This window comes from Mytilus galloprovincialis, chromosome 11 (genome assembly GCF_965363235.1).
Source record: "Mytilus galloprovincialis chromosome 11, xbMytGall1.hap1.1, whole genome shotgun sequence".
NCBI classification, from domain to species: Eukaryota; Metazoa; Mollusca; class Bivalvia; order Mytilida; family Mytilidae; genus Mytilus; species Mytilus galloprovincialis.
Window position 1 is genome coordinate 52379154 of NC_134848.1, and position 72089 is coordinate 52451242.

General features: G+C 34.3%; 3 protein-coding genes across 5 annotated transcripts; 2 read left to right on the plus strand and 1 right to left on the minus strand.

Moving 5' to 3' along the window:
- The first annotated feature begins 17238 nt into the window (after positions 1–17238).
- Positions 17239–18864, plus strand: LOC143051226 (uncharacterized). The gene is made up of 2 exons (XM_076224201.1): positions 17239–17875; positions 17957–18864. Exons 1-2 carry the CDS (start codon positions 17389–17391, stop codon positions 18790–18792), a joined length of 1323 nt encoding a protein of 440 aa, XP_076080316.1. The 5' UTR covers positions 17239–17388; the 3' UTR covers positions 18793–18864.
- Positions 18865–29277: 10413 nt separating this feature from the next.
- On the minus strand, positions 29278–33892 carry LOC143050808 (uncharacterized). Its single transcript, XM_076223921.1, has 2 exons — positions 33794–33892; positions 29278–31590 (listed from the first exon to the last, which is right to left on the minus strand). Exons 1-2 carry the CDS (start codon positions 33881–33883, stop codon positions 29278–29280), a joined length of 2403 nt encoding a protein of 800 aa, XP_076080036.1. The 5' UTR covers positions 33884–33892.
- A 25987-nt stretch (positions 33893–59879) lies between these two features.
- LOC143052361 (uncharacterized) lies at positions 59880–67262 on the plus strand. 3 transcript variants are annotated; one of them, XR_012971097.1, is made up of 3 exons: positions 59880–60339; positions 60841–61486; positions 67010–67139. XR_012971097.1 is itself a non-coding variant. In XM_076225371.1 (2 exons), exons 1-2 carry the CDS (start codon positions 61683–61685, stop codon positions 67163–67165), a joined length of 1359 nt encoding a protein of 452 aa, XP_076081486.1. In that variant the 5' UTR covers positions 61513–61682; the 3' UTR covers positions 67166–67262. The 3 variants fall into 3 exon arrangements, 1 of the variants encoding a protein (XP_076081486.1); XM_076225371.1 differs by lacking the exons at positions 59880–60339; positions 60841–61486 and adding an exon at positions 61513–62885 and having other exon boundaries at positions 67010–67262; XR_012971096.1 differs by lacking the exons at positions 59880–60339; positions 60841–61486 and adding an exon at positions 66224–66508 and having other exon boundaries at positions 67010–67146.
- The last annotated feature ends 4827 nt before the right edge of the window (positions 67263–72089 follow it).

Genomic DNA, 72089 nt, shown 5'->3' on the forward strand with positions numbered 1-72089 from the left:
GACATGACGTTATACAGATAAGAAGGTTTGAAATGACGTCATACAGAATTAGGTTTGACATGACGTCATACAGATTAGGGATTTGATAAAGCCGTTGCAACAGTGACTGCAATCGATGACGTGACGTCATACAGATTAGAGGTGTGATAAAGCTTTTTCAACCGTGCTGATATCGATATCATCACGGGTGGCTGATACAGCACGCTTGCCATTGACTGTATTACACATACAGTTTATCTGTATTTACTACTAAGTATATAATAAAAGGCAGTTATTGTTATATGATTATATTTACCATTTACTTTTTTTCTCTTTTGATAAAAGTAAATTATATACGCTATTTACCTTTCTCAATAGAGAATAATCTTGTCTCTCTAGTAGTTATATATTATTAAATTTGTTGTAGAAACAAGAGTTTAATTAACATTGTGTATGCCGCAAGACGCGCTTTTCGTAATAAGAGCATTTAGGACCAAACATTTTAAAATGTTTTGCCAAATACAGCTAAGGTAATCTTTTCATATACATACTTTACAGAACAGTTCATTTAGGGACATTTCATATAAATGATCATAAATTGATTGGTAGAGGTTCCATGGGGAGCCATGATCTCCAGCAAGGCTTGCAGTTACATGAACTTATATATTTGAAAACATTCAATAGTATCCATCAAAAATTTGGAAAGTGAAACGATTTTCCTTTGCCAACGTGACTAGTCTAAGGATATTAATCCCTAGAGTTCACTAGATATTCTCTTCTAACATAAGGCTGGCGAATAAAAAGGAATGATAAGTGCATTTATTTAGCCCTTGTAATTGAAAAAAAACCCATTAATTTCATTGAGCCTATCAAAACTAGCTTAATTAAATCTAAACATTTAACCAGTAGCCTTAATCTAGAATCGTTGGTTAGTTTGTTATCACAATGACGTCAAACACATGACGGAATTACAGATTTGAAATAAAATGGCCTTTTCACTCATATGTTGGATCGAAATAAACGAACAAGAGGTTAACATCAAACCATACTTTACAGTCATTAATATCTGGGCAAAATATGATTTAGGGTGAGCTCTTACTTATATCTTATTATTAGTGGCAGGATCTTGTTTTTGATTTGTGGTAATATACCTATGGCGTGGCTCGGTACTTATAGTACATCCCACGATTTTTATTGTGTTCTGGTCCTATGTTAAATTCTTGTCTTTCAGTTTTACCTATTATGTCTGTTTGTTTTGCTTAACCATATTGTCAACATAATGGAACTATATGCGACTGTCAAACGATTGCGAGATTTAACTAGCTACAAAACTAGGTTTAATCCACAATTTTCTACACGAGGAAATGCCTGTACCAAGTCATGAATATGACAGTCGTTTTTCATTCGCTTAATGTGTTTGAGTTATTTATTTTGCCAATTCATAAAAAACTTTCAGTTTTGAATATTCCCTGGAGTTCGGTATTTGTCTCTTTAACTTCTGTCCGATGATGATGGTATAGTGTAGATTTATAAAATTTGTAATTTTTTTTATTTAAAGGACCAATAAAATGAAGAATGATAAAGCAGAAAGTCGACATTAACAGTTGGTTAAATTAATACTGAAATTGTCCGTTTATAAATTTTGAAATTATTAAGAAACAAAGGTTTCAATTCCCTCAGGCAAAATTGGCTTTAGATGGATTTGGCTGTTTTTTAAGGTATTTTTGACATATATATAGCTCTTCTATGGTTTTGGTACTTATACATCTTCGGATTTCAAATGTTTGGCTTTGAGCTTTCCTGATGAAGGTAAATCAGAAAAGCGCTTCGGACGCAAGAAATTATTAAACGTGTTGACTTCAACCGAACCTAACAAATTAATTGTCCATTAAAAAAATTAAGCATCGTGTAATATCTTGTCAGAGATATTTGTATCTACGGTGGTTATACTTCATTATGAAAACAATTGATTTATTCCTTAAGCCTGTAAGTTTACAATGTGTAATTCTGGTGCAAAATGAAGAACAGTCAAAATGTAAATACTCCGTCATAAGGAGACGGATTTCAAGTTCTCTGACAAATTTTATCTTTTTTGAAGTATCCACATGTGGTTCGCACCGCTCAAATGGTAAATAGATCACAATATATACCAATCAGTTAACCTGCTCCTACTACCCTCTACCAACAAGTCTGCCCATAGAGTAAAAGACACAGGGTTGCGTAATCGTATCTTAGTCTTTGTCTGCAGGAATCAAAATATGTTTGTCATGAAATTAGATTAAGTGTTAAGTTGATTCCAACCTATCAGAATAAATTATACATAAAGATTTATTAAATGATTTATGCTACGCTTAAAAGTTTTGACGGTGAAAGAAATGGCAGGTTTGTGTCTTTAAAGCAAGTGTTTTGATTGAAAACTGGTTGACATAAATAAGTAGGTATTTTAAATCACGATATTTCAGTTTTACACAATTTATTGATTTCCAATGTTCACATTAATCAAATAGTTGTAATTTAGTCAGTACGTGGTTATGCATAACACATCATTATCAAATACATCAATATAAGATGCATTATCACGTGATTAGTACCAAACCAGTAATTGTCGTATGATCAGCTTCAAAACCAGTATGTGCTATGTGATCAGCTTGAAATCAATAATTGTCAGTAAAAAGACAGATTTTTAGCAAGTTATTTATAATAAATAATATGTACTATCATATAATTAAATTTAGAACAAAAATTGATAAGTTTTCTCGTTTAAATTGTTTAACACTTTTCATGACGGGGCATTTATTTTTTATCGCTGACTAGACGATAAAGTTTTATTCCATGTTTTCAAACTGTAGAGTGACCTATACATGCTAACACCTACCTCATTAGACCTGTATTTAGTCACGTTTACCATTCTAGAGTTAATCCCTTTTATAATTGGAAGAAAATTTTAATTTTTCATTTCCGTTCTTCTACTTTAGTTTGCCTCAACCAAATTTTATGAAACTTATACCCAATGCTTCTAACAATAAAACACACATCGACTGTAAATTTGGGAAGCTTCACTTTTACAGTTTTTGAGTTATGTCCACTTATAAAATATGCAATTGGGTGTATCATCTGGTTCCCATGGACACATTCCCCTTCTTTTTATATTTATGTTTTGAATTGTCTTAAACTTCGAATTTGATTTGGCCTTTCTACTTCTTTGATTTGAGATCTACTAAAGATTTGGTGTAGACAAAACGCTAGTCTACGCTTTATAAATGATAAGCTTCAATACAAGTAAAGTGAGAGGTTTAGCTAGCTATCAAACCAGGGTTAATCCACCTTCTTCATAACAAATGCCTGTCCCAATAATTATCATAGGTGACAGGATTATAATTTAATACGCCAGAGGCGCGTTTCGTCTATATAAGACTCATCAGTGACGCTCAGATCAAAATACATATAAAGCCAAACAAATACAAAATAGAACAGCATTGAGCATGTTGAGGACCCAAAATTCCAAAAAGTTGTGTCAAATACAGCTAAGGTAATCTATTCCTCGGATAAGAAAAGTTTTGTAACAGAAAATTTATAAAAGTGACCAATGGCATATAATTGATATTCAAGGCAATACTGAAGTGCTGATAACTGGGCTGATGATACCCTCGGGGACGAAACGGCCACCAGCATTGGCATCGACCCAGTGGTGTAAATAGTTGTAAAAGGTACCAGGATTATACGTTAATACGCCAGACGCAGGTTAAGTCTACCAAGTCAGGAATTCAAAAGTTGTTATCCATGCGTCTGATGTGTTTGAAATTTTGATTTTCCTATTTGCTTAGGGATTTTCGGTTTAGAATTTTCATTGGAGTTCAGTATTTTTGTGATTTTACTCTTTAACTTAGATGTTGTTTCCTGTAAACCTAAATACATGTATTACAATTGTCTTCGCTTAAATTGTATGTATAGTTTATTGATAATAAAATTGAGAATGGAAATGGGGAATTTGTCAAAGAGACAACAACCCGTTCAAATAAAAAACAACAGCAGAGGGTCACCAACAGGTCTTCAATGTAGCGAGAAATTCCCGCACCCGGAGGCGTCCTTCAGCTGGCCCCTAAACAAATATATACTAGTCCAGTGATAATGAACGCCATACTTATTTCCAAATAATCTGTATAATTCATAATTCTGTGTATTTATGTGACATTTGACCTTTCGAAAAATAAATTGTAGTAAGAAAATGAATTTTTATTATTTAAAAGAAAAGTGGAAAAAATGTTAGACGTTTTGTATACTGTATTTTGATTGACAACCAAATACGTTTATTATAAGCCTAACAAAATAGTTGTGGGTTGTCAATTTGAATTTTATTTAAAAAAAACCAACAAAATACGTGATCATAAGTAAAAAATGACGACCACATGCAGTCAACAAACGTGTCTTATTTTGAGTACACTTGTCTTTTTGGAAAATGTTAAATAAGAAAAATTTCTGTCAATAACATCTGTTTAGACTTATGCAACATAACGTGCACAAAAAAAAAATATATATGCAAAATCTGATTGGCGCGATTCTTACCGGAAAATCACAATTTAAAATGAATCAAACGAAAAATAGTTATACATTAAATTTAATCATAATTAGAAGGAAACATTCATAAATCATTGTTTTCATTTGACATTTGTAATGATAAAAGATGTCAAACTTTATATCAATTTCATTCAATGTTGACGTTAAACTGACAGAAATTGTGTTAGCATTGACACTGCACTTGTAGAAAGGTTACAAACGACTAGATAACGGAAGTCATAATACACTCAACATAAGTCTTTTCATTCTACAGATATAATATTTTATCTAATGAAGTTTCTAGCTAGGAACGTGTGTCTTCTCCGGAAATATTTCGGGTGAACGTGTGTGTTCTAATCAATATTCAGTGGATCGGCTGCAAAATTTGTTCATCGAAAAAAAATCTCTATCTCTGTTAAATGTCGTACGTCCGTCTGGTGTCCTGATTTTAAACTTTCCCCTCAAAATTACAATGATAAAACGTATTACCTTTTGATTTCTCAATCAAATTAAATAGTTTTTTAACTTTATTTTTACATGCGATTTCTGAAATAGACCCTTTAATCAAAGGTTGTAGTTAGTCAGGGAAACTTGTCTAAATATATTAAAGGCAACAGTAGTATACCGCTGTTCAAAAGTCATAAATCGATTGAGAGAAATCAAATCCGGGTTACAAACTATAACCGAAGGAAACACACCAACTAAAAGATGAAACAATGGAACAACGGGAACACAGAAACAAAACAACCGCGAATATACATAGCAACAAAACATTTGATAACAACTTCGTTGCCAGCAATTTTATTCGTTTTATTTAATTCCGATAGTTAATTTTTCTTGCATAATCTCGACGAGGAAAAATAAATGTAAATAAAAATATATATAATGTATGCAACAGGTACTAGTCTTGTCAGGCTGAGGAGCTTGAACTTCGACCTCCACTGAATAATGGAAGTACATTGCATATTTGCAGATATTTGATATTCCACATGTTATTTATTTTTTAACAGCGAAGTTATGTTGGTAATAAAATCGCCGTGATATCAAAACTGTATTGTATGTCATTAAGGAAGCCAAGTATATATAAAATGTATAGGTGTAACCACAAACAAATGACATTAAACAATTCAGGCTCAGGTAAACATTTCCTAGGGAAGTTGTAACCGCAGTGTTATAATTACCTTTTTTTATGAACTGGATATTAAGAAATCCAATTAATCATCTGAATCGTGCCAAAACCGAAGCACTAGCAACTTATAAAACAAGGAGATATTCAGATGAAATTAAATTGTAATTTGTAGACGTAATAAATTGGGAGAAAATTGAACAAAAAATCTTTTTCATATGAAGTGTCTAGAAAACGGAAATTATGCCTAATTCGTATTTTTTACAGATTTATTTTCTTTTCCAAATCAATAAAAAATGCGTTATTTTCTTTTAAAGTAAATATAAATCACTGACTGTAACCATGATAACACAAATCATTGATATACAATCAGATTAAACAATTGATTCTACTCTGCTCATTATCATTTGTAACAACTCTTATTTATGATGCAATAACTTGTAATAATTGCTTTTGCGTTATTCAAATCTGTTTTAGTTAAACTCATTATGTCTTAACCACAATGTAGGTCATGTATTCATTCTAAGATTTTGTCAACTATATACTGTTCAACACGACTGGTGTCACACACAGCCTAGACATATGATAAGTACTGGGTAACATTTCAAATGTTTACATTCATCCGAATTCATTGTTTATAGATATAGGAAGATGTGGTATGAGTGTCAATGAGACAACTGTCCATCCAAGTAACAATTTATAAAAGTAAACCATTATATGTCAAAGTACGGCCTTCAACACCAAGCCTTTGCTAACACCGAACAGCAAGCTATTAAGGGTCCCAAAAATAACTAGTGTAAAACCATTCAAACGGGAAAACAAACGGTATAATCTATATAAAAAAAGAGAAACGAGAAACACGTATGAACTAAATAAACAAACACCAACTACTGTTCATCAGATTTATGACAACGTATTCACTTTGAACAAACTCATTTTGAATTATTGATTTGTTTATTGTTTGAAAAACTAGCTCTGGAAATATAACTTCTATGAAAACCACCATATCTCCTCAGTTATAGTACTAGTAAAAACAACATAAGGGTTGGTCGTTCGTTTGGTTGTGTAGGATGTATAACGCTCACATGTTAGGAGTATGGACATCAAATGTATTACCATAGTATGGGATTAACCAAGCTTTAAACAGGTTAAAATACTACTGCAAAATTTTTTGAAGTCCGTCAATAGCCTGTTGTATATACCTTTGTTTTCCAGTGCATACACAAATTTGCTGTCCGCACCCCTCTTCCCAATTTGTCATCTTTGAAATAAATGACACTGATGTCGAGCAAGCAACAATCGAGTAATCAATCAGTTGTCAATTTAAGGTAAAAGACGTGAGTTCTTATTTATAAAGGGATTTCAAATACAATTTACGGTGTTGTCATACTTAAAACAACAGAAATTGAATTTTGTATTATGACAATTTCTAACAGTATTTCGGTGTTTTTATGCCCCATTTAACGCATTATGTTTTCTGGTCTGTGCGCTGGTTCGTTCGTCTATAACCTTGGTACCTTTGATAACTATCCCACTTCAGGTTAAAGTTTTTGGTCGAGGTAGTTTTTGATGAAGTTGAAGTACAGTCAACTTGAAACTTGCACACGTGTTCCTTATGATATGACCCTTCTAGATGTAATGCCAAATTAGAGTTTTGATTCCATTTTTACGGTCCACTGAACATAGAAAATGATAGTGTGGATGGGGCAACCTTCTACTATGGACACTTTCTTGTTTTATTCATGTTAAGTCATCCAGTGAAATAGCAGTGACACGGAAATTGCCATTTGACCTTACACACGCTCTTCAGTTCGACCCCTGACTCCGGTTGTCTTCGTGTTGCGCAATCGTAATATTATGTGTAGTATTTTGTTGATTGTTATTTGTCTTTTGGTAATGTTTTGAGCCAAAGTGTTAAAGGATTTTATTTGACTTATGGGTTTCGATTGATTGGTTAAATGTTAGTATTAAATGACACTATAATCCTATTGACTGAATCAGTTTTATCGACCGAGGAAGCTGAAGTGCCTGGACAGAACAATCTAACCTCTGCATAAACAAAATGAACATTCATAGTAAATAAAGATTGCGAATGGAACTCGTCTACTACGTCCGGAGATCAAACTCACTCCACGTTGAAAGAACAGGCGATATAGGAAATGAACTACTTAGACCACTCTACCGGTTTTGATTGGTTATTCGGTATAGCCTTTGTTTAGTCTTATAAATATAATCATATATGGAATTATTGCAAATAAGAGAGATATCCACTTTTGCGCAATTGACGATAATGTAACAAGAATGGTTAATTAATTACTTAAAAATTGTAATAACGTAGTACCGTAATTATGAATAAGATTCTGGCATAACAATTCAATTGAGAAAAGAATTTATCTAATTAATGATTAAAACCCAGAGAAAAGCAAAAATATGACATCAGCAGTAGCAATATGTGGAAGCGCTCCACCACGCTTATCCCGAAACGGTGAAGTAACATCAAAACAAGTCATACTTCACAACAAAATCAGTTTAAAAATATTGACGCATCAGCAATAAGTACAACACAAAAACGAAAAAAAAAACAAACCCCCAAGGTATCGATCAAATAATTAACTCACATAAATTACATCATTTTTTAAAGAAGGACACAAATAGTTTTATTTACTATGACAAACCGATAAGAAATGAATAATGATAAGCAAGGAATGAAATTAATGAAAAGTAGTGAAAATATAATGTTTCTGAAATATGTTCTTATATTGGCTAATATTAAAGACACAGAATTAATATCGGGTGATTAAAAAAGGTACAAAAACACACTGAAAACGGAACCATACACAAAGAAGAGCGTTTTGGTTGCTATAAAATTTGATAGTAGCGTTCACCTTTTTGCACCAAGAATTCCAAGAGGAGAAGTTGAAATCATATCTTCGTAAATTTTACGAACGCCATCATAAGTTGGTTGAGCGTTATGGGATATTCGTTTTACAGACGAATGCGGTCCCGCTCTCTTTTTACCCAATTGGACCTATATTGTGTTTTGAGTACTATTGTGTCGGTTGGTCTTTTGCGTTTTCAGTTCAATTCCGATTTATAAAGTAGGTTAAATGTCACTTTGGTATCTTTTGCCTCTGTTTTGTAATGTCAAGACGTCCGTTTCGGTCAAATAAATCAACACTGTCATATTAACCAAATAGTGTGAGATTTATTCCACTGTTGTTTGACTGAAGTCCGTTAGTAAACATTTTATAATTGTTTTAGATGGTCCAAGGCGGGTAAGCTGTATACCAAATTTAAACATGCGTAAAGGAACTTTTGCTACATTGAAAATACATTAAAAAAACAATAAATACAACAGCAAATGAATGAAATTAGTGAAATTTATTCACAAATACTTTGTGAGTCTTTCGATTTAATACATTTTAAATAATTTCTATTCATGAATTCAAAAATCATTTTGTATGTTCTATTTTCGATCGTTCTTATTTATACTTAATATATAGTTATCAAAGGTACAAGGATTATAATTCAATACACCAGACGTTTATAAAAATGACAATATAATTGATATTCATGTCAACACTGAAGTGCTGACTACTGGGCTGGTGATAACCTCGGGGACGAAACGTCCACCAGCCGTGGCATCGACCCAGTGGTGTAAATAGTTATAAAAGGTACCAGGATTATAATTCAATACGACAGACGCGCGTTTCGTCTACATAAGACTCATCAGTGACGCTTTGATCAAAATAGTTATAAAGCCAAACATGTACAAAGTTGAGGAGCATTGAGGACCCAAAATTCCAAAAAGTTGTGCCAAATACGGCTAAGGCAATCTATTCCTGGGATAAGAAAATCGAGAATGTCTAAGTTTTGCAACAGGAAATTTACAAAATTATATCATTGACGTCTTTTCCATGAAAATAACACGTACTAAACACAAATGTAAGAATAACCATGATAAAACATTTTACACAATATCCAACTAAATATTACACTTAGATGCTTCGAACATTGACATTATTCTTTTTGAAAAATGCAAAGAACCACAAATCCTTATCAATTTTATTTCATTAACCTCAATGAAATTTAAAAACTTGACATGGAAACATAAGTATAAATAAATTTATTTCTAAACAATAAATACAACGTTTATATTATAAACCACAAGTCATATTATTACCAGAAGTCTCGCTTCAAATTTCCGACGTTTTTGGAAAAAGTAGTTATAGATGAAACGCTAATCAAACATTACAAACCACACATTGACAAGCATGGTAACACTGCATGTATCCCACAATCGACAATTAATAATTAATTATTCAAAGTGATTTTAATACAACTAATAAAACAATAAGTTGATGACATTTAATGACTTAATGAATAAATTAAAGTAGTTAGTGATACATTGGGGTTTAAAAAGCAAGGTGAGAAATTTGGCTAGTTACACGGTGGTTGTCGTTTGTAACAGAGGTAGCAACATGAGGATTGGGATTATTTCGTCATGTTCGATAGCAAGCTTGTTATTGTTTACAGCTTGGATCGATATAGCAGAATCTCTATTCAATAATGCTTTAGTAAGTAAATTAATAATGTATATTGTAACAAAAAAGTAAAAATACAAAAATACTGAACTCCGAAGTGCCATTAAATTTGGACTTACAGTGTATAATATAATGATTACGCAAGTAAATCAATAATTTATAGTGTAACCAACATTTCAAATACCATTATATTTGGACTTGAAGTGTATATTCTGGCAATAACTTGTAATTTCTATGGTTTGGAATCAACTAGATATATATAAAAAGAAGATGTGGTATGACTGCCAATGAGACAACTCTCCACTAGAGAGTCTATTATGTTTCACAAATAATACTAAATGTATTGTATGTTTAAATGCACATTCCAATTTGTAAAGATACTGCTCAGCATTCGTAAACGCGTAATAAATTGATATACATGGTACTGAAAGTCTGTGATTTTTTCATTCATCTAATCAAAGAAAAAGTTCATTTAAATTATCAAAACTATCATTAAATTGGTATCCTTATCAAAGCCATTATAACATTGGTATTGTTGATGATGTCTTAAACCAATGACTAAGTATAGGCTTGTTCAATGGAAAAAGGAGAAAGAGAAATACTCTTTACAATACTTTTGCATGCATGTAGGACTCGGGAATTGTGATTGGGACGCTGAAGTTCGATGGTCTGGTTAAATGCGAAGATCTACGATAAAGTGCAATGGTTCTTTCGCTTATGTGCGACAATCTTTTACGCGTGATGGCTAGTTAATCTACAGATGTGAGATTATTATTTAGATTTGTAACCGCTTAACGGCTTAACCTTAGTTAATGTCGATAAATTTGCATTCGTTAATTTCTATAAATGTCCTTAGTTTCAGTTACATACTTAATAAATAATGTTTTTTCATTAATTCCTCGTTTACCATAGTATTATGAGATAAATCTGCATGTGGACCTGTGTGTATTTAGAAAATACCACGTTCAATCATACGCAAAAAAGAACCTTTTGTAGATTTCTAAAAAAAAAACCTTCCGTAACAGACTGTTAGCTTCCCAATCTCCACCAATCACTCTCATTTATGAACATCTTACAAACTGCTTACTAACTTAAAAACCCGCGAGAAAAAACAAATATACTAATAAACAAATTGACTTCTTCATTGACATGAAAAGTAGTGAAAATACAGTTTATGTAGTTCATCGCACTTCAGCGTTATCATCAACGCCAATTCATCATAGCTAACAACATGAGAACATCACACTTCAACGATCGCACTTCAGCGCAATAAAAAAAACGACCTTCAGCGTCCGACTATCGTAAATCAGATTTACTACTGTGATTTGGAGTTTAATCGCGGTTCAGAAGAGTCCTGCATGTATGTAATTATTTGAATATCATCATATTTATCTTGAGTATATATGACGTTTTCTAAGCAACATGCTCATATATATATATGTTAGAACAAACACATTCGTAGTAAAACTATATTAACTAGAAAATTCCGTTTGAGCGACATAACTTAAGTATACGATCAATATCAAATGTACGGTATTCGCATTTCTTATATTTCAATCAATATCATAATTAAGATACGTTTTCGCTAAATGGGAGGTAAGCCAATGTGAACTTTATTACACCGGCCTTAACAATTGCATTACCATATTCGATACTTGTGTTTAGTATAATTTATTTTAAAATCATGTTACTTTGCCGGACGTAACTGTTCATATTTATTCAATTATGTCTGCCGATATGATTTGTTAATTGCATAATTTGATCCATCAGAAGATCTCTTTTTAATTAGATTACAATAACATGCCTTACATACTTTTAGCATTTATTAATATAAAAAGACATGCGGTTTCTTCAACTGATTGGGCACGTGATGATTAATTATATTGTTTCATTTCAACTTACAACAAAAACGTTTGTCACAATGATTAAGTCTTTTAGTTTTTGTAAATAATGAAATTTTCGAATGATATTTAATAAGGGTTAGAAAATTCAAAATTTCTATCATGTTATATGAGAGTCAACTTTCTACTACCCAGTTTTCGCATGCTAAAATTAAAACTATTGGTTATCATTTTGTTTGATAATCCTATACAGATTTGCCCATATACCATTGTTTGAGTAAACAGAGGTTAATATTCAGTCACATACAGATAGACATCTTACGATGCTTGAATACATGATTATGGCTATCTTCATAGTGCCAAGCGCACAGACAGATGCCAGTTTATATCGTTCTTTTGATATGGAGAGGTCAAATCCACAACTTTGCGCTTTACATCCGACCAGAATATGTTGAGTGCAACGAAGGCGTTTATCGTCTTACAAAGGTTTTACACCTTAAAATAATTTTTTCCCTTATTATTAATTAACAGTCACCTAATTAACAATGATTAAAAAAAAACCCGAAGGAGTTTAAACAACACAACGACGAAAAAGAAAACAGAAAACATCGTGAAATAAAACGTCAAGCTAACACTACACACAAACTTGAAATTGAAAAACACAAAATCCCAAACTACTTAGAATTAACCCAAGCTATAAGCAAGGTTTGGCTGTTCTTATCTAGTGATTTTAAAAGCGTTTGTATTAACTTCAACAGCCACTTAATGAGAAATAAGTGAAAATAACTGTAATAACTAATTTCTATGGTTATATTAACATGTACTTATATTGTGTAAAGACCTGTACTGAGTTATAGTAACACATATGAAGTGTTTAAAAAAAAAAAGAAGAAGAAAAGCCGTCCTCGCAAATAAGTTCTTCACCTGCAATAATTTAAAATAATCATACGCTGTGAACAGATTTTACGACCACCACAAGTCATATGAAACCAGATCTTATTTTTGTAAGTCCGCTGAATTTTGCTTGAACTGTCTTTTCTGTATTGTTTCTTTTAACTTTTCTTTTTTTTGTACACATTCTAGCATAAAGTTTTTGCAATGACAATACACTATTTGACAGATGAATATAATGTATATGTTTAATCTTTTCCGTATTTAGATTGCATAATGTTTTATACTTAGTGACAAGTACTTATTCTAAATACTGTTTATATCAGTCAACACTTCCACTAGTTTAAGAGGGAGGACAAATTGCTAGGGGCGGAGTCAGAAGTAACCTTTTACTGCCATCTATAGTTTTTAAGCGTGGAATAGTCCCCCACACAAATGCCAAATGTACCTACCACTGTAAAACAGGATGTAACTGCGAACAACAACACCATGTACCCTTCCGGTTTTATGCATAAGCCTTACTTTCAGGCTAATACACTTGTCTTTCTAGCATAAGTATAAACAGTTTACAACTAAGGGCTTTCTTATTCCATGTATGGACTACGTATTTGGCACAATTTTTTGGAATTTTGGATCCTCAAAGCTCTTCAACTTTGTACTTGTTTGGCTTTATAAATATTATGATATGAGCGTCATTGATGAGTCTTATGTAGACGAAACGCGCGTCTGACGTACTAAATTATAATCCTGGTACTTAATAACTATTTACACCTTAATCATGTTAATCTTTACCGTTGGACTCACGATCTGTCATATGAATGTGTGCTAAAAATAATACTATATGCGACGGGGTACATTTTCAAACACATGTGTTTTATGAGCACGACTATAACACACATCGAAATGTAAACAAATATATTCAATATTTTATCTAATTCGTCTTGTATATTTTCAGAATGTGCCAAAACCACAATACATTGAACGAAAAATCCGAATACCATTGCGTGGATATAGGATAAACAACAGCAGAAAAACTAATATAGTCAGTGCTAATATAGCTAATATTGACTCTACCATAGGATCACAAACTAACTCACAGTTTAATCCGTCCGTTGGTAAATCTCTTCCTACTTACAGGAAAGTATCTTATCCTAGTAATAACATTCTACAGCGTCTTAGAGAGGCACAAAAGAATGGTAATACAATACGATCAAAAGGAGGCCGATATCTAGTTCCAATTCTTCAATCAAAATTACATTCTACTGTTCAACAACATACTAACATTTTCGGACTACCTAAAGAGTTACAAAGTTTACAACAATTGCCGATAATTCATATACGTGAAATTAACACTCCGTCTATAATTAGATCAAAGGTGCCGAAAATTCACCATACTGTTGTACTTGCAAAAAATGCAAATGTCCTGTCTCATATAGGAAAACAACATAATGGTCCAGCATATACTCCAAATTCTCAAGGAGCTAAGCCGATTGGGCAAGGCAATCGACCAGCAAGTGGTGGAAACAAACCAGGTAACCAAGGTAGTAACCCTGGGCAAGGAGCCCAAAATAAACCGGCACAAGGATCACCCAAAAGCTTGCAGAATTTTGTGAAAGATGTTATGGTCAATAGTGGCAATACGTTGCAAGTTAATAAAGATACAGGCAACACAAAAGTTAATAGTACAATACATAAAACAGATGTTAAAAATAATATTAACAACATTCATATTACAAACTATTACTCTGGCGCAGGTAATGCAACTTCGCAAGGTGGTGCTAAACCTTTAGGCCGAAGAAGACAACCAAATGCGCAAGGACATCTTCCTCAAGGTCAGATGCCCGGTGGTCAACAATATCAACCAGGTGGTGGACAAGGTCAGCAGCCTGGGGGTGGACACGGACATGGGCAACAGCCTGGTGGCGGACACGGACATGGGCAACAGCCTGGTGGCGGACACGGACATGGACAACAGCCTGGTGGCGGACAGGGACAAGGCCAGCAACCTGGTCGTGGACATGGACAATATCCTGGTGGAGGACATGGGCAGCAGCCTGGTGGTGGACATGGGCAGCAGCCTGGTGCTGGACACGGACAACAACCCGGTCAAAGTAACCCCCAAACTACGGCGTCTCCCGGAACCCAAATTCATCTAAATGTAGTGAATAACATGCCGGTGAGCAATGCAGTTTCGAATAAAAATCATCGAGCAGAGTTTAGTCCATCTAGTGTTGGTATGAATCCAAAATTTGCTACTGGTTTCCATGGTACAAATAATGGTCACAAAAACAATGCTTCCCAGAATCCTGGACCTATTACACTTGGAGCAGGGAGCAACAGCCAAGGACCTAAACCGGGAATGAGACAGCCAGGTGGTAATCCGGCATATCCGGGAGGTGCACTGCCTCTTGGACGAAGCCGACCAGGCCAAGGAGGTGCACTGCCAATGGGACGAAATCGACCTGGACAGGGAGGTGCATTGCCAAGTGGAAGAAGCCGACCTGGACAAGGAGGACGCCCAGGAAGGGGAAATCAGCCGGGTAACCCGATGTATCCAGGAGGTGCTCTGCCTAGTGGAAGAAACCGACCAGGAATGGGTGGTTCTCCTTTTTTGGGAGGTACTCTACCTGGTAGTATGAACCCACCAGGCCTTGCTTCTAGGTATCCTGGAAGTGCACTTCCGAGCAGAAGAAATCGTGGACCTCAACAAGGTAACCAGCCTAGAAGCATGCCATATCCATTTAATGGACAGATGTTTCGAAATACACCATCACAAACAAATGCTGCACCAGGGCCTGGTCCTCAAGGGAACCCTATGGGAGGTCAACCAGGAATGCCTGGAGGTGGACATGGACAGCAGCCTGGTGGAGGACATGGACAACAACCTGGAGGTGGACATGGACAGCAGCCTGGTGGAGGACATGGACAACAACCTGGAGGTGGACATGGTCAGCAGCCTGGTGGTGGGCACGGACAACAACCTGGTGGCGGACACGGGCAACAGCCTGGTGGTGGACATGGACAACAACCTGGAGGTGGACATGGACAACAGCCTGGAGGTGGGCATGGAAATCAACCCGGACAGGGACCATCTTATCGTCCTGCTAACCAAGGACAGCAACCACAAGGTAATCCTTCACCACCAGCAGTTACTATTCATATCCATAACAGCGGTAATCAACCAGGAGGACAACAAAGACAACCCGGGGGCGGACCTGGGCAGCAGCCTGGTGGTGGACATGGGCAACAACCGGGTGGAAATCCAGCTTATCAAGGAGGTGCATTGCCAATTGGAAGAAACAGACCAGGACAGGGAGGTCAACAAACTGGTGGTGGACATGGACAACAACCTGGTGGCGGACACGGACAGCAGCCTGGTGCTGGACACGGACAACAACCTGGTGGTGGACACGGACAACAACCTGGTGGTGGACATGGTCAGCAACCACGTGGTGGACATGGTCAGCAACCTGGTGGTGGACACGGACAACAACCTGGTGGTGGACACGGACAACAACCTGGTGGTGGACATGGTCAGCAACCTGGTGGTGGACACGGACAACAACCTGGTGGTGGACACGGACAACAACCTGGTGGTGGACACGGACAACAACCTGGTGGTGGACACAGACAACAACCTGGTGGTGGACACGGTCAGCGACCTGGTGCTGGACACGGACAACAACCTGGTGGTGGACATGGACAACAACCTGGTGGTGGACACGGTCAACAACCCGGTGGCGGACATGGACAACAACCCGGTGGCGGACACGGACAGCAACCTGGTGGTGGACACGGACAACAACCTGGTGGTGGACACGGACAACAACCTGGTGGTGGACACGGACAACAACCTGGTGGTGGACATGGTCAGCAGCCTGGCGGTGGACACGGACAGCAACCTGGCGGTGGACAAAGACAACAACCTGGTGGTGGACACGGTCAACAACCCGGTGGCGGACACGGACAGCAACCTGGTGGTGGACACGGACAACAACCTGGCGGTGGACACGGACAACAACCTGGTGGTGGACACGGACAACAACCTGGTGGTGGACATGGTCAGCAGCCTGGTGGTGGACACGGACAGCAACCTGGTGGTGGACACAGACAACAACCTGGTGGTGGACATGGGCAACAACCTGGTGGACACGGACAACAGCCTGGTGGAGGACATGGACAACAACCCGGTGGTGGACACGGACAGCAACCTGGTGGCGGACACGGGCAACAACCTAGTTTCAATCGGGCGTATCCAGGACAGGGAGTTGCAATGCCTGGTGGTGGACAAGGACAACCTGGTGGTGGACACGGACAACCTGGTGGTGGACCTGGACAACAGCCTGGTGGTGGACACGGACAGCAGCCAGGAGGTGGACATGGACCACAACCTGGTGGTGGACACGGGCAACAGCCTGGTGGAAATCCGGTGTATCCAGGAGGTGCACTACCTATGGGAAGAAACAGACCAGGACAAGGAGGTGCAATGCCTGGTGGTGGACAGGGACAACAACCTGGAGGCGGACCAGGGCAACAACCTGGAGGTGGACCAGGTCAACAGCCTGGTGGTGCACCACCAAAACCCCCAAATGGAAACGTACTAATTCATTTAACTATTAATTCTGTTGGAAGTGGCCCAAAACCCGGTGGTCCGGGAGCTGCTCCAGGAGGCCAAGGAGCTGTTTTACCAGGGAGTAGAACAAGACAACCTGGTGGTCATGGCGCTGCATTACCAGGAGGTCAAATGGGACACGGAGCAGGTATGGGAGGACAAGGACATGGTGGTCAACAACCAGGGATGGGAGGTCAAGGACATGGTGGTCAACAACCAGGTGCAGGAGGACATGGACACGGTGGTCAACAACCGGGAATGGGAGGGCAAGGACATGGTGGTCAACAACCAGGTATTGGAGGTCCAGGACACGGTGGTCAACAACCTGGTATTGGAGGTCAAGGACACGGTGGTCAACAACCAGGGGCTGGGGGACATGGACATGGTGGTCAACAAACAGGTGCAGGAGGACATGGTGGTCAACAACCAGGTGCTGGAGGACAAGGACATGGTGGTCAACAACCAGGTGCAGGAGGACACGGACACGGTGGTCAACAACCGGGAATGGGAGGACAAGGACATGGTGGTCAACAACCAGGTATGGGAGGTCAAGGACATGGTGGTCAACAACCAGGAATGGGAGGTCAAGGACATGGTGGTCAACAACCAGGTATGGGAGGTCAAGGACATGGTGGTCAACAACCCGGAATGGGAGGTCAAGGACACGGTGGTCAACAACCAGGAATGGGAGGTCAAGGACACGGTGGTCAACAACCTGGTATGGGAGGTCAAGGTCACGGAGGTCCTCAACCAGGTATGGGAGGTCAAGGACATGGTGGTCAGCAGCCAGGTGTCGGAGGCCAAGGACACGGAGGTCAACAACCTGGTATGGGCGGTCAAGGACACGCTGGTCAACAACCAGGTTTGGGAGGTCAAGGAGGTCAACAACCTGGACGTGGAGGCCAAGGACACGGGGCAGGTCAACCTGGACAGCAGGGACCCGGCGGTCAGGGAACACCTACAGGACTTGGTTCATTCCTTTCACAAGGAAACATGTCTCCTGGACAAGGATTTCAGCTATTGGGCGTGTCCAATCCAAACACTCAGGGAATACCGCCACCTCCTCCAAATGCACCTACTAACACTCAACAATTGTTAAATAATTTAAAAATATCTCATCGACAATTATTAGATTTAATGCAACGTAATCCTGGTGGTCCAAGCCAACATGGTATGGGAAATGCAGCACAACAAACACCTGGTCATATGGTGAAGTGGAACCCTCCAGCAGGCGGTCGTATATAAGCCATCATCATTTGTGTAAGGAGTTGTCTTGAACTGGTCAAGTATATGACGGAATAAAGAATATAAAGTTAACGTCTTTCTAGTGGTTTAGACGATGCTTCAGTTGGGAAAATGAATGAACTGGTTTTAAAAATACTTTGATAATTTTGGCTCAAACATGTCTTTCCAGTGGACTGACACACCATTTAGATATATTTATTTTATTCTTTTCAACTTACCAATGTCTTTCGTGAACATTTAATCATTTTTTCATGTTTGTTTCATGTTTTGGTTCAGATTATTTTAGGTATCATATTAATTTGTGTAAAACAACTAATTGAAAAGTAATCAATTTGCATCGTCTACATATCCGTCTTTTTATACGGTTCATTAGGCCGATAATCATGCTTGTGCTGTTCGTGAAATGTCAGATTGTCATACAATTGGTATTTCATTTGATGGGAGAAGTGTGTTAACATCTTGTTTCAGATAAGGGTGTACATGTTTAACTGAGTTGCACATTTTCTTGTTTGTTCCAAAACCTTTTCTAATATTACTTCATATTACTTATACTTAAACTTTCGAATATGGTTAGACAGAAAAAAACGCAATCATAAAATCAATGTAAAAATATTGCAGATATATAACATAATTTTTAACCTTTTTCGAAAGCATTTGTTTTTCTATAGAGTATTTAGTATTTTGATAATCATTAGGTGAATATATTCTCATTCAAAATGCAATGACTTGTTTTGTCCTGATTTTTGTTTGGTTGGTTTGTGTTCTGATTGTAAGTTATGTGATCAATATTTTTGAATATAATACATGTATTGGATTTTCACACAGGAATTGTGAACCACTTTTTTTCGTTCATTTTCCTTTCGTTTGGTGTCGTGTGTTTAATGTTCGCCTAATTAATTACTATGTACTTTGATATAGGCATTTATCATTAGATAAATACGTCAACTGAAACAACCAAAATTATCAAGCCGCTTTATATTTTCATATATAGTCATTAAACATGCTAAACATTACAACCAAGAGGCCAGTAGATTTTTCGGATGATTTATTAATGATTGCCAGAAGTCATAATTTTCATAAAATAGTTATCGAAACCCAGGGGTTTATTCGGATGATTTTTAATGATTGCTAGAATTCTTAATGAACTTTAATTTTAATTAATAAGATTTGCATATAGCAAAAAGATTTTTTTTAATTAACTTTTGATAAATGCCTATCGAACAAAGAAATCCATTGTTGTACCTTTGCCTTCGGTAATAAGAGAATGTATATAAGTTATTAAAGCTAATTACTGACAAATCGAGACTGGTGAAATTTAATTTCATCGTATTGGAATTTTATCATTAAGAATTATATATGTTTTTGACATATCTGTGAAGTTAATATCGAACAGGTGTCACGTAAAATCATGTGATATATATTTCAATTTAATAACTTTGAATTGCAGATTTTAATTGAAACGGAAGTTGACAATTAATTCAAATGTCTCATGTATATATTTGTATGCTTTTTTTTTTATTAGATATGGGGAAACTGTAATTTATTAACTCATCGATCACTAGCAAATTTAAAAGAAATTGGATTTTCACTTAATTGATAAGTTAGTTCAAGAAAGCCTTTTTCGGAATATTAAATGAAATAGTTCTTTGTATTACATTTCATGACAAAGGGAATTACCTTAAATCAGTTATTTTAAACTCAATTCTGCTTAAATATTTTAAATTAATTAATTCAATTATAATAATGTAATAATTGTTAGATCTTCAAAGAGGATAAATGTAATAAATATGAAAACACATTTCGTAAAAAATAAAATAATAATATTAATATAAATGTTTATTGTATATATTTTTTCACCAATTCAATCTCATATGTTTGCATATTTCTGTGATCCATCGAACATTTTTTCTTGCATTAGTGATACATCTTTTATTGCTTTTCTTGTTTTGCAGATTTTTATATTTGCATTTTTTGTTTTGCAATTAGACATTGTACATATTTATTATTGTATATATCAGATTAAGTAGTTTTGTTTTGTATTCGGATATAACGTGTACTGGCATACACTAATCTTTCAAATAGTATTAGAAAAGCAAAGATCAACCCTTTTTAGATATAGTTTAAATATGTTTATTTATATTAAGAATTTTGACATGATTAAATTTGTTTATTTTTATTTTCTCATTCATTCATTCTCCCACTGAAGTGTCAACTATGAATCTATTATTCCGTTAAAACAAGGTATTTAACAAATTGGAAATCAACATTAAGTTTAGAAAACCTGTATTACTTCTTACCGTTTTATCAGATGTTAGTTATATATATTTTTTTAATTTGATGTTTCCATAAATTTTTCTTCTAAGTTTATTTTTTCATATTCAACCTAAAATATATGATTTAAAGACATATTGTGCATAACAACTTACCTTATTAAATAAAATGCATGCATGGGTCAAGCCATGTTAGTGTATGCAAGTATAGACTTAAGTTAACTTAAATTGCCTTCGTCCATGCCTGCATGGAATAAGTTTAGTTCTCATGATTCATGTTTTCATACTATGAACACGTTCCTTCATACTATCAAGTGCTTGCAATTTATTTATTAAGGTAAGTTATATTGCACAATATGCCTTTAACTCATAAATTTTAGGTTGAATATGTAAAAATCAACCAAGAAGAAAAAATAATAGTAACATCAATCAAAACAATAATTTATCTAACATCATGAAATAAAGCGATAAGGAGAAATGCAGGTTTTCTAAACTTGTTGTTGATTTTCAGTTTTATTCAATACCTTGTTTTAACATGATTAGGAATTGGCATAGCTGATATGAAACGTAGGTCAGTCATTTATTTTAGAATAGGGAAACGTAGAAGTCAAATTTTTATGATATTTTATTAAAACTCGTAATTTCTTATAAGAAGATGTTAAATGAGTGCCAATGAGACAACGCTCTATCAAAGACACAATTTGTAAATGTAAACCATCATAGGTCAACGTACGTTGCATTTGTCAAAGATAATCCGAAAATGAAAACAATTAAACACATTTGACTGACTGTAAGAAAAAAAAAGTAAAATCACAAAAAACAATAAACTCCGATGAAAAATCTAAACGAAAAGTCCCTAATCAAATGGCAAAATCAAATGATCAAAAAACATCAACCGAATAGACAATGTCATATTCCTGACTTGGTACAGGCATTTGCAAATGTAAAAATGGTGGATTAATTACATGAAAGAAATTGCACTATGGTTTCTTAGTTCAAATAATCCATTTGAAAGTTTTAGATGCAGTAAAATTGGTACCATTTATGTCATTACGAACACCATTGTGATTTGTTTCAACGTTGTGGAATATTGTTATAGCAGAACACAATACTCATTTTTTCTGCAATTCTATTTGTTCCGAATGTTACTTATGACCGAAAGTTTACTTATTACAAATAGTGCAATTGGTTTAAATATTGGAACTATTCCTGGTGCATAAACTATTTTCTATGGTGTTTGTATTAGGCCTTTTGTTGTTTCATTTGGTCACTGTAATGTTCTGTTCTGTTGTACCTCCTTAATTACATTCCCACAGAAAATCACACATGTAGACTATTAAACATGTAAATTGGACTTAATTTTGAAGTTAAATCACCTCACTTATTAACTGTGAATAATACAGGATGATGAATCTGTGTTGAACTAAATGAATACCTTCTCAAATTTCGTCGTCCGTATATCTATATATGGAAAAATGTCTTGTTGCCCAAATGAATGCAATACTTGACACACTTCTTCATCTATTTATAAGGGTTTTCAATTTCCACATGTTTCTGCCGCGAAATAACTATTTTGCTACTGCAACAAATACCTTATAAATAAAACATAAAAGGGTAGTTATGTATATGGGTACCTTTATTAAGAAGTTGCAGATATTATATATATATATGTCTTTTACGTAGTTACATATAAGTTATAAGTATTGTTTCAGATGGTCTGGTTCTGACCCTTTCCATTTAAAATTTAATGATCCGTTGCCAATAGTTCTTGCCGATTATTAAGTATTTAATTGTATTACAACGGCCTGAGGATATAGGTCACCTGTCTTAAAAGGCCTGGCGTGTCCACTTTCTATTCGAAATCATAAAAATAATGTATGTGATTGTGTAAATACAGGGGTATACAATAGTTATCCGTTCCGATAGACACAAACACAACAGTCAGCAACAAAAACCAGAGAAACACGATCCATATCTATAACATATTGGATATTATCAGAAGGAAACGTTAAAAAATACTTATTTCGAAACAAATCGATTCCTCAAAGGAAAAATATATATTCAATACGATTTGTTTCCATGAAATTTAATAACTTATACACAAAAACCGAGCCACCATTTTTGCAAATCCCGTAAATATTCGAAAATATTTACATTTGTACTTATCTTACCTCCTAAATATTTCTATGTATCTGATTGGTTAAAAGCAACCGTGTGGAGACCGTGTATATTTCATATTAGATTAGAAAGCAGGGCTTATTTCAATACACGGTTAGCAGTGATGTTACGTCAAATTTTAAAAACAAAACGGTGTTGATCAAAATCTGACGATTGCAAATGATGAAGAAATTAAAATGAACTATTGAAAGAAATTCATAAACCATTTTAAAAGCTAACAAGTTGTAAGTGTTGGCATTTTTTTATTATGTTGATGAATGGATGTAGGTTCCTAATACTAAGCATTAAACACTTCATCATGTTCACAGGCACTAGTCTATAAACCACATGTTAAGATAATCGGTAAGATATTGTATCCATGTCTTTTGAAAATAACATTTGTTTTGCAAAACATTCAAAGCTACATGTACGGATACAATTTTCATATAACAATCGTAAATAGACAATATACATGTGATTGACACGTAGTCAGTCTCTTCATACAATCTTAAAAAAGACAATTGATGGAATAAAAGAACTGTGCAAAGAGGGATAACCAAAGCATTGTCCATGAAATTAAATATGAAATAATCAGTTTTTAATATTTCATCTCTGTATTAGATTATTAACAACAAAAAACCATAAAAACATAACAGTTATTCAAATAATTGTACACGATCTCCATCGAATAAAGAAACATAGAAAACTTAATTTAAAAACAAATTAGAAAGACCATATCATAGGGAACATGTATACTAAGTTTTAAGTTGATTGGACTTCAACTTCATCAAAAACTACCTTGACCAAAAACTTTAACCTGAAGCGGGATAGACGGACGAACGAACGAACTAACAAACGGACGAACGAATGCATAGACCAGAACACATAATGCCCTCTACTATCGTAGGTGGGGCTTACTAATTCATTCAAATATATGCTATATATATTTAATGAAAGCAATACCATTATAACGTGCAAAAAAAAAAGTACACTATATGAATTTCAGTAAAATAAAAACATAACTCCATTATAATTTAACACATTGTTCAATGTTGTTAAGTTTCTTTTCTTTTACATTTATATGTCCATTTTATAGAATACTAACTAATCCATATGTACAAAGTTGATTAATTGCAAATAATGAGTATGGACCAATGATTATCACTAAAATGAAAGCATATGGTATCTCTTATACACTAGAAATAAAGCAGTTTTTCATTTATATTAATCACATTGTATTTAAATCAATCTTTCCTCTACGAACTGTATTGCATGATTCTAATGAAGATAGCAGTTGAATGAATCTTGAACTGTTCATCGTAGATACAAGGAATGAAATTTTGTATTTGCATCAGACGCATGTTTGTCCTATAAATTCCCCGAAGAAAAAAAGCTTTGTGGACCAAAAATTCTATAAGTTTTGCCAAATACAGCTCAGGTAATCTTTTCCTGAGGTATTAAAACAGATGGGTAAAAACTTGATTTGGAAACAGGGAATTTAAGTATCCTGGTATGAATGTCAAAATGAAAACCTTTTTGTAACAGTTACATTTAATTACAAAATATCTGCAATATAAAAATCCAAACTAAGAAATTTTTCAAATTGGCATTTATTTATTATAGGCAGGAGTGTTGTAGAAAAAAATGAACGTGTTTCTTTTCAGCAACAAGGAATATCAAACTATATCGCAATTTGCAGAAGTGAGCAGCAGTAACTATATTGAATTGTATTTTCTTTGTTCACTTTTATTTCATTAAAATATTTTCCAACCATATTTCAGTATCCTTTTAAAATTCTTCACTGTAAACTTGTGATTTTGGTTTCGATTATAGTAAACATATGGTTTTAGTCATATTTTATTCATAACGATTTGAAAAGAATAAAGCAACAGGCACTTACATTGTGCGCACTATTGATATATCGAATCATGATATCATTGAATACAACCATTTTAGCTTATCGTTTTTAATAGCATCTCGAAGTTCACAAATCAAAAGGAGACATTTACAATTATAAAAAACCATTGGATGACTTTTTGTGGGAATAAATGCACCTGACGGTTTTTTTTAAAAATCACAAGTTTTGTCAATTATATAGATTGATCAGCTAATCACAATCTACTAGATTCTGAATTGTTTAACACGATTGAATGACCTCGTATAGGGGTTATTATTCTTATATGATAGTGAAATGCTAACGACCTCTTTTATAAGCTATTGTCTTTAATGTATAAATAACCACTCATAAAGGCTCGGTCGCCAAAAAAAAAAAAAAAAAAAAAAAAAACCAACAAAAAACAAAAACAAGAAAGATAGTACATATTTCGAACATGATGGCTTGAACGCAGAGCTGTTACTTTGTACAAAAAACTATTTTCCCAATGGGTAATTTTGACAAAATGTTTGATATCAAAGGAAATATCTAGGAATTTGGATCACTGTAGATCCTTAGTTTAAATTTGCTTTGAATATTAAAATTGTTATATGAAAGTATTATATGTAGAGAATAATACATGGCAAAATTCGTATTATATGCCGTATCATCCCGCGATACCAATATCAGCCAGAGGGCCCGAGGGATGATATTGGTCGAGGGTGATACGTCATGTGATACGGATTTTGCCATGTTTTAAACGATTTATCATATATTTCAACAGGAGAGTATATATATACTGCTTTCTGATCCCTAGCACCTGGGTAACCTTCAGTTCTTCTTTTTTCTTGTTTTTAAAAGCTTTAAAAGCACTGCTCAATTACTCATCCGAAGCACCTGGATTACCTTACAATTTGGTGTCTTTTGTATGGTTTTTCATTGAGTTCTTTTTTATAGTTGTATTTCGTGTGTCTGAAATATGAAAACTCGACGTTTGACGTCACGTTCAAAACAATGACGTCATTCAAAAAATTGCGTCACGCCCGAATAATCGTTCATTTAGGACCCATTTTGAAGAAAAAATTTTCTGTAGAAGCTTACATAAATGAAAACTGAGTTTATGTAAAAATGAAAAAAAAAATGAATAAAAAAAAATGGAGGGTTGTGATAAAGGGTGTGATAAAGGATATGACAAAGGGTGCGCATCAAAGTTGCGCGATATGGTTTAAACAGCAGGCTATTTATCACATATTCAAAATTACTGTAATTACTACTAAATGTTTGATTAAAAGGCATACTTGACCTATTGATAAGATTATAAATACATGTTTTTAAGCAACACAACTTGCTAGAAAAAGTGCATTTCAAGGTATGTTGATTTTTTTTATCGCCACAAGTCAGAATTATGTCTGAGTATTATTGTTTGACTTGCCACTTTTTTTGAATCGAGTACAAAATAGCCGCGGCAGGGTTTCAATCTTGTTTTGATATGAAGAACATCAGTAACAGAGCTGTTTAGTGGCTGGCTGTGTGTGGTTTGCTGTGCATAATAATAGTCTCATTAGTGGATACCCCGTATCTTTTGATTTCTATCATTAATGCTTGAAATTACCTAAATTGACATAAAACGAAATAACGCTATGAATTAGTTATTTTGGTCCTTGAAAGACAATTGTTTATATTGCTTATTGTTTTAAATGTTTTTCTATGTAATTGTGTGTTACTATTGGCTTGTGATTTCATTATTTTTCTGTGAAAAGTTGGTTGTCGTCTTGAATAAGCATGCACACAATTTACACTTGAATTATAAAAGCTACTGCTTAATAAAGGTAGGTATTGTACGGACAAACAACCATAATACAAAAAAGAAGATGTGGTATGATTGCCAATGAGACAAATGTCCACAAGAGACCAAAATGACACAGACATTAACAACTATAGGTCACCGTACGGCCTTCAACAATGAGCAAAGCCCATACCGCATAGTCAGCTATAAAAGGCCCCGATAAGACAATGTAAAACAATTCAAACGAGAAAATTATCCGCCTTATTTACATAAAAAAATGAACGAAAAACAAATATGTAACACATAAGCCCACTTGTTCTTTAATGAGAAATGAGCATGGCAGTCTCACTTTATTTATGAGCGGATGTATGAACAAAAAAGAAAAAAATATAAATGAAGGTTTTGCAAACTGGTGTGAATAAGATAATACGCTTCCTTATGGACATAGGCGAAATGATTTTGTAATAAAGGAGTATGGGCAAAGGCAAGAACTGTTGATATCATGGTATAAGCACACTAATTGTAAATAGTATATAATTATAGGACAATCGTTGAGTAAACAGGCAACATGCTAAATTCAATTGGTAATATGTAAGCAATTAGAACGTTAAAATAAATTCACATACTATTTATCTAAATGTGAACAGTGACACAGCATCGACTTTGATTTTCTTTACATTTGTCATGTCGTTTCCTTTTATAGTTGACTATTCAAGATTGGATGTGCTTATTGTTGAAGGCCGTTTTATTACCTATATTTATTATGTTGGGGTCTTTTGTGTAGTGTTGTCTCATTCGCGATCATACCACATCTTCTTTTTATATTTACATCGTTGATGATTTCTGAGATAATTAGAAGCGAACACGCAAACAGGTAAATAATGATACTTAACAACGTTTTGAAAAATGAGTGTGCCGATAATCCTTGGCATGCTTGTCAGAAAGTCGCAATGAGAATTATTACCGACGATTTTTTGAACGGCCAATATTATATCAGAATGACATTTTCTAGGTTTTCATCAATTAAATTTTCTCTAACCTCTTTGTCATTTCAATAATGTTCGACAGATACCACAATGAATTAAAATGTTGTACTTTGTTGGACATTTTCGGGTACTTTTATTCGACCTTATATAATTAGTTAAAAAAGGAGTTACTAGCATTTCAAGGGATCATTTTGTTTCAATTTATCAAAATACTTCAACGAAAACGAAACTATCCAGTTCAATTATTTCTTGTAACGGTAAAATGTTGATGAGTTAAATGACTTGATATAATTGCAATGAAAGTGACAAATGTATAAACAAAAAAAAGTTCTGGCAATTGAGTTAAGGTCATTGACGTATGGAACTTAATATTTGATTGATACATTAAAAAATATCGCAAAGCTGAATAATTTTGTTTGAATTTTTGTATAAAATTCATAGTGATGTGATAAGGTTCATTCATCTTAATTAGTTTCTACAAATAATCATTTGTTTTTATGAATTCAGAACAGAATATCATTTTTTAAAGCCAAACGCATTGAAAAAAGTAATTTTGATTTGTATGAAATGAATAGTAGTTAAGACTGTAATTTTTTTCCCTTGAATTAACAGTTTTCTTCATATATCTTTATTTGTAAAATATAATAACTGATTTCATATAATTTTTAATATTTGATTGATACATTAAAAAATATCGCAAAGCTGAATAATTTTGTTTGAATTTTTGTATAAAATTCATAGTGATGTGGTAAGGTTCATTCATCTAAATAGTTTCTACAAATAATCATTTGTTTTTATGAATTCAGTACAAAATATAATTTTTTAAAGCCAAACGCATTGAAAAAAGTAATTTTGATTTGTATGAAATGAAAAGTAGTTAAGACTGTAATTTTTCTCCTTTGAATTAACATTATGGTCTCCTGTACTGTTTTATCTATTCTGTGAATTTTGCAAACAATCGGAATCTTTCATAGTCTTGCACTCTGCCGTGATGGTAACGGATCAATCCCATAATCAGTGTCGTGTTTCAGATGTTTTTCTCTATGATCTCCTTTTGAGCTCGAGAGCTGATGCTATTATCATGGTTGGATACTGCATTGGTTTGGTGTAATTAGTTTGTGTTTAACTATATCTTTTGTATTATTCGCCATCAATGTGGATTTTGTCACAATATGACTGCTCATTTGTTTTTTTACGTTTGACATCGTTCATTGTTAAATAAAAATCTTTCCTTTTCCAACTTCAGAGAGAATGTGTTCTACTTATCGATAGTTGTTGCTTTCCAATGTTTAACACTTTGTTATCCAACTTAGTTTCTGTAATACAAATAATATCATGATCACCAAGTTCAGTCTGTAATAGACCTGTTTTATATTTAACAGAGTAAACATTTAGACTGACGATAGAAATGTTTTATATAGGTTGCTGCCCATGTCCACCACCAGGTTGCTGCCCATGTCCCCCACCAGCTTGTTGTCCCTGTCCACTTATTGGATACGCCGGATTATAATTAGGTTGTTGTCCATGTCCGCCACCGGGTTGTTGGCTGTGTCCACCGCCCGGTTGTTGCCCGTGTCCACCGCCTGGTTGTTGCCCATGTCCACCACCTGGCTGTTGCCATTGTCCACCACCAGGCTGCTGTCCTTGTCCACCACCGGGCTGCTGTCCTTGCCCACCACCGGGTTGTTGTCCGTGTCCACCACCAGGTTGTTGCCCATGTCCACCACCAGGTTGTTGCCCATGTCCACCACCAGGTTGTTGCCCATGTCCACCACCAGGTTGTTGCCCATGTCCACCACCAGGTTGTTGCCCATGCCCACCACCAGGCTGTTGCCATTGTCCACCACCAGGCTGCTGTCCTTGCCCACCACCGGGTTGTTGTCCATGTCCGCCACCGGGTTGTTGACCGTGTCCACCGCCAGGTTGTTGTCCATGTCCACCACCTGGCTGTTGCCATTGTCCACCACCAGGCTGCTGTCCTTGCCCGCCGCCAGGTTGTTGCCCATGCCCACCACCAGGCTGTTGCCATTGTCCACTACCAGGATGCTGTCCTTGCCCACCACCAGGTTGTTGTCCGTGTCCACCGCCAGGCTGTTGCCCATGTCCACCACCAGGCTGCTGACCATGTCCACCACCAGGCTGTTGCCCATGTCCACCACCAGGCTGTTGACCATGTCCACCACCATGATGTTGCCCTTGTTGGCCACCGGGTTGTTGCCCGTGTCCACCTCCAGGCTGTTGCCATTGTCCACCACCAGGCTGTTGCCCTTGTCCACCACCCGGTTGTTGCGCGTGTCCACCACCAGGCTGCTGCCCTTGTCCAACACCAGGTTGTTGCCAATGTCCGGCTCCAGGTTGTGATCCAGGAACTTTTCCACTGAGTTGATTAATATGTGCACCTCCTGGTTGTTGAGGACCAGGTCCTGGTGCAGCATTTATTTGCGATGGTGCGTTTCTAAAAAGCTGTCCATTAAACGGATATTGGGTATTGCCTGGCTGGTTACTTGGTCCTCGATTTCTACTTTGAGGAGGACCCCCAAACAATAAAGAACCAAGGCCTGACGGCATCATACTACCAGGTAGTGTACCTGACATTAGCGGAGAACCACCAGGCTGGTTTCCCATTCCTTGTTGACCTCCCGCTCCATGTCGGTTTCTTCCACTTGGCAGTGCACCTCCTTGTCCTGGACTTGCCGGATAACCACCAGGTTGTCTCATGCTTTGTTTGGCCCCGGTGCTGCTCCCAGCTCCTAGTGTAAGGGGCCCAGGATTCTGGGAAGCTTGATTAGAGTGACCATTGTTTGTTCCATGGAAGCCAGTTGAAAAGTTTGGATTCATACCTAAACTAGATGGGCTAAACTTTGCTCGATGATTATTATTCGATGCATTATTTTTAACTGGAAGGTTGTTTACTATATTTAGATATATTTTTGTTCCTGGAGTTGATTTTGGACCGGTAGGATGCTGTTGACCACTTGGCAAAGGTCTTGGATTGTGACCACCTTGGTTTGGCCTTTGTCCAGTAGGCTGATACGGTAAATTACTTTGACCTACAGGTAACTGACCTTGTGGATATGGCTGTCTACTGTGACCTTGCGAAGGTGAATTGCTAGGACGGGTGTAATTGTTTGTTATATGAATGTTGTTTATATTGTTTGACACATTTGTGTTATGTATTTTACTATTAACTTTTGTATTTCCCGTATCTGTGTTAACTTGGTAAGTATTGCCACTACCCATCTTTATACCTTGCACAAAATTCTGCACGCTATTTGGTGGTCCTTGTGACGGTTTTTTTGGGACCCGTTGTCCGGGGTTATTAGGTTGGCTACCTGGTTGTTTCCCACCTTTCGTTGGTGCGGGAGCGGGATTGATTGCTGGACCATTTTGCTGTTTTCCTATATTGGACAAAATATTTGCATTTTTTGCCAATACAACAGTGTGATGATGAATAGGAACTTGATTTCCACCTGTCTTTGGATTAGCATTCCTTTGTGCTTCTCGAAGTCGCTGCAAAATATTTTTACTAAGAAAAGTCACTTTTCTATATTTAGGAAGAGATCTACCAACGGACGGATTAAACTGAATGTTACGTTGTGGTCCTATTGTGGAGTCAATATTAGCTATATTAGCACTGACTATATTGGTTTTTCTGCTGGTATTTATCCTATAACTACGAACTGGTATTCGGATTATTCGTTTAATATATCGTTGCTTTGGTACACTCTGAAATTATAAAAACATAGTTAGGTATTATGTATCACATTATTTATTACCATGATTACACTCTTTCTACTATAGTATACATGTATGAAACTGTAAATCCCCTGATAAAACAAGGTTACATATAGTACGCACTTTATAAAGACAAGTTAGATTACCACCCAACGTAAGCTTATGTTTAGGAGTTTTGCTGTCCGAATGTCATACGCCTGATATGAAGACTAGTATATAATCGTGGTACGTCCTGTTGAACCAACGACGATCAATATAACACAATTTTTGGGGCTCTGTCATGTTTAAAAATTAAATAAAAACGTCACTGAATTGTGCACGAGAAAAAAATGTATACCTTTTCTCTCTGCAAAACTACTTCTTAAGTGTTAATTTTCTTATATATTTTCAAGAAATAGGCACTGAATATGAAATATTCACTTCATCGTAATTTGACGGTATGACCTCTAACAAAATGAGAAGCTTCTAGTTTGTCTAATGAAAGGATTTAAAATATATAGTGTATATGTTTAATAGTTAGTAGATGGTCATTGCATAGGCCGGAATTGTTGCAATGGAAAGTTGTTGCCATATCGTTTATTTTTTGGTAGTGTTTAATCGATTTTTTTACTAATGTCGTTTTCTTGCTAGTCATTTTGTTTTTTGTACATCTTCGACTTTGTCGTATTTCTGAATTGGTGATGTCCTCCCTCCAACTATTAAGATAAGGTAATGCAATTGCATAGAGTATGAACTTAGTAGGACAAATCGATGGAATGGCATCGTTGAACACATATTATTATCTTGAATTAGAGAACATGTCGGTATCAAACCGTCGATTTGAACTAGATAGACGGAAAGTAGGAATAATTTATCCCAGTATGACGACATGTCTTCCTGTGCGCTTTTATTGTCATTGGATGTTAAGCACGCATAAATCAATCAACAAAGAATAAAAACTGTATATTAAACAAACGTTAACTATAGAAAACGTGTGCTTTAACAGGAATTTTACCTTAACAGTTAATAGATTTCATTACTTTGATTTTACTCGGAAAACGTCATATAGTGACTTTAGGATACATTTGATGAGTAGCTTTATCGACTGCATAACGAATTTGTGTAAACATAAATTTCCCTTTTCGTCATTCAAATGGAGTTATATATATATTTGATCGAGCGACACTGATGAGTCTTTTGTAGATGAAACGTGCGTCTGTCTCAAATACAAAATATCAATCCTGAGTTTATTTACTAATCATAATCATACCAACTCATTAAGAATACCTGGCTTATAATGGCTTTAGTAAGCAAAGCTTGTGTATTTACTATTGATAAACAATAGTTACCGACCCTTCCGAATCATCTGACTACATTCCGGTTAATTTGTGTTTTATTTCAAGTTTATTTGTTTAGAGTTTTGGATTGATTTGTCTTTTTTATTTACCAATATATATTTTACGTTAGGAGTTTCATTTTTTAACGGACGAAAGTGGTTCAGTTTTACCCTGTATCCTCATTTGAACACCCTCGGATATTAAGCGCCTTGTTCACAACCAAAGTATGTTCGACTGGTGCCACATGTGGAGCAGGATCTGCTTACCCTTCCGGAGCACCTGAGATCACCCCTAGTTTTTGGTGGGGTTCGTGTTGTTTATTCTTTAGTTTTCTATGTTGTGTCGTGTGTACTATTGTTTTTCTGTTTGTCTTTTTCATTTTTAGCCATGGAGTTGTCAGTTTGTTTTAGATTTATGAGTTTGACTGTCCCTTTGGTATCTTTCGTCCCTCTTTTAATATTGATTCAATATTAATTGTATAAAGATCAATGTATTCGTACGTTTAAATGTCCACCTAATTTTGCCTAGATATATCATTTTAAAAAGGGATAAATATATCAGAGATGTATACTAAAAGGAGAGGAAGTACTCTATGTGCTGGACGTTTTCATGGTAATGACATAACTCAAGTATTTAAATGCTGCAAGTTGTGTTTGAAAGTACAATATTCCCACTAGTTAAGGAATGCTACTTATTGTGTATGCAAATGATAATTAGGCCTTAACAAAACAAAACTGTGCATCAGTTTTCAATTAATAGTAATATTTACGATTTCTCAGTGCCAATGGAATACAATAGTGATGCCAACAAATAAGATAAAGTCAAAACAAATATGCAAATACGATGTTCGTGTCGATATACAGTATTGATTTACTTACATTAGTGAATAGAGAATCTGTCATATCGATCCAAGCTGTCAAAAATAACAAGCTAGCTACCGAACATAATGAAATAATCCGAATCCTCATTTTGATACTTCTCTTACAAGTGACAACCACCGAATGACTATTGAAAGTTCCCACCTTACTTGTTAAACCCTAATGTATCACTTACTTATTTTTAATTTATTCATTAATACATTAAGTGTCATAAAGGAATTGTTTTATTACCTGTATTAAAATCATTTTGAATAAGTAATTAGTGAAAGTCGAGTGTGCATACATTCAGTGGTTTGCCAATGTGTGGTTTCTAATGTTTGGTAAGCTTTCCATCTGTTCAAAACGTCGGAAATTATTAACACACTTTTAGTATAAGTGCGACTTGTACTTTATAGCACTATGTTTTGCTTTTCCAGAACAAAAAATAATGTCAGTTTATAATTTTCATTAGGTTAATGAAGCAGAATTGATAAGGAATTCTTGCTATATTTGTTTTCAAAAATAATAATGTCAAGATAATGAATTTAAATCTATATATAATATAAGGGGATGCTGTTTTGTCCGATAGAGATAGACAATGTGCCTTACAGCAGTTCACCAATAGACCCTTCAAAGTGTTATGGTAAGCGTTTTAAAGAGACTCACACCAAAGAGAAAACTTGGAAGTGTTAAATGAAAAGATCCAATATCAAACATAAGAAGCCAAATACATTATTTATGTGGGAAGAAAAAACAACGTTCTGTGTAACCAAGCTTATTTAACGTCGTATTATACATGATTTATTTATATTACAAGTCAAATTATCTAAACTGCAGTATTTTTTCTATGAAACTTCTGTCCTTTAATATCTTCCTGACAAATAGATACATAATAATACATTTATCATATACTTAGTCAATTCACTCGAATATCGTTGAGAATATACACCGTTGTATTTATCATTTGTTGCACTACATATACATAATATGTTTATGTTGCTAAAACATGTGTTGAGGGCTTTTGCAATAAATTTTCATGAAATAATTCAAACAATGTTTCTGAACAATTTATCATGTCTTAACCAAAATGTAGGTCATGAAATCATCATATATGATTGTTAATTAGATACCTTCCAACATGTTCAACATGACTAACGTTTTTTGTGCCCCATTTATGGGCCATGTTTTGGACATTATGTTTTCTGGTCTGTGCGTTCGTTCGTTTGTCCCGCCTCACGATAAAGTTTTTGGTCAAGGTAAGTTTTGATGAAGTTGGAGTCATATCAATTTGAAACTTAGTACACATGTTCCTTACGATATGTTCTTTATAAATCTAATACCAAATAATAGTTCTGATCCAAATTTCACGGACCACTGAACATTTAAAAAGATAGTGCGATTTGGGCATCCATGTTCTATGAACACATTCTTTTTTTTTTCAAAGCTTAGCCTTGAGATAAGACATTGGGCAACATTTTAAATGTATGTTTGTTTGAAACAAAGTTCTCTATTGACTAACTCTTCAGGAGTTCGGAACTTTTGTTCATTGTCTTCTATATCGGCCGTTTGTACATTTGTGTGAAGTTTTTCCGTTATGCACATGGCAAGGACGTCAGTGACGCTTTAAATTTTAATCAGAATGCTTGTATATTTGATTCGTTGACAATGACTGAATTGTTAGACATAGTTAAAATTTATACAAAAAGACTGTGCGAATTTAAAATGTTATCACCCATGGGAGAGCCATTGTGTATTGGTTATCTTATCGGATTACAAACATGGTTTCTTGTGTTCGATACCCGTACCGGGGGGAAATGTAGAGAATGCATTTTAGGCTCTCCCTTGACACCATTTGCGATTAAGGTCTTGAGAAACGATTAAAGTCCGTCTGAAGTGGACGATAAATGGCTGACCCATGTTACGTGAGAGCAACACCTGTTGCACGTAAAAGACACCCTTCTAGATTTAAAAAAAGAGCAGACTAGTAACGCTACACTCGCACTAAAAAAGTGGAATGGGATTAGTGTAAGTTGTAATTACTTGTTTTCCCATTCTATTTAAATAAATAGGTTTTATCTCATACATAGTACGCAAATATTTGTCTGGAATATGCAAAGTCTTTTATGGGTTTATGAATTATAATAATATATTAAAACATAATGATACTTAAGCCTAAGTTATCCAACTTCATAATAAATGTTCACTCCATGTTCATGGTTTAAGTATTTCATAATACAGTTCTTTAAACAAACGCCACGTCTGTACGTACATTGAGAGACATATAGTTGTATGTGATAAATGCCCATCTGATTAATCGTCCCTTTTCAATCTATAAAAGACATCGACATTAAGGATATATTTACAAGGTATATATTGTAATGAAACAAATAAGTAGTTGTGATAGTTAAAATTTATATTATTTGATTTTGCAATGAAACCACTCATTGTATATGTAATTCCGATTTCCAATTTTACTACATACTGCTACTGCTGAAGAAGAACTATGTTGTCCTAAACAAACATGAAAAATAAAGTCTAACCTGAATAAATTTTTTTTTACCAATATATCATCATATAGATAAGCTTTGAAATAGTAACGTAATATTCTCAGCGTAGTTCGTGTTGAACGGTATATAATTAACACTTATACCAGATGAATTCATGACCTACATTTTGGTTAGACATGACATGGTTAACTTAAATAGATTTGAATGATCGTATGACTACTTTATTTCAAAAGCAATAATCACAAGTGATAGTAACATAAATTTGTATCATGTATATATTAGTGGTGTTACAAATAATAAACAGCGGAGTAGACTCAAAAAGATTTTCGAGTGAATTAATTGATTACTGTAAATTCAGAAATTAATGCGAGTTTTTTTTTTATTATTGCGACAAATGCGACAGAGTTGTAAACGCAATAATTTAAACTCACATTTCTGAAATATTTCAAATGAAATAAACAGGATTTCTCTCAAAATCGAATTTAAGTCTAAAATGACAAAATCGCAATAATAAATGCACGCAATAATTTCTGAATTTTATGATATCGTATTTTCAATATATATACGTATGTATCCGTTTTTTCTCATGTTTAATTAATAATATAATTATTTAATAAAACATTTGATATTATTTTTTATTTCCGATAAACAGTTTCCTCTTTGGGGCATATCTATTTGTTTCTTTAAAAACCCAAACCACAAATCTTTAAGTGGTCTGTCGATGAAATGTCTGCCTCTATCCGATATAGCTTCATTTGTCAGTGGCTAGCTGAAAGTAAAAATGTCTGCCTTTATCCGATAAAACTTCATTTGTCAGTGGCTAGCTGCAAGTCAAAATGTCTGCCTCTATCCGATATAGCTTCATTTGCCAATGGCTAGCTGCAAGTCAATATGTCTGCCTCTATCCGATATAGCTTCATTTGTCAGTGGCTAGCTGCAAGTCAAAATGTCTGCCTCTATCCAATATAGCTTCATTTGTCAGTGGCAGTCGAAATTTCCGCCACTGGTTTTGACAGGCAATTCCTGCATATTGTATTTACTGCAAATTTGTTCTTGACTTGCCTTTTTATGAAATGTTCAACCCTGTGAGTAAGGCAAGAGAATAATAAACACTTACAATTAGAAAAGTATTGGTGTCGATGCACTGTTTAATATTTAATTAACATGTGGTGGTTGCTACTTTAACAAAATATTGTAATAAACAATTGCATGTATCTATTTGAATTATATCACAAAAATTTAAACTCAGGAAATGAGAAAATTCACTTTGAAATATACGAGATATTAAAATCAACAGAAGACATAAAAATGACGAAGATGAAGAAAAATACATAAAAGCACACACTTACACAAAAAGACACTCCTGACTGTTTTTTGGGTTTAATATTCAATTGACTAGATTGCGTGTTTAAAAGTCAAGATCAAAGTTACAAAATCCACAATCTTGATTATCATCAGCAATCAAAGAACAGTCATTAATCATTACACTAAAATATAATTCAATAATTTTGAATCCCCCCCTTTTCTGTATTTTAACTGAGGAGGTATACAATTACATGTCTTATGATTTCCATTGTCTGATCGTTTGTAACCTTTCTACTAGTGCAGTGTCAATGCTAACACAATTTATGTCAGCATAAGATTTAACATTGAATGAAATTTGTATAAAACTTTACATATTTCATCATTACAGATGTCACACGAAAACATTGATTGATGAATTATTCCATCTAATTATAGTTAAATTAATGTATATTTATTTTTCTTTTGATTGATTTAAAATTATGATTTTCCGGTCAGAATTTTTGCATTTTAATGAACAATTTTTTCAATTTATTAGTTTAAAATAGATGGTATTGACTAGCTTCTCTTTTAACGGTTTTGGAATATTTTCAAGCGTACTTAAAATTAGACATGTTTGTGTAGAACATGCGGTTGCCATTTGATAAGGTATGAATCCTTAATTACGATTCAAATTAAAAAATGTAAAAAAATGCACAGTATGCAACAGTCCTAAAATTCGTTCCTATTTTGGACTACAATTTTGATCTTATTTTGTATTCACTTTACTACATTTTTTATTGGTTCATATGCATCTGAATTGAATAAACGAATACGTATCTATACCCTGCTGTGTGTTACTTTTATATTAAAATTATATCGCTAAAGCGCCCATACAAAGGTATAAAGAAACGTCATTTACATTAGACGTATATACCGGAAACCTTACATTAAATGTTTGCACTATATACTCAGTGGCCGATCAAGAGGAGGGCGAAGAGGGCGTACTTTTTAATTTTTTTTAAAGTTAGAATGTATAATAAATAAGACTATAGATTTCGTCAACTTTGCCATTTCCAATATATTAAATGCAACAGTTCGTTACTTATAAAGATATTATTTGCTCGCATTTTACGTCAAATATGTTATTGATTATATTTAATATGTCACGTGATTAACTTCCGGCGGATTTGACCAGTACGTTGAAAAAACGTCACTCGATATTTTGAAAAGAAATTGCGGATGACAAGCATGACGCCTTCAAAATGACAAAAATTAGAGCAAGGACGCATTGTTCTCTATTCCACCCAATAGAAGGTAATACTCAATTATCTCACATGAACAAAAAAAAAAAGTTCCACAGCTATAACATTTTGATTTACATACGAAAACATGTTTAACCAACACGCCCAAGTCCATAACGAAAAACATTGCCGTATAATGACCCCCAGTAAGTTTCTTCTAGATAGATTAAAAGTCTGCCCCTTATTTTCGCCTCTAAAAATTATTCTAGCAGACAGTATCAGGTCTGAAAACAATAATTTTGTCCACTTTTTTAGTAGTAGAGAGAATGATATTTTCAACGTAAATCATTAATAATATTTAGTATTAAATATATAAAACGAGCGTAGTTTTGTTTGTTTTGTTTTGTTCGCATGTAAATTCTAGGCCATCCTTGGTCTGTTCCTAAACTTTTGTTGTTATTCGAATTTATTACTAGTACTGTTCTCGTGTTTCCTAATGGTGTAAGAAGGAGTTTAGACTAAAGAGATGGATGTGACTGGAATGTTTGTTTCGCCAAAGTGTATACAGACTTTTTTTTAAGGACCGACTGGCACCTGTGTTCTGGGTGCGGCCTTAATGCCCCGTTCTCGATAGTCATTTACAATTTCATTGAATTTGTCATTTCAGACCTTTAATCGCAACCTTTGGTTTTTTTGGAACCACTATTTTCACGTGGTGGGTAATATTATTACATTTGGATAAATAATATCTTTTTTCGGCCGTATTGTATATTTCATTGAATAGCATATATCTTGTTTACAACAACGTCAAGAATTCTGTTAGGTCATACAACAAACTAACCATACAACAAACTTCGGTCACTGTCGCAACTTTATGTGTCCACTGTGGCCTCTGTCGCAAAAAGCCAGACGGAGGGATATCGATCTGTCGGCTCTTGACTTTAACGTTAGCAGTAAATTAATGGTAGAAGATCTAAATGCTTCATACTTTGTATGAAGATGCCTTATGTTACAAACATCTGTCAGATGACCATGACATTATTTATGTTTCAGTGACTACTTGAAAGTTCAAAAACCAATAAGATTTTATTTTTTTAATGTTACTTCCCCTCTTATTAAAAGTAACAAGGTAACTATTTTTGGTATATGCATACCATGCAAGGTCCCCGTGCCTTTCATATACCGTATAGTTGGTTATTTTCGCGGATGAAAAAAATCGAGATATCCATTGATTAAGGTATACGAACTATTTTGTCGGGTTAAACACTTTTATCAACACCTTTGCATTTAAACTAGTCTTTTAATATGGTGGTTCTATGCGCGAATACTTGTACCCCGCGAAAATAACCCGCCATGCGGTATTTTTCTCTTGACCTAGACCTCAATTCACAGATCAGTGAACAAGGTTAAGTTTGCGTGGTCATGTCCATGTCTGAGATACTAAAAACAATAGCTGTTAGGTTTATGGGAATTATTGTAAGGTAAACATGTCTAACTGGCAGTTTTCGTCTGACATTGAACTCATTTTTGTTTACTTTCAACATAAATTAAGGTATGAACACTAGGGCAGGTGAGACATTTCAGTTGGTTCTCTTGTTAAAAGGGTGATAAGTCTAAATCATTAAGAGCTTCGAATTTCGTATACTTGAAAATTGGACTCGCTACATACTTTACTTCCAATTTTTAAATATCAGTTGATCGAAATTTGACTAATACAATGAAAGAACTTATTAAAGATTATATATGCAATGACATATGATACTGAATAGAACAGAATAGTTGTATGTTTTTTTTTTAATTCAGGCTGGTGTGTAAAGGTTCTTTACATCAAGGTGAAAAAGAATCCGGTGAACGCCAATGTACATGTATAGCTTTAGTATGCTTAACTCTAAATGATATCCCAAAGTCATTACAGGAAGTTTATAATATAGTCCACAAAGGAACCACAACATACAAATGTCTTGCTCGCGATAATAAGGTATACTTTCTCATAATAGACTTTCCAGGGTCAGCACTGAAAATGAAATTTTCGATCTTTCAGTCAGAAATCCAATTAGTGGTATGGTATTGCAAGAAAATTATCATTTAGATTCATTGACATTCAAACTTGATTCTGCTGTAAAGCAATTCTTTAGTATCGCACCTACATGTTTCCTAACCACAGGAAATAACCCGGGATATACGATCGGTGTAAAAAAATATTGACGAACACTACTATGTTATGGATTCTCATAGTAGGGATGATAAGGGGCCATCTTCATCGTTGGATAAAGCTGTAGTTTTACAATTTAACTCTGTTGAACAATTGGTGAAATATATTCAAAACATGACATTTTGTGTCATTCTTTATCAAATACCGACATGCAATATTAATTGACTCCAATAATTATCAAGAAGACTAGTGTATTGACATCCTCGACAGGTCCTCAACCCTCCGATAATACTAACGAAATCAATCAAAATAATCCAAGTCTTCAATGTTTCGAACCCATGGATACTGAACATGTCGCAAATGATAATCCATTGCAAGATTCTGATATATCGATAGATGGAGGTCGAACGGACTTAAACATGCAGCAAAATTTTGATGCTATAGATGTTGGAAATTCAGACCCACTTCTATTAACAGATGATCAAAAACACATGCTTATATGTAATAGGATGCCAGATTCTACCTTCAAATTTCCATCAAAATTGTACAAGGATAGTCGGTGTGAATCAGGTACTTTCAAAAGATCTTGTTGTCGAGAATGGTTTATGAAATTTTAATTTATTTCTTACTCAAAGGATAAAGATGGTATATATTGTCTTGCATGTAAGTTCTTTCCAGACACCTCTGGTCGCGGACCACAAAAGTTAGTTTCGGAGCCATACCAATCTGGAAAGACGCTATAACTGATTTAAAGCGACATGCATCATCCGAAACACATTTAAACTATATAATAAGACTATGTGGGTTCCAAAAAACGTATATGAGACCAGAGTCTAGAATTGATATAAACACAAATACAAGGGGTGACACATTAATTGCGACTGGTTTTGAAATCTCCCATCAAATGTCTCGAGTTTTGTGGTAGGCGCGGATAGGCTCTTCGAGGCCATCACGATGACGACCAAATGGAAGATAAAACACAAAATTATAATCTAGGCAATTATTAGGAACTAGTTCAATTTCGCGCAGAGGCAGGTGACTCCGTCTTGGATGACCATTTGAAACAATGTACTAAAAATGCATCATATACGTCAAAAACTTCACAAAATGAATTGTTAGCATGCATCAAGAGGTTGATGAAGTAAAGGCTCAACCGCTTGGTCCACATTTCGGATATCAATGCGATGAGGTGTAGGATACTAGTAACTGGGAACAACTCGGGATTGTTATACGATATCAAAGGGACGGTAGTCCAGTAGAAAAATTGATCTACGCCCCCATTTCGGAAAACCTAGATCCGCCCATGATACTCAACATAATAGGGGCCGCAAAAGAATATCTCTGTATATATTCAAATATTTCTTTTACAGTCCATACATGAAACGACAAAATATGATTTAAAATTCGATGGGCAATTACTGTCTCTAGAAATCGGACACAAATTTATTGTCTAATAATTTATCCAAGTCTTAATGTTCTCCTTTGCACGCATAGCTGATTTTCGCATAGGTACTGTTCTACTGGTAAGATAATGACGTCGTTTATTTCATCTGCATTATTTGGAAGTTCTTCTTTGTGGATCTCTAGCGAAAAAATTTTGATAATCGGGCGAGTCGTAAATCCACTGTTACTTCTGATAAATACAGCTTCATTACTAACATATATAAGTTGCGATTTCAAATACATGAATTCTGTTTTTCATTAAGTGTGGGATTAAAGTTTACAAATGATTCGAGTCCCAAACAGTTTGCCACATGAGCGTAACTGAGTTTCGAAAGTTGGTTATTTTGTGCAAGGTTTGGCGAAACATGCGACATTTTTATGTTATGTTGAACAGAGCTATATATATTTTGTACTGAACTATGTTGATTTTCGAATTTCCGTTGACTGATTAGGCAAGGTGATTAGATTAGTATTCAAACTAGGTGAATTTGAGTAATTTTTACGTATTTATTTATCTTATTTTAGTATTCATCCTCAACGTCTTCGTTTTTTGTTAAATTTATTATTCCTCCATCCAAAGCTCTAACAATTTTGTACTTTCTTTTTTCTGCTATTGGTTAGATGTCCTCAATAGTCTTTTTACAGCACTTGTAGAGCATACTCTCGTCGCTTCAGTTTACTTTCTATGGCATAACGGCACCAACATGTCTTGAATTATGAATAGTCTCTTTACTTTGCATTGTGTTATTTGTATATTCAAAATCTATCCAAAAAAAACAAATGTCGCCCATACAAAAGTACAAAATAACGTTATAAATATAAGACGTAAATACGGAAAGCATAATGTTAAATATTTGAACTATTTTGGATTCGCACTTTGAACATTTCATTTTATTTAGGTTTTATTTTATAATATGCGGTTCAGCAAGCAAATGAAGCCTCGACAATCATTATTTAAGTGTTGAGTTTACGGAATTATTCGATTGACATCAAATTGGTCAAACAATGACGAACAAAATTGTATGCAAGTTTTCATTGTAATTGCACATTTCCTACTTTGTTTATAAGAACCGTTTTTCGTACGACTATTTGCATGTAGGTTTACAACAGACAGACATGTATACATACAATGATGATTCATGTTTATGATTTGTTCGTCAAGTTCATTGTTTAATTAATTACATAATCATTGTCGCTCTAAAGAGATCGTATGGTCAATAACGTGAATTGTATCCTGAGTTCAGCAGTTAGTCATGCTTCTTTTAATAACTTGGTAAAACAAAATAAGTACTTTACCAAGTCTGACTCAATGGCTTAATCGTTTACTTTATCACAAGAAATAGAAATTACAAGACTAAGTAAGCATGTATTATATCTCGTATGGTTCAGGCAATAGTTTGCTAGCGTTATTTATACTACAACGCGCTTTTAACCTTGTTTAACGGCCTTAACTACTTAATATGATGATTAGATTTACATCTAGGCGTTATATCCTATGGATAATACCGAATAATCCACACAGACAGGTGATTATGGGCCGATACTAAGCCATTCCGTTATATGATATGGGTTTGAGCTTGTTACATGAGTTTCTGCGGATCTACTTTATTATTTTCTGCGATATATTAAAGTTAAAGATTTTAGGTAATTGAAATAAATACATTTTTTAAATAATTTTTATATAAGAAGAAGATGCCAAATATTTATAACAATGAATGTTCATTGTATTATTATGCACAGAATGCGTGACCTGTATTTGGGGATTTCCCAAACCAGGTTATTTTTAGAAATGTAAACACGGTACCATGTTCTTACAACAACTCGTCGTCGGAACATGTGAAATGATATATGGTTTGCGTTTTTTCCCTCATTTTATGTTATTTCGATATAAAATATACAGTTTTAATCATTTAGAAAAACAATGATAATAAAGATATCTTTACTTTCAACGAAAACGATCTCGGGAGTTTTTATAGGCAGCATATTTCTGTAACTGAACATTGGAAGTGATTTTCAAACCTCTCAAATATCCAGTTGGTGTCTGTTAATAATTTGCCATTTTACTGCAACCAAACAGATTGAAATGAAAACATTTTGTCAACGAATTGTCAGTTGTTACGAAGAGAATAATTTGATATACTGTCTGAAGCTTTCTGATTTTTAGTTGTAGTATGAAGCAGTTTAATAGTCTGTCGTATACCGAATAAAAATATGAAGGGGGTATGGAGTAAATGTACATTAGACAATATTAATATCAATACATGGTAAAACCCAAATATGGAACGTATTTATTGTTGTCCTTCATCTACAAGTCACCATGAACATGATGAGGCATTCAAACATTATCAATATTTATCATAACTGGTAGTAATTTCAAGATGACCCTTCACATTGGTTTGAGTAGAATTCATGGTTAAGTATCATACAAAGCTACATTCCTATTTTTTGTTGAACAGTTTGTTAATACTTGTAAATTTCACCAAAAGCGAATAGAAATGAAAAAATTATATCTAGGATTTCTCAACCTTTACTGAGAGTAATAATTTGATATTTGTTTGCTTTAAGATTTTTTATATCTTTTGTCAAACGAAGTTTGGGAAGGGACTTTATACTGCACTTAAAAGATACTGCACAATTAAGTTATATCTTATAGTTTTATCATTACTAATTGGATTGGATCTGTTCTGTCAATTGAGGAATACAGTCAACTCAATATAAAGGTTGGTTATGTGATATTTTGCACTTTTTTACACAAAAAAAATCCATATTTCCGGCACTTAAATTTGGTGCGTGCACCAAATAACTCTATTGTATTCATTCGGGTTAGGTTTTATTTCAGTTGTTTAAACTTTGAATAAGATTTGTCTAATATTGTTTTGGGTCTATATTAGTAACATTCTTGTTGAACCAATAAGAATGCAGAGGTCAGTCTGTCAAATCATTCGGCCAAACCATAAACTCCTAAATTAATTTAACCTTTTCAACAATTTCTCTTAAAGTTAAAATTCATTTATAAATAAATACATTTATTTTAATTCACATTACGATTTGTATTATATCCATTGAGTTAACCATTATTCATTCCTAGAGCGATAGAAAAATAATGTTTCGCACTACTACCCTCTCATAGCATAATATATTTTTACATATTTTTACAAACAAACGACATACGAATCTGTTAATTACATTGAGATGCATCTTATTATTTTTTTTATCGCAGCGTTCGCGAATGGAAGATTGAAGTTATTTCATTAAACAAAAGAACATAGTAAATTTAAAAAAACCAAAACGAATAAGAACAAAAAATGTATAAGCATAACACAACATTAAAGACTGGGTAATATACCATTTACTATAAACAAGATGTGAAATAGTCTTGACGAGTTCATGGGTTGTCTGCATCTATACTATTAAACAAGAAGACCTCATTTTGGGTGTCGCTTCTCTTCTTTCCACAATAAATTAATCAACACGCCTCTGTGTCCTATAGGTACAGTGCATAGTCGCATTTGTCATCCATTTATATGATTATTCAGATTGAGTTATTTTGGGAGAAAAACGAGAAAAAAGGCCTCCGGATATTGTCCCGTCATTGAACGAAATTTTAAGTCAGATTAGACTTCCGGTTTGCGTTTTTCGATATACTTCGAACATACATATACTACGAATAAAGTGTATTTTAATTCTATCTGCTATCATTTTCAAGTTTACTATCCACGGCGGTCACAGAGTTTATTAAATGGAGAGGATCTGTATACTATATCAATTGACCACCATGGATCGATTAGTAAACTTGGAATAGATAGTAAATGTACACTTTATTTATATATAGTAATGAATGTTCATAATATACAGATAAGCGCTAAAATTATTCATGTGAACTTTTGATACCTTTTCTGAAATTCTCCAGTCATTAAATCTTTTACAAAATTCATTTATTTCAACAACCAAAAAAGATGTGGTATGATTGCCATGTTGCGACAACTCTCCACAAGAGACCAAAACGACACAGAAATTAACAACTATAGGTCACCGTACGGCCTTCAACAACGAGCAAAGCCCATACCGCATACTCAGCTTTAAAAGGCCCCGAAATGACTATGTAAAACAATTCAAACGAGAAAACTAGCGGCCATATTTATGTAGAAAAAATGAACGAAAAACAAATATGTAACACATAAACAAACGACAACCACTGAATTACAGGTTCCTTACTTAAATGTTCATAACATACTAAATGTATGTTCATATTGAAATTGATAGAAAACCAAAAATTGGGAATTTTGTAAATGAAGGAGGAGAGATAAAAAAAAAACATTTTCCTGCCCCCAATAACCTATGACTTATGATACATTTGCTGAAATTCTACAGTCATTAATATTTTACAAAAATCTACCAACAACACTTAACATACTTTAAACTACGCTCTGAATGCCCGCGATTTCGCCGATGTGTTCTAGTAATAATGAAAGAACCATGTGTCTGTGTAACTTTTGAAACCCCGACATAGCTACATAAACAATAAATTATCTAATTACTACCACAATTTATATAGATAAGTATTGTAATTTTCATTGTAATTAATAAATGTTATATCAGTATTACAAACCTAATTTTGAATTCTATCCTATTGTTTGAACATTCGAATAAAACGTCACATTGTGCGTACATCCCTTCGGCTTACTCAGTTGTTGCTTTTTATGCTGGTATAGGTTGTTTTAAGAATTCGTTTTTATTCAGTAACCAATTCGGTGTTATCATGAATATCTGTTATAGTCATTTTTGTAAATTTACTGTTTGCAAAAGTATGAACTATTCTGAATAATAAGGATGTTCTCATCCCAGGCATAATACCTGGAATAAATTAAGCACAACTTTTTGAAACTGTAGGTAATCAATACTCTTCAACTTTGTACTTATTTTTGGCTTTCGAACTCTTTTGATCTGAGCGTCACTGATCAGTCTTAGGTAGACGAAACGCGCGTCTGGCGTATCAATTTATAAACCTGGTACCTTTTGATAGCTTTTATTTGTGTGTTTCTCTGTTCTATATATTTTCCCATTTATTTGTATTGTAGTCCTATCATGTTATGTTGTCATTTTAATGTTATATTTAACATTGCCATAAAAGCGGGAGGTTTGGCTAGCGAAAAAAAAACCCAGGTTCATCCCACTATTTTTTTTAATGGCCATTGTTATATTATAGTTCGTTACATTTAAGTGTTGTGTTTCTATTGTGTCGTAGTTCTCCCATTATATTTGATGTGTTTCTTTCATTTGAAGTTTGTAACCCGGATTTGTTTTTTAATCAATTTATGAATTTCGAACAGCGGTATACTACTGTTGCCTTTATTTGATATTATCAAGAATTTTTAAAATTACTTTAATATGTCTCTAGTTGAAAGCTGTCTCTTATTATTTGCTGCAAAAAATAATTTTACCTGCTTTTTTTTATTTATTTGCATGTTGAAGTTTAACATGATTAGAAGTCTATACGTGATTGTAGTTTTAAATCTGTGTGTAGTACTGTAGGTGTTTTGTTGCATCTAATATTACTGAAGGATATTTTTGTTCTTGAGTATCGCATTTACACCTTTAAGCGTCAGCATGCAAAGCAGGAGACGTTTTGTCTGTTTATCTGCCGACGCACCCCAGTTTTCGTTTATGGCCTTTGGTTTTACTTTGTTAGATCGATTTTATAATAATACGAGATATGAGCATCGGTAAGCAACTGTTGCCTCAGTTTCAACATATTTATATGTCAGCACTACAAGTTTATATCATCATACAAAAATACACTTTATTCATAGTTCTACATAATAAAGGTTCCGTTTACTTGAATACCAACTAAAATAACCAAACTTTTCTGGTCTGAAGTTGGCAGCTTGTAATCCAAATAAAAGTCGGTTTGTGTTCAGTATGACTAGCAGAAAACAATAATGTCTAGTCGTAATGCGTTATTTTTTTTTTAATGCGATAGAAAATGAGCTGTAATTCGATTGGACGACTCGAGTAATTTGACGAATATAGTATATTTCCTCTGAACAAATGTCAATTTAAAAAACTACTATTCATCCTTAACCCGGCATGTAATTTTGACAAATATTTGAATATATTTCGGGGTTTGAAGAGTATTATAAATCAAACCATTATGTCTTGTAAATACTGATTTTTTTTAAACAAGGGAATCTACAAATTTCTTTACATTTGTCCGTTCATCCTTATTTGGTTTCCGCATCATTTATTGAGTTTCCTATAGGAGTTTTCATGATTGCACGTACATGTTGAATTTAATTTTGTTAAAAATGGACAAATGAACACTGATTTTTGATTATGAGGTTACTCCTAATAATGACATAATTTTGTTTTCTGTGAGGCGAATGAACATCGACACTGCTCTTGTCTTATTTAAAACTGTTGTGTGGCTCATGAGACAATTACGGACATTACTATTACATAGTGAAAACACATTTGTCTTCTTTACATCGACATATATACCTTAATTTAATCGATAATACTTGTATGCACATGCTATGATGTTTCTAATAATTATAAAAAAAAGGTGTGGCATGATTGCCAATGAGACAACTCTCCACAAGAGACCAAAATGACACAGATAAAAAACAGTAATAGAAATAGATCATTAATCATGATAATAGAATAATAAGACAGCTCTCTCAAAAGCAAAAAAAAAAAAAAAAAACCTAACTGTAAAAATATAAGGGCATACACTACAGGCACGGGGACACATTCTACTTAATCCACACAGCACGAGTACCAAACCCTGCATTAAATAAAAAAAAATGTGGCATGATTGCCAATGAGACAACTCTCAACAAGAGAATGTGTTGTGGATCCTAAGCAAATCTTGGACTTTTATATGTATATACTATGGGGATTTTTCATTGCACATTATTTGCATTTATTTATTCACCTGTTTTTGTGTCAATAAGAATATTTGAACTGATTCCACAGTTTAAGAGAAGGAAGGAACTTACTGTTCGGAGTACAGGTGGTTTTTGTACGTATTTAGAATCTAGCCAGTGAAATGCTTATGGAAATTTAATATTTGATATGGTAGCATGTTTTGTAAATAACAATAAGTTTCTTTCCATGCTATACAATATGGTGAGTTTGTGTTTTCCCATCTTTCTGAAAGTGTTTCTCAGTCTTGGTTTACTATTTAAAGGACACAACTCATCATTAGGTATTAAATAACATTATTGAATAGATCTAAAGGTCATGTAGATTTCAAAGATAGATGTGAATAGATCAAAACCTACGCATATTAATCAAATGGTGTCCTCGGGAATATAGGGGACGATAAATAAGATATTACTTTTGTTTCCTTTTATGTGTCAGATTGTCGTCTAGCCATTATAATGTAGGGGGTCTTTTTAAAGATTAATTTTCAGAACAGTAATCAGTGCGGCCGTACTGAAATGATAAATACGTATGTTTTTTTCTTCTTAGATTAAGAGATACTTGTAACTTGTAAGCAAATGTTTACTTTTTCCTTAGGCACATTAAAAAATTGGCTGAAATATAAATCTTCTCGAGATACAAGCTTCTAAAGTGATAAAGTTTTCGTACATCTAAGACTCTCATAAATTACAACCGAGGATCAACACAGAAAAGCGGATTTGACGCCCGACATTTATAAAGTGTTGTTTCATTCCATATGTCCCTTATGGAGCTTGACATACTGCATCTCAAACATAAAGGTTGTACTTCTGAAATTCCCATTGAAACTCCGTTATTGACTAAAACTGTATAACTATTACAATAAAGTTACGTAAAACATTATATCCTGTTATGGAAAGTTCATATGCACTACATGTCGAAATATAGGTCTGTGCAGAATATTTTCAACTTCTCGAGTTTAAACGTTTGGTCAGCCTCAGAATTCAATTTCATTGCTAATCATGTGTATTTAAACTGGTAACATGAACAACAAATGTCACTACCAGATGAAATATAGAGATTATGTCTGCGAACAAAACATGGAAACAAAACGACACATCTACAATGATCTATGAATAAGTCACACAACAGTCCATTCGATTAAAAACGATCAGTTAACAAAACAAAGACATATGTCAAAAATCGATCGGGATACAGCAGTCGACATTTTGTTTTTTTCCGTATAAAGACACACAAATAAGACAATAAAGAAAAACAAAAAGGCATATAAACAAATCACATGAGAAAAAAACCCCGAATGACAGGAATACAAAAAAATATCAAAACACAATAACACAATGATGGGATGTATAAATGCATGTCTAATGAACTTTACCAACAATAGACTAGACAGCAAATGTTATATATTTCTAATAAAAAAAAATTGAAAAATAAAACCCACTATAAGTTAACAGACAATGGTTGTCCAGTTGTAGTCCTAATGTCTCACCTTCCATCAAACCGAAACTTACCAATTTAAACCAAGTATCATGTATGACATATTTGCAACAAGACGAATATCAAACTATAATCAATCGTATCATTGACAATTTGCGACTCCTATTGAAGCTATGAAAGGATCTACATGAGAAATAAGTCAACATATATATACTTCCATCTGCTTAGTGGGGTTCGTGTTGCTTACTCTTTTGATTTCTATGTCGTTTCATGTGTAATATTGTTTGTCCGTTGGTCTTTTTCATTTTAAGCATGGCGTTGTCAGTTTGTTTTCGATTTATGAGTTTGACTGTCTCTCTAGTATCTTTCGCCCCTCTTTTAGGCAGAATCCTCATGCAAGTGGAAAGTTAATGATTTTGATTATTCTTCAAATACGATGGTATAAAATTATAACAGTAAAGTACATATGTACTGTATTAACGTTATTTACGTAAAATAATTTTAAAGAGTATTTACACCAAAAATGATAGATCTTTAAAAACTGATCAGGGGCTGGTTGTTCAACTTTTTGTTAACTTAACGGTAGGTTAAAAAGCTGTTGTTCAAGTTGATTTAACGGCAGCGTTAGCTAACGTGACCGTTAACATATCATAACCTGTCGTTAAATTTTTACTATGGTTCAGAGGCTATTTTAGTTACCCCTAATTCAGATTTTCTGAACTTCCTCCACAAACAAATATGGCTGAGTTACCTTCTGCTTATTCATGTACTCAGTCTTGTGTAAAAACAAAAACAAGGGAAAGAAGCCGAATTTCTCGGAAGCAGAAATCAATGTACTTCAAGATGAAGTGGAGAAGAATTTTCCTGTCATTAATGACAAATTTAGTAGTGCTGTAACCAACAAAAGAAAATAAGCAGCAAGGATTTCCATGATTTTGTCTTCTCTTGGTGTTGCCCATAGGTCAGCCAAGGAGTGTAAAGATAAGTGGGGCAACACCAAGATAGAGGCAAAGACGATTTTCTCAGTAAAGAAGAGAGACCTTGGAAAAATGGGTGGTGGACCACAGGCTAAACCAGTGAGTGTGGCAGTACAGAGAACTATTGACCTGTGTCAGGACTCTGCTTCCTTCAAGGGAATAGGTGTAGAAAGCTGCGTTATTGGTATGTAATATTTTGTCTTATCAATTTAAAGTTTCTGCACATCTTTCTCTGGAAACTTCTATACAGTTGTGTTATTACCCTTGTTGAAGGAATGACATCGATGTAGAGGCAAAAATGTCCGTACGTCGGTATCACTATGGACCCAAATTATCGTTTAGAAACTGTTGAATGCCTCTGCTGGTGGACTATTAGTCCCCGAGGGTATAACCAGCCCAGTAGCCAGTACTTCGGTACTGGCATGAACATACGGATTTTTTGTGTTATTAAAATTTGCTGTTACAAAATATTAGAAATTATTATAAATTAAGGAATGTATCTCCCTCATGCAAAGCTCTGATTCCTTTCACAGATTTGGTTATGCTTTTTGGACCTTTTGGATTATAGCTCTTCATCTTTTATATAAGCTTTGGATTTCAAATATTTTGGCCACGAGCATCACTGAAGAGACATGTATTGTCGAAATGCGCATCTGGTGCCAGAAAAATGGTACCGTTAATTTTATTACTACCACTGGGTCAATGCATCTGCTGGTGGACTATTAGTCCCCGAGGGTATCACCAGCCCAGTAGCCAGTACTTCGGTACTGGCATGAACATACGGATTTTTTGTGTTATTAAAATTTGCTGTTACAAAATATTATAAATTATTATAAATTAAGGAATGTATCTCCCTCATGCAAAGCTCTGATTCCTTTCACAGATTTGGCTATACTTTTTGGACCTATTGGATTATAGCTCTTCATCTTTTATATAAGCTTTGGATTTCAAATATTTTGGCCACGAGCATCTCTGAAGAGACATGTATTGTCGAAATGCGCATCTTGTGCAAGAAAATTGGTACCGTTAATTTTATTGAAATAAAGTTTTTCCTTGTTCGTGTGCTAAATTGTCACTCAAATACTTTCTATACAAGGATATTTTCATAGTGATTCATATTTGTGAAAGGTATTTAACCAATATGTATTTCTTAAATGATCAAATCGTCTGCATCGCATTCGATGTTTATGCACTTAAACGTACTAAATATTGACCTTGCCCTCACAATCAGTGACAATGTAAACATAGCAAATTTCGCATGTTAGGAAATATAATTATACCTTCTTTAAATGTTATTCAATCGTATTTGCGTTTACCAATATGCAAATAAAGAGAAGGTTTTAACCCCATCATTTCTTATGAATCTACATCACTGTCCCATGCTGATATGCGAGAACAGGTGCTCTCCTCAATTTGTGATCATTTGTGTTGGCGCCCTATTAAACTAAGTAATCTCTGCCCGAATGAAGATCGTACCATACAAATATTCGTCCCTATATCCTGTCTTGCTAGAATTTTACAACTTTCCAAAATACATCCTACTAACTTTGTCCTAATTAACACTTTCTTACAAGATGTTTTCAAGGGAATCAACATGAATGTACCTCTATGTATTATGAGGGTTGTCAAAAGTTATAACGAAAAAAAAAATTGCAGTATATACAACCCGTGACATGGTGTGACAATATATCAGCTACATTCCACTTTATATGTGTTGTCCCCTCATATAACCATTGTTCAAACCAATTAATAAAATATTGAATGTATCAAATAAATAGAAACAGTAGCTTAAAAAAAAATTAAAATATGAAAGAACATTTCCGACACCAACAAAAAGAGGGGATCTACTCCATAACGTATCTGTGATCTAAATTTTAAAATGTTTATAATCCCTATCGAGTTTTTTGAAACTTTTGCGTATTAATTGTCTTATAACAATAAATTTAAGAGCTATTTCGTCTTTTTTTAGCTGGTGCAACTGAGGCTAGATTGTCAGAAGATTCTGAAATGGCTTGTACAGGGTCCCAGGATTTATTTGAGTCGTCAGCTCCAGAATGCCAATCTGCCTCCGCACTGCAACCTCCAACACTTCCTTCACCTCAGTCACCATCAGTTATTGCAGGGTTTATTGGTAACCGAGGAGTACGAATTGTGATAAACCCAACTAGACCTGTGCTCAACAATGAATCCCATGCTGTCCCTTCAGCTGCTATAGCCACAAAGAAAAGAAAAGCAACAGCAGGAGATGTGCATGAGCTTCAGGTGAATATATAACAGTTAATTATGTCCGGTAGTATAACGTGTCCCCCATACTTTGTTGACAATACATGTACAGCTCTTTTTTTCATATATGTACTAGTAGTAATATTGAAAATTGATTCTTAAATTATTTTTTCCTTAACATCCAGGGACAAATGTTTCATGCATATTCAGGACAATTTTCCGGTTTATATACCATGTATACTGTCTACACATAAACAATATAGTGTACTCCCACAGAGTGTCACACTGGGATCAAAGACTTACATTCACCCTGTTTGTACGCTCCTCCCAATAAACCGAACAAATTCATATTTGGTCAGCAGATGAGTTGTGACATGTGAGCACTTTCAAATTAGTCCGATGTTGCTGGATGTTGACACATGAATGCTGAGTATCCTTTTTAGTAACTCTTTTTAACTGACACAGACAAAGTAATGTTCTCTTAAATGGCGTCCAAGCAAACATTCAAAAAGTCTATTAACAATAATTACCTTCATTGCAAAATACGACCTTCCTTTACATATTGTTGAAGTGTTTGGCCCTTTCCTCTTAATGAAGTTTCGTAATATTTTGTCATTGGGTTACTGTCTCCTTGGTGTATATTCCAAATCTATTTATATCAAATCATTTTGCTATGCTGATCGATTTTCTTGAAATGCATTGTGTTCATTCAGCTTACAGGAGCTTGTAATCTTTTTACAAATTAGTCATGTACAATTGTTGATTAATTCATATCATTAACATTTCTGTTTTGTTTAACAGGTTGTGTATTTTAGAGGTGAGATTGAAAAGCAGAAGGAAATGAAAAAGCTTGATTTACAGATAGAACTGCTAGAAAGAGTCAAGTCACCGGAGTACCAGCGAATGTCATTATCACAATGTCTTGAGGCACTTGGTTCTACTAACTAATATAAACTTAATTTGTTATCTTCTCATGTAATACTGATATAATGTTATTTTCAAAAGAAAAAAAAATATTATATATTTCACATAATTATATATTTGGATGAATTAAAGGAGGTCTTAACTATTAACCTGAATGATCTACATGTAACAGTTATCAATAAAACTTCCCGAAATTATTGAACAACACGGAATAGAATCAAGCACCTGATTTTATATCATGTTGAACTTGGTAGGGAAGACGGTTGCCAGTTTCTTTTCTTAGAGGAGTTTGTAATGGTTGTGGATGTTGATTGTGTCAATGTCCACCATGTTTATATCGAATACGTTTGTATATGAAGTGATGTGTAAAATGGGAACCAACTAGTTCGGACAAAAGAAAAGAGAAACTGTAATTGATCTGAGACATAAAAAGCATCGAAAGTCTACTCCTTCCTGTGTCACTAGTGTAAAGAGTATAAAATATAATAAACCGTCGTTGTTGGTGGCCATATATATGGTGACCTAAAGTTGCTAAAATCAAAGTATTTTGTACTTTGGTGAACAGTTGTTTCACTGGCAAGCACCCCACGTCTCCTTATTTTGAACATCATCAAAATAAAACATTGTTTCCATTTTTAAGATAAGATATTTTTATTCCAATTAAAGGGCCTATGAAGAGCAAAGTAATTTATTACAATAATTTTTATAATTGTTACAATAATGTTGACACAAATAATCAATAGGAAGTTAACTATTTCTTAGATCTACAGCCAGATCAGAGCCATATACATAAAAAAAGGCATAACACCATATCTATTATTAACAGGCAAATATTCTCAACGTCTTTAATAAAACATTATCTATACTATATTGATATTTTTTCTCAGCTTCAAATATTTATTAATATAAATAGCAATATTTTACAGTACCTCTAGGTTTTCTTGAATAAAAAGTCAATTAAATTTGGTACTTGTGCTTAACTTTTAAATTTTTTTCAACCTATTGAAATATTATCATAAAATTCTTTTCTTAAAGAGTTATACAGGGGACACTGACATATAAAATGTATTTCGTCTTCAACTTTAAGATGCATTTTTTACATAATCTTTGTGATTTAACTATCTAGGTTTTAGCATATCTATCCATTAGGACCATATAGTGTAATAAAACTAGTCTTTTATTGGTTAGGATCATGTGTCTATGAAAAAGTAAGAAAGCATATTAAAGTGTTTATAATATATATTTCAGTTGCTAAAAAATACTCTGGCAACGTGTTCTCTCGTGTTTCTTCCATCTTGCACTCCCAGAAAGGCTGACACTTGCACGGGCTGATCAAGTCGAACACTAGCACCGTCGTCATTCACCAACGGTTCATTTCTGGACAAGGCGATGTTATGCAACAATGCACATGCACCAAAAATCCTGCAGACTTTTTCTGGTCATTTAAGTTTCAAGTTATGTAGTGCAATAAATAATAAATGGAAAGGTGTCATGCATGCAGAAATATATCCTATTTTATATGTCTTGATATATAGATAATATGCAATAGTCATTTAAAATATCTTTTACTCAATGTTTTGACATTATAGTTCATTTTTTGTACTTGTATAACTGTTCTAGAAAAGTGAGCGCGGTGATACCAAATGCATATTCAAAATTCTAAATTGAAGACAAATTTACAACACTTGACAAAGATCCTTAAGGACAGCCTTTTGTTGATCAAGGCGTTTTTTCCCAATTTTATATATTCGGGTTGCAGTCTCACGGACGTTTAACAAACATCTCTCAGCCATTTTGGTGTAACCATTTCATGGACTTTATTTATGTATGAAATGCAATGTCAAATCTGTATTTACTTTACATATACATCAGAATGCAGGACATGAAATCGTCTTTTCAAAATACCAAAAGTCCTCTCTATACCGGATCTAGTACTGGCATGGCATCCGTTGAACCTTTGCTGGTGTCTCTCTGTTGGATTGGTAAATATAAACAAAACCAATTTATTTACATTAGATACAGACACAATATGCAAGATAAATTCGTATAGCATTACATTATGAACAGTCTCCTTGCCAACTTCCAAAGCAAGGTTATCGCCTTTCCAAACTTTCTAGAGGTCCTGATTTTATTGCCGAGTTTATGAGTTACGATCATTGCTTAGAAGTGGTCTCCTTACATTTTACTGGATACATTCAAATGAATTTGCACTAGAAACATTTTTAGCATCATATTGGATGAATATATTCTCATTACATCGCTCTTGGTACAATCGTATAGCAGTATACCATTACATACGTACATTCGTATAGCATTACATTGTACATTTATACATTTATATCATGACACCAGTACACTTACATGTATAGCATGACACTAGTACATTTATATCATGACACCAGTACATTTATATCATGACACTAGTACATTTATATCATGACACCAGCACATTTAAAGCATATAACTATAACAGTAATTGCACAAATCTTTATAATTACACTTAACAATACGCATATACACAATGCTAAGGCATAACACAGACAGTGATCTATGCAACGGGAAGTTATATAAAAAAAACTCCGTATTGTTTTATTTTTCTGAAATTCATATACGGGTTCATCTTTTGACCTTATTATAGCCATTCTCAAGATAATATGCATTTGCAGATTTCGTATGTTGTATTATTCGTACATGTGGAAATTCAAGAAATAATAGTACAAGAAAATATTTATTGAATCTCCAGCAAAGATTGATACCATGATAATGCCTTGTCGTGTAGTTTAAGAAAAGGGAAAGCTATCGGGAAAGGAAATTTTAAAGTAAAATTGTAGAATAACGTGCACGTGTGTGAACTTGACAAATAGAATGGGTTGTGTACGCAATACCTCGATTAGCGCCGGAAATGGTGAGAATGTTCAAAGGAGCGATCCCAATATGAAGGCACTGGCTATAGTTTTGTTTCTTTTTTTCATTCCGGCAATAAGTCTCCAATGTAACAATTTTTTTGTTTGTAATTGTTACATTTCCAAGTAACCGTAGCCAGTGCCTTCATATACTTTTAAGCATTTAACTGCACACCTACTCTTATTACTGTCATTATACTTTGAACAATGGATGAAGAGATTCCTATTACCAATTTTGTTTAGGATAAAAATTTAAACGAAACTGAAACAATATCAAGACACAAATTCCAAACAGCTATACAAACGCAGTTCTTAAAAAAAAATTTGATACATCGATCGAAAATTTGCCAACCGTAACTTAAAAACTGGGAACTTCTGTATGTACATGTATCCATGGAGGACGTAATTTCGTTCATCAAAAATGTGTAGGACTTAAACATGCTTGAAAAACCACTTACTGGATTTGTAGAAATTGTCATTGTAAATTTAAAAAAAAATACAGTAAAGAAATTGTATGTAATCAATGTATGTATTGTAAAGTTAAAATAAATATTCAACTTTTATTATTTAGTACATATTAGTAGTCCAATCGTACATTGCTGTTTTTCATGTAACAATAACGCAATGTAACCGTAGCCTCAATAATTATTGTTACATTCGTAATTAAACAGGTCGTTAACCAACCATGCATTCCGGCATTTAGTCTCCAATGTAACAATAATAATTTCATTATTGTTACATTTTCCATTTAACCGAAGCCAGGGCCTTCTTTAATTATGCAAGTACATTAACTAACCTGCTAAAAAAGAAGTCATACAAAATACTACACATTTATTCCTCAACAAATTTCATTAATGAAATTTTTTAAAACAAGAAAATTCGGATATAAACAAACATATTGCTATTACTATATGATTAAAAAAGAGAATTTGAAATCACAAAGAGTAAAAGAAATAAATGCAAAATCACACGGTATCACAGACAAGTCATATTAATTTAACTAGAGTTATGCCGCTTTGTACCGTGATTCGAAGTCCTTTCTCGTATAAAGCAAAATACAATGTTGCACATCGAAAACGTCCCTCATAGAGACCTAGGGTCTTTTGATTTAAGATCCTTGGTCCAAAAAAATGAAAATTAGGTCAAGGTCAAAGGTCAAGGTCAAATTCTAAATTTTGATTTTGGCTTATTTTCACTTATTTTCATTCACCTTATAAGATATCTACAAATTATTTTTACTAAATTGTTAGTTGGCACATGTCGAATCTTATAAATTTTGGTTGCAAGGGTGCGTAGACAATAAATGGGAGTTTTCGCCCCTCTTATATTTAGAATTATGCGTAAAGTGATTTTACTCATGAACCATACATAATACAGACCAAGGGTCTTTTGATTTGGGATCCTTGATTGATGACCTTGAAATTGAGAGGTCATAGGTTAATTGGACATTCTAGATTTTGACCTTTGCTTAAAATTCATATTTATACATCATTAAGCCATAGGAACTGACATTTTCAACTGAATTTTAATATTTTCATATCTAAATAGATCCTTATTGGTTGAAAGACCTTCAATTGTTCTCTGAACAATTGGTTTTTAATTTTTTTTTCTTCTTCCGCCTAATGTTTTTCCTTCGCTGTTTTTTTGTTTCACAAGATGTCGCTTAGATTTTTGGAATATGATATCGAACAGTTTATACACTTTTGAAACCAACTCTGCTTAACCGAATACTTTCCCAAAGAAGAGTTATCTCCCCGAACATTGTTTTCCTTGTTATCTCTAAGGCTTCGCAACCGTATAAGAAACCAATGAATTTATTTTTCCAAATTGCTCGTTATATCCTGAGGATGTTCTGTTTTATTTTGACCGAAGCCGTATATAGATTCCATATGAGAGGTATCCCCCCTTTTATGTTTAATATAAGAATATGCATTTCTAATTGATAAACTATAAGTGATAGAGACCTAGGGTCTTTTGATTTGAGATCCTTGGTTCAAAAAAATGAAAATAAGGTCAAGGTCAAAGGTCAAGGTCATATTATAAATTTTGATTTTGGCTTAATTTCACTTATTTTCAAAAGCCGTATGTCACGATCCAGATGTATTTTATAGAGTTATTCACATATTTATTTAGTCGAGCTTGTATATAGATAACGATTGTGAAATTGTCGTCATGATCAGAGAATTGCACTTGCAGTCTTTGCGCAGGACGCCTATTGTTCACGGTTTATTTTATACATAGTTTTAACATACGCTTTGATGTATATATGTACGTTTGGCCTAAGTTTGGTTCACCTGTGTTTAAACGCACACTGATTAGGCTTGGCCTATTTACACACCTGTTGACTATTTTTAAATAGTGGTCAATCGAGTTCTTCGGACAAGTTTGGCTATTTTTAAACAGTGGTCAGATGATTTCTTTGGACACGTTGTCATTTCATTTCTGCTTGGGATTTTCGTGTGGAAGGATGCCACACTCGTTAGAGCATTTCATATTTGTTAGCTAAATTTAACCTACAATGGTTCTACTGTATATAGTGCATCAATTCCGAGGTAAGTGTTTTATTCTTACATATATTTATATATACTTTTCTGTATGTTACTTTGTTTATCAAATTTCCGAAACTTTCAGACTTCTGCAGATAATTTTCCATTATGTAAATTGTATAATTTAGAATATTTTGTAAACGGATTTAAAGATATGAAAACAATGTTTTATATTCAGATATTTGCGGTTTTACTAGTGAACAAGAACAAGATTGTTAATTACGGGTACATATTGAATGTACGTGATATTTATGTGTACAAGGTTCCGAATTTCCTTATGTACGTGAAACTATCATGCAAGGTTATGATATTTATTACAGTATGACACATTTTGCTACATATAAAATGTATGTGTATATTTATCTATGTAAATTAATAGAATATATATGTTCATTTTATGAACGTGAGATTATAGAGTTCATGTTTATGTTGCATGAACGTGCAAGTAAAAAGCATATCTAAATTGATAATCGTACTAAAGAGTTTGTACAATTATATTATTACCAGGTTCCAGCCTGCACCAGAGTAATACAATGCTGCGGTGTTAAGGAGTGGTCATACAGATTGAACGCAATCATACATGATAATTCATCAAACAACATATCTACATATTTTAGTGGAACTGTCGTGCACGATACCATAACTGTCATAACGATACCATAACCGTCATAACGATTTAAAGGGAAGTAATCTGGATATACAATACAAACTACTGAAGCTGCTGGACTATTTATTTGGACTTTAATATTTATAATAATTTGATGTATTTTTCTTCTTAATTGTTTATTTTTTTTGTTTGTTTATTAAATAATTTATTTATTCTAATCGTTGATTCTTTGGTCAATATTGTAAAATAGCACTGAAAGACTTCTCCATCCGTCCGTCTGTGACAATTGGTGTCAGAAGTGGGATAAGTCTGAAGTGTTTTTTCTTATACATTTTGAAGTTAAATTTATATTTTCTATAGAAGAATTATTTTTTTTATATACATTGAATATACATTTATAACGTGTAGTAAAGCTTACTATTGTATTTTTCAGAAACTGTAATGTCGACAGAAACCTGATAGTTTGGAACCTCAGAATTTGTAAAATTTCTACACTACAGTGCCTCGGGGTTGTTGCACGCTGCAAGTACAAACAGTAGATTTAATGTAGGTATTGTTATTTAGAGTAGATTTAGACTAAGGCGATTGTTTATTTTGTGTTGTGATTGACACTTGTGGACCAGGCTATGGTCAACTGTGATACTAAAGCGTAGTGTTACGAGAGATATATATGTGATATATTGAGCATTGTCCTTGGTCTAGTTTATTGTTACATAGCAAGTCATATTAGCAGGAAATAATCATGGAGGGTCTTAAAGAGTTAAGACAGTATGGTGAGTCATTGGGGTTAGCCAATGAAGATTTAATTAGGTTAATTGAGTCACAACAGGCGAAACAACGCGATGATAGACGTTTTGAAAGAGAAAGAGAAAAAGAAGAATGGGAAGTTGAAAAGGTAAGATTAGAACATGAGTTGGAATTGAAAAGGCTAGATAATACTCGTTTATTTGAAACGGAAAAACACAGGGAAGAAAAAGGTAATGTTAACCCCTCAAAGGTACCTAAACTACCCCCTTTTGAGGAAGGTACTGATGATATGGATGCATATTTGCGTCGTTATGAAAGGTATGCTATATCGCAAAAATGGGACAAATCAATATGGGCCACTCATTTGAGTGCACTTCTTAAAGGTAATGCATTAAATGTGTACGCTTTGATGCCCTCAGATCAAGCATTAAATTATGATGCTCTTAAGACATGTTTGTTGAAGAGGTATAACATGACTGAAGATGGCTTTAAGCAGAAGTTCAGATCTTGTCGTCCAGAGTTTGGTGAAACGTTTCAACAGTTTTCTGTTCGTTTGGGTAGTTATTTTAGTAGGTGGATTGATATGTCTAATGTTGTGAAGACGTTTGATGGACTTTATGATCTTATGTTAAGAGATCAGTTTTTACACATATGTAATAACGAGGTAATGTTATTTCTGAAAGAGAGAGTACCGAAGTCCATAGATGATATGACTCGGTATGCTGATCAATTTAAGGAGGCAAGGCGAGTAAATATAGTTTCACTTACAAATCAGACTCAAAAAGGTAAGTCACAGCCGTCTCAAAAACCCAACAATGCACGGAACCAAGAACCGCCAAAGCAAAGTGACAGAGATAGAAATAGACATACAGGAGGTTATGGCGGTGGAAACAGGTTTGATAGAAAGTGCTTTAAGTGCAACAAATCAGATCACTTGATATCGAACTGTCCATTATTGAAAAACAAGGTTGGTAATGTACAAAATAGTGGTTCACGGGGGAAGGAAACTCCAATCTGCGGGAATGTTATTACTCTTACTGATAGCATTATTACTACACAGGTAAGTAATCTTACAATACCTGAACAGTGTGAAAAGAAACCAATCAAAATGCCTGTAGCTAAAGGTAAGTTAGGTAACCGTGTTGTGACAGTACTTCGCGATACAGGATGTAATGGAGTTGTTATAAAGAAAAGTCTTGTAAGTATAGATTGTTTTCTAGACGATTATCAGACATGTGTATTAGCTGATGGATCGAGTGTTAAAGTACCTATAGCTATAATTACTATAGACAGTCCTTATTATCAAGGTGAAGTAAAAGCATGGTGTATGGAACAACCATTATATGATGTTATTATAGGAAACATAGATGGTGCTAGGGAGCCTTATGATCCCGATATATCTCCGACGGTAAGTGTAGTAACTCGACAGCAAGCGAAGAAGAGAGATAATCCATATCCGAAATTAAAAGTTCCAGGAAGTATTAAGGATGTTAGTCTAGAGGACATTGAGCATGAACAGCAGTCTGATGCAAGTTTGTCGAAGCTTAGACAGTATGTAGCTGAAGGCAGAAACTTTGAGAAGACCAATGGTACAAAGGTAAATTACATATTGAAAAAGAAACTTATGTATAGAGAATTTATGTCGCCGAAAGTAGAAAATGGTAAGTTATTCCGTCAATTGGTCGTTCCTGAAGTTTATAGAAGCGATGTCATGAAATTAGCACACGAGTCATTGATGGCGGGACATATGGCTACACGACGTACAGTTTATCGTGTATTATCAGAGTTTTACTGGCCAGGAGTTGAATCCGATGTTAAGCGGTATTGCCAATCCTGTGATATTTGCCAACGCACTGTACCAAAAGGTAAGCAAGTTAGAGCTCCTTTGGGTAAAACCCCTATCATAGATGTACCTTTTCGCAGAGTAGCTGTAGATATAGTTGGACCTTTAGTACCAGTGACTGATAAAGGAAATCGGTATATACTAACACTTGTTGATTACGCTACAAGGTATCAAGAAGGAGTAGCGTTACCATCTATCGAGACAGAAAGGGTAGCGGAAGCATTGATTGATATATTTTGTCGGGTAGGTTTTCCAAGAGAGATGTTGACAGATATGGGCGCACAATTTACTTCCAATTTAATGTCTGAGGTAAGTAGACTGATTTCACTTCGGCAGCTTACTACCACACCGTATCATCCTATGTGTAACGGACTCGTTGAAAGGTTTAACGGTACGATGAAGCTGATGTTGAAGCGACTATGTGCAGAGCGTCCGCGAGATTGGGATAAGTATTTAGGACCAGCATTATTTGCCTACAGAGAAGTACCTCAGGAGAGTGTTTTATTTTCCCCATTTGAATTGGTATATGGTTGGCCAGTCAGAGGTCCAATGACAATTCTTAAAGAATTGTGGACTAGAGAAATTACTGATCCTGAAGTGAGGTCCACATACGAGTATGTTATCAATTTACGAGAAAGATTGGAGTCGACTTGTGAATTGGTTAAACAAAACTTGGAGAAAGCTTCACGTAAACAGTCACGTATATATAACAGAAAGTCACGTTCAAGAAAGATGAAGGTAGGTCAAAAGGTATTGGTGCTACTACCCACTAAAGCAAATAAGTTGCTGATGCATTGGAAAGGACCATTCTCTATAGTAGAAAAGATCAGTGACCTTGATTACAGAATTGATATGAGAGGAAAACTTAAAATGTTTCATGTCAACATGCTGAAACTGTATGTTGAACGTGAGCAAACTAACGTGTGCGTTACTGCACCAGATCACAAGGTAGGTTTTGTTGCTACAGTATCAGTTATAGATCTCGAAAATGAAGATACAGACGATGTAGACAATTACGAAAGTGAGTTAATCGAAACGCCCGTTGCAGTTGCTAAGGAGACATTACGAGATGTTCATATCAACGAAGCTTTAAAAGCAAATGAAACAGTTAAGGTACAGTGTTTACTAGATAAGTTCTCACACGTGTTAACAGATATTCCAGGTAGGACAAATGTACTACAGCACGATATCAAGTTGACTTCTGATGATCCTGTTCGATTTAAACCTTATCCCATACCATATGCTATGCTAGACACGGTAAATAAGGAAGTCGATAAGATGTTAGTAATGGATATCATTGAGCGATCAGATAGTCCTTATTCAAGTCCATTTGTGATTGTGAAGAAGAAAGATCAGAGTAATCGGTTTTGTATAGATTTTAGAGGTTTAAATAGTATTACAATTTTCGACGCAGAAACGATGGGTAATATAGAAGAGATGTTTTCAAAGTTGTCTGGTTATCAGTTTATATCTAAAATTGACTTAACCAAGGGATATTGGCAAATTAGTCTTGTGGATGCTGCAAAACCCAAAACAGCATTCCAAACACCTAGAGGATTGTTCCAATTCAAGGTTCTGCCATTTGGCTTAGTCAATAGTGGTGCTACTTTTGTACGTTGTATGAGAAAAGTTTTAGAAGGGTTGGAAAACGTTGATAACTTTGTTGACGATATTATTGTGTACACACGTTCTTTTAATCACCATATGGAGGTTTTGGAGAGTGTATTTGAGAGGTTGGCATCTGCTAATTTGTCAGCAAGACCCTCAAAGTGTTATATAGCGTATAGCAGTCTTGAAGTTTTAGGTCACATTGTCGGAACAGATCGCCTTTCACCAAATCCAGATAAAATTGAGGTAATCAAAAATGCTCATAGGCCTACAATCAAGAAACAAGTTAGAAGTTTCATTGGCATGGCTGAATTTTACAGAAAGTTTGTTCCCAATTTCTCAGATATAGCAAGTCCGCTTACTGATCTGACGAAAAAGGGACAACCAAATCAGGTATGTTGGGAAGCTATTCATGAAAGAGCATTTTCAAGTTTGAAGAATGCATTAGTAAAAGCTCCTGTTTTAAAGTTGCCGAACTTTTCTCAGGTATTTATCCTTCAAACTGATGCTTCTGATAATGGAATAGGCGCTATACTGCTACAGGATGAAGATAATATTAGATTGCCTGTATCGTACGCTAGTAAAAAACTGAAAGCTAGTGAACGAAATTACTCCACTATCGAGAAAGAATGCCTAGCCATTGTATGGGCAATCAGCAAATTTCAAAGGTATTTATATGGTAAACAGTTTATATTAGAGACCGACCATCAACCTTTGATATATTTGCAAAAGTCTAAAATTGCAAATGCACGATTGATGAGATGGTCACTCTTGTTACAGCCGTATAGGTTCAGGATTGTTGCCATCAAAGGAAAGGACAACGTTGGAGCAGATTTTTTGAGTCGTATATAGGATCGTGGAGATAAATGAAAGTAAGAATACTTTCTCAAATTTGGGAGGTGATGTCACGATCCAGATGTATTTTATAGAGTTATTCACATATTTATTTAGTCGAGCTTGTATATAGATAACGATTGTGAAATTGTCGTCATGATCAGAGAATTGCACTTGCAGTCTTTGCGCAGGACGCCTATTGTTCACGGTTTATTTTATACATAGTTTTAACATACGCTTTGATGTATATATGTACGTTTGGCCCAAGTTTGGTTCACCTGTGTTTAAACGCACACTGATTAGGCTTGGCCTATTTACACACCTGTTGACTATTTTTAAATAGTGGTCAATCGAGTTCTTCGGACAAGTTTGGCTATTTTTAAACAGTGGTCAGATGATTTCTTTGGACACGTTGTCATTTCATTTCTGCTTGGGATTTTCGTGTGGAAGGATGCCACACTCGTTAGAGCATTTCATATTTGTTAGCTAAATTTAACCTACAATGGTTCTACTGTATATAGTGCATCAATTCCGAGGTAAGTGTTTTATTCTTACATATATTTATATATACTTTTCTGTATGTTACTTTGTTTATCAAATTTCCGAAACTTTCAGACTTCTGCAGATAATTTTCCATTATGTAAATTGTATAATTTAGAATATTTTGTAAACGGATTTAAAGATATGAAAACAATGTTTTATATTCAGATATTTGCGGTTTTACTAGTGAACAAGAACAAGATTGTTAATTACGGGTACATATTGAATGTACGTGATATTTATGTGTACAAGGTTCCGAATTTCCTTATGTACGTGAAACTATCATGCAAGGTTATGATATTTATTACAGTATGACACATTTTGCTACATATAAAATGTATGTGTATATTTATCTATGTAAATTAATAGAATATATATGTTCATTTTATGAACGTGAGATTATAGAGTTCATGTTTATGTTGCATGAACGTGCAAGTAAAAAGCATATCTAAATTGATAATCGTACTAAAGAGTTTGTACAATTATATTATTACCAGGTTCCAGCCTGCACCAGAGTAATACAATGCTGCGGTGTTAAGGAGTGGTCATACAGATTGAACGCAATCATACATGATAATTCATCAAACAACATATCTACATATTTTAGTGGAACTGTCGTGCACGATACCATAACTGTCATAACGATACCATAACCGTCATAACGATATAAAGGGAAGTAATCTGGATATACAATACAAACTACTGAAGCTGCTGGACTATTTATTTGGACTTTATATATTTATAATAATTTGATGTATTTTTCTTCTTAATTGTTTATTTTTTTGTTTGTTTATTAAATAATTTATTTATTCTAATCGTTGATTCTTTGGTCAATATTGTAAAATAGCACTGAAAGACTTCTCCATCCGTCCGTCTGTGACACCGTATAACTTATCAACAAATTATTTTTACTAAATTGTTAGTTGCGACATGTCGTAACACGTAAATTTTAGTCGAAAGAGTACGTAGACATTTGATGACAGTTTTGCCCCCTTTTATATCTAATATTTGTTGTTAGGTAATACAACTCATTAACAATATATTGTAGAGGCCTAGAGTCTTTTGATTTGAGGTCCTTGGTTGATGACCTCGAAATTGAGCTCAAGGTCATAGGTAAATGTAACGTTCTAGATTTTGACCTTTGCTTTTACCTCATATGTATACATGTTTAAGACATGGGACTTTTTAAATTAGGTTGCAAGCAATGTGATCTAGAAAAAGACAACCGGAAGTGAACTTTTGTAAACCGGAAGTAGCTATATTTTATACTTAATTAATGAAAAAGTATATAGAACCATATATTTTTGGAATCAGTGCTAAGTAAACAATAAAAAATTACCGGAAGTAACATATTTTAAACCGGAAGTAAAAAATGGTCTCCCTAATTTATATCTTTTTGTATAGAAACCATATATTTTTGGAATAAGCGTTCAATAAGCTGTCATTTGACTCTAAAATAGACATTTAAAATCAAATTTTAATATTTTCATATAAAAAGGGTCTTTACTGGTGGAAAGACCATCAATGGTTCTCCGAACAATTGGTTTTTAATTATTTTTATGGCACCCTCAACGGAGTTGGGGTGACATCTTGTTATTGTTCGTTTCTTTTTTTTCTTTTTATTATTATGGCACCCTCAACGGAGTTGGGGTGACGTATTGTTATTCTACGTTTCTTTTTTTATGTCACCCGATCGACAATGTCGGGTGACATATTGTTATTCCTCCGTTTCTTTGTTATTATGTCACCCGATCGACAATGTCGGGTGACATATTGCTTTTCCTCTGTTTCTTTGTTATTATGTCACCCGATCGACAATGTCGGGTGACATATTGCTATTCCTCTGTTTCTTTTTCACTATTATTATTATTATGTCACCCGATCGACAATGTCGGGTGACATATTGCTATTCCTCTGTTTCTTTTTCACTATTATTATGTCACCCGATCGACAATGTCGGGTGACATATTGCTTTTCCTCTGTTTCTTTTTCCCTATTATTAAGTCTTTCCACTTTTCTGTGGAAAGACTTATTGTTTTTCTTCTGATTATTATTATTATTATTATTTTTTTTTTCCGCCAAATTTTGTTCTTGCGATAAATGTTTGTTTCGCAATATGTCGCTTAGATATTTCTCATATGGTATCGTATAGTTTATGCGCTTTTAAATTTTACCCTGCTAAGCCGAACCATTTTCTTTGTAAGAGTTATCTCCCTATTCACTGTTTATCATCTGTGTGCATCTCCTTCGTAACAAAAAAAGATAGCGACAAAATTCTTTTTACAAATTGTTCGTTACATCCTCAGTAATTTTTGGCGCATTTGGATCGAAGCGATTCGATGAAATTTTATAGGAGTTATCTACCTTTACAAAATAAATTTGTCGGTATGTTTAGTTAACTCATAAACTGTTAACCGTATAACCCTGGAATGTTTTTATTTGAGTCCAATGGGTCCCAACTTAGAAAATGAGGTCAAGGTCAAAGGTCAAGGTCAAGTTCTAAATTGTGACTTTTGCTTGTTTTTGCATTTTCTCCGACACTTTGAGAGATACACATAAAAGAACAAGTGCAAAATGTCAGCTTTATTGTAATGAAGATATGTTACATTTAGTCTTATACAATTAAATGGCATCTTATAGGAGTTGGTGCCCCTGAAATGTCTTGATATGAAGTTATTTGATTATAACTTCAATTAAGTTCATTATAAAGACATTTGACCTCATACAAAAGGTTAAGTGACTAATGACCTTGAAAAATGGCTACCGGAAGTGACCTTTAGAAAACCGGAAGTAGCTATTTTTGCAATTTCTTTCACCTAAAAGTACCCAGAATCCATATATTTTGTCATATAGATACATGAACAGATTACTGAAGACTAAAAATGACTTCCAACAAACCGGAAGTGGCCAATTATCTCCCATTCTACATACAAAAGTATATAGAAACTATATATTTTTGGAATCAGTGTGAAAGAAGCTATCATATGAGACCGGATGTGACATTAATTTCACCGGAAGTAGCATATTATCTCCCTTATATCACTCAAAAATATAATTAAACCATCATTTATCGCATCAGTATAAAGAAACTACCTTCTTATCCAAATTACTTTAGTTTGGAAAGACTTTCAATTGTTCTCTGAACAATTGGTTTTTAATTATTATTATTTTTCTTCCACCTAATTTTGTCCGCTCGCTTTCTCAGGGCCAAAGGAACCAATCTGAATGATGGTGCATTATAACAAGGGACCCTGACTTTCCTGTTGCTTTTTAATATTGGCACTAAAAAAATGGCTGCCATCACCATGGAAACGGAAAAATGGTGAAAAAATATAATTTTGGAGTTAGGTGAATTGTTTGAGAATGCTTAACCTTAAAATCTTTAGATTTTAATACAATGTAGGTGCCCACTATATACTGCTTTGGGATGATTTTGGCAATCATTGGAACTGCTATGTTGCCATGGATACTACACCAAAAATTTCAAAAAAATGAAAATGCTCCAAATTTTTTGAAATTCTAGCATAACGATGAGCAACTTTGGTAGATGTGGAATTTGGCGTTGGAATTTCCAAAATGTCTGCCGTTTCCATGGAAACAATGCAAAAAGGTCAAAATGCTCCAAAAACTTCCTGGTTTGGTGAATAACTTTGGTATGCTTGAACTTAAAATCATCAAATTTTTATACCATATAGTTGTCCACTATATACAGGTTTTGAATGATTATGACAATCATTGGAACTACTCTGTTACCATAGATACAGGATCAAATATTTCAAAAATTTCAAAATGCTCCTAAATTGATCAAACTTAATGTGATTGTTGACTGCCAAGTCTGGATGAGACTTTTGACTTTGAAATTTCCAAAATGGCCACCGTTGCCATGGAAACTGCAAAAAAGTAAAAAATTCTCAAAATGCTTTGAACTTAATAAAACTTGATATTATTGTTAACTGACAAGTAATGATGAGGCTTTTGACTTTGAAATTTTCAAAATGGCTGCCGTTGCCATGGAAACGGCAGAAATGTGAAATTTTTAAAATGCTGTTTATGTACTGAAAATTTACAGAAAGATGTATTGCCATGCATATATGTGCATTCACTGTTAAACGATTCTGAAATGGCTGCAACTTAGTGGCAATAGGGGGAAGGGTGACATCCGCTATTGCTTGCAATGGCAATTCTAGTTATTATTATGGCACCCTCAACGGAGTTGGGGTGACATATTGTTATTGTTCGTTTCTTTTTTTCTTATTATTATTATGGCACCCTCAACGGAGTTGGGGTGACATATTGTTATTCATCGTTTCTTTTTTTTTCTTATTATGGCACCCTCAACGGAGTTGGGGCCAACGGAGTTGGGGTGACATATTGTTATTGTACGTTTCTTTTTTTTCTTATTTTTATTCTTCCACACATTTTGTCCACGCTATTTCTCGGAATTGGTCAGACCAATGTTGATGGAACTATACCATAATATGAACCGCTATGTGAAGTTGTGCAAGAGACATTGGAATGGTAAAAAATGGCCGCCGTTACCATGGAAACTAAAAAAATGTAAAAAAAAATCAAAATTCTAAATCTTTCGTTATAAGAGCCAACCTAATGAAACTTTATGTAAATGTTGGCAGTGGTGCCCTGAGGTACCAACAGTACTTAGCTTCTGCAAAATCTCTACCATTGCCATGGAAACTGGAGAAAAGTTTAACATTGAACCTATGGGAAAAAAATCAAACCAGTCTTTTCTTAAGGAATATAAGATCAAATTCAAAGAAACTTTAAGAATATATAACATGGCATAAGTCGATGTTGAAACTGTAGTTGGAATTTTCGAAATGAACACTGTTACCATGGAAACTGCAAAAATGTAAAAAAATCTCAAAATGCGCCAAACTTAATGAAACTCATTATAAATGATCAATGTCAAGTAAAGATAACACATTGGACTTCGGAATTTCCAAAATGGCCGCCGTTGCCATGGAAACTACAAAAAATTCAAAATGCTCCAAAATTAAGGAAACTTTACAACAATGTTAACAGACATCTATAGATGCGGTCTTTGACTTTGAAATTTTCAAAATGGCTGCCGCTCACCTGGCAATAGGGGAAGGGTGCCATCCGCTATTGCTTGCAATGGCAAATCTAGTTATGGCACCCTCAACGGAGTTGGGGTGACATATTGTTATTGTTCGTTTCTTTTTTTTCTTATTTTTATTCTTCCACACATTTTGTCCACGCTATTTCTCGGAATTGGTCAGACCAATGTTGATGGAACTATACCATAATATGAACCTCCATGTCAAGTTGTGCAAGAGACATTGGAATGGTAAAAAATGGCCGCCGTTACCATGGAAACTGCAAAAATGTAAAAAAAAATCCAAATTCTAAATCTTTTATTATAAGAGCCAACCTAATAAAACTTTATGTAAATGTTGGCAGTGGTGCCCTGAGGTACCAACAGTACTTAGCTTCTGCAAAATCTGTACCATTGCCATGGAAACTGGAGAAAAGTTTAACATTGAACCTATGGGAAAAAACATCAAACCAGCCTTTTCTAAAGGAATATAAGATCAAACT

What these genes read in the sequence shown, in the direction of transcription:
- LOC143051226 (XM_076224201.1), top strand. Translation starts at nt 17,389, where the DNA reads ATGGGAAGAAACAGACCAGGACAAGGAGGTGCAATGCCTGGTGGTGGA. An exon ending in ACACGGTGGTCAACAACCTG is followed by an intron (nt 17,876 to 17,956) that starts GTATTGGAGGTC and finishes CAGGTGCAGGAG; the next exon opens with GACATGGTGGTCAACAACCA.
- LOC143050808 (XM_076223921.1), bottom strand. Translation starts at nt 33,883, where the DNA reads ATGAGGATTCGGATTATTTCATTATGTTCGGTAGCTAGCTTGTTATTT. An exon ending in CAGATTCTCTATTCACTAAT is followed by an intron (nt 31,591 to 33,793) that starts GTAAGTAAATCA and finishes TTATAATTTCAG; the next exon opens with AGTGTACCAAAGCAACGATA.
- LOC143052361 (XM_076225371.1), top strand. Translation starts at nt 61,683, where the DNA reads ATGGAGGGTCTTAAAGAGTTAAGACAGTATGGTGAGTCATTGGGGTTA. An exon ending in TTGTTATAAAGAAAAGTCTT is followed by an intron (nt 62,886 to 67,009) that starts GTAAGTATAGAT and finishes TATTATTACCAG; the next exon opens with GTTCCAGCCTGCACCAGAGT.